This window comes from Hyaena hyaena, unplaced genomic scaffold (genome assembly GCF_003009895.1).
Source record: "Hyaena hyaena isolate Hyena2069 unplaced genomic scaffold, ASM300989v1 scaffold_2133, whole genome shotgun sequence".
Lineage (NCBI taxonomy): Eukaryota > Metazoa > Chordata > Mammalia > Carnivora > Hyaenidae > Hyaena > Hyaena hyaena.
The window spans coordinates 2,190-74,278 of record NW_024082768.1 but is presented as its reverse complement, the minus strand read 5'-3'; the positions used below and the strand labels follow the sequence as shown (position 1 = coordinate 74,278).

At 35.2% G+C, this 72,089-nt stretch overlaps 1 protein-coding gene across 1 annotated transcript; it reads right to left on the bottom strand.

The window, feature by feature from the left end:
• Positions 1-49,315: 49,315 nt before the first annotated feature.
• On the bottom strand, positions 49,316-64,837 carry LOC120227267 (copine-8-like). Its single transcript, XM_039225407.1, has 4 exons — positions 64,739-64,837; positions 63,194-63,251; positions 58,002-58,075; positions 49,316-49,795 (listed from the first exon to the last, which is right to left on the bottom strand). The coding sequence occupies exons 1-4, from the start codon at positions 64,766-64,768 to the stop codon at positions 49,607-49,609; spliced, it is 351 nt and encodes a 116-aa protein (XP_039081338.1). The 5' UTR covers positions 64,769-64,837; the 3' UTR covers positions 49,316-49,606.
• Positions 64,838-72,089: the final 7,252 nt, after the last annotated feature.

Sequence of the window (72,089 nt, the reverse complement as noted above, 5' to 3'; positions counted from 1 at the left end):
TCACAGCTTTGGGGCAATAATGTTTTTTCCTAGTCAGGAATATGGTTATGGAGTCAGATACCTGGGTTAAAGTCCTGGCCCCACCATATGCTTGGACACATCCCTCATCTTCTCGAATGCTCAGTTATTCCATCTGAAAAATGGATAACCCTCCTCTTGAGATAATTGTGTTATTAATTTAAATGGAAAACCCTGGGCACATACCTGACACATAGGAGAATGTAGAAATATTAGGTATTATCTGCACAGCATGAGTTTTGAATGCATAATTGTTGGGAGAGGAAAGTTTCATGAACTTCTGAAGAGTGACTTGACTCCTTGGTAAGCCCCCCAACACAGCTTCTCTTTAACACGGCAAATAATAGAACACAAACAGATTTGGGTTGTGACTTTCATTTTAGAAACAAAATAATTTTCTCTTATGTATTGTTAGAGTCAAGAAAGGGTTTTTTTCGTCACATTTATAAGAACTCAAACTAGGATCTCTTGGTTTCATGTTTCCCCCTCTTCATTCTCACTGTTGAGAGTTGATTTCCTTTATGTACTTGCTTTTGGCTGAACACTGTTTTTCCCTTGCCCTCACCTTGTCTGTGATAAGCACTTCTTCTTACATAAAATGGCTTGCTGTCACACAGGCACACCCATATTAGCAGTCTGAACAGCCTCTGTGAAAGCAGGAATGGAAATTGGAGAGATTTTACAGTCTTTCACATATGTGTTACCAAGGAAACCATCTATGTGCTAGCTTGCAGTCAGGCAGCCTTTTGTTTTGTGTCTTCAATTCATATGAGGAAAATAGAAGCAACTCAAATTTACCAATGATGCCTCATGAACAAGAGTTAAACTCTAATTCTATATATAAATATGAATACCCTGCCAGTACCAGAATGCAAGAAATAGAAGGGAAAATAGACTTTTCAATACCAACCCAGATTCATTGTTAACCTTGATAAAAATACATTTGAGATTTCAAGTACAACAGCCAGATAGTTGACAGAGAACAGGGAGCTTACATTACAGCCTAGAGAAGGTGTGACTGATTTATTTTCATTTCTAAAGTGAATGTTATCATGAAGATACTGTCAAGTGGTATATGAAAAGGCAGAAGACTGGCTCCCTACCCTGAATTCATCCTTTACTCCATCCTGGAGTTTCAATTACCTTGGGTTTAAAATGGGCATGAGGATACCTTCTCTCTTTACCTCAAGGTAGAAAATGAATGTGGAATACATTGTAAACTTCTGAATTGCTATTTAAGGGTGTACATGTATGTGACTTGTATAATTTCTCAATATGTGGGGAAAAAAACAAAGTCATTTTTCTAAAGAAATAAATTGTTTTTTTTTCCCAGCCATAGTTTAAGAACAAGAAAAATGTAAGTAATAAGGATTTCTAAGACCATAGACTTATAACCTTATTTGTAATGACATTGCAGAGTAGTAGAAAGGATTTGAAATTACACAAAAGCATGTGTTCAAATTTTGGTTCTACTGATGAGAAGATATTTATCTTGTACAGGTATATTAACCTAAAACTGGAAGAAGAATACCAAATTGATACAGTGTCAGTGGGGTTTAAAATAATGTAATATATGCCAAACCACAAACACTGACCATCTCTAGTACATAGTCAACAAACAATGTCAAGGTACCTCAAAATCTTGAGTGCCAACTTAAACATTAATCTGTGGATTTTCAAAATACCTGAGAGTCCTCTTCTTTGATTCAATTAAAAATAATTATATAAAATATAAAAAATATATTAAAAGTTACTTAAAATATAATATAGATTTATAATTTTAACTGTTCTTAAAAATCATCAAACCTAACTCAGCACCTCCAGATATCTTAAATAATTTGGAGGCAAAAATTATGCTTAATAAACACATGACTTGATAGAACCTCCCCACTTTCTCAGTTGAGAAGATTTATCTCTTCACAGAAGAATTAAAAAGAAATTATCTTCTATAATGGAATGGAGACTCATAAAAAGACATTACATGTTCATTAACTTGTTTAATTTCTAGGGACACTGTCATGAGTATTGTTATTTTAAATAACCTGGATTATTTTGTAGAGTGATTTCTTTTTAATTGTAGATCTTTTAAGTCATGTGCATGAATAGAATAGTCTCAACATGGGGACTCACTTCATTCTTTTTAGACATTAGCATAAGATAGTCCTTTTCAGTTAAGTTTTGAACGTAGGGGTGGAACATCTGTGGCCAATAGAATTTCATAGGGAGGATTACTCTACCAAATATTCAAGTTAAGAGATAAAGTTGTTCAGACAGAATCCTTTCTGGGTGACTTCTTGCATCATCTCCACTGCATACCCCTGGTCTGGTGTGATTCTGCAAATCTTCCATGGCTTCACAAGTCTCCATACTATTATCTATGTGCTTTCTACAGGATGCCCCTTCCCTTGATCCAGCTGAAGAACTCCTACCAATTCTTCCTGTTTAATTTTCTGTTCTCTCAGAACACTTCATGCAAGTCCCAATTTAGCCGACTTCTAATTTGCAAGCACTGTCATTAGATTCTGAGCTCCTTGATAGAATGTATCATGTCATTCTGTTTATTCTTGTTTCTTCAGCACTTACTATTGTGCTTCACAGATAGAAGTCAATAAATGTTTGTCATATTATTTAACAATTTAAGATGGCTTTACTTTCCATTGTAAGTCATATAATTTTGATACAAAATCCAGGAATTAATGAGATGAAGGGACCTTGTATCTGGTAAAAGCACAGGAAGAAGAGACTTCAAATAAAAAGATACTCAAGGAGGGGTGCCTGAGTGGCTCAGTCGGTTGGGTGTCAACTTCAGTTCAGGTCATGATCTCTCAGTTTGTGGGTTCGAGCCCCACATCAGGCTCTGTGCTGGCAGCTAGGAGCCTGGAGCCTGCTTTGGATTCTGTCTCTCTCTCTCTCTCTCTGCCCCTCCCCAACTTGTGCTCTGTCTCTGTGTCTCAAAAATAAATTAAAATGTTAAAAAAATTTAAAAAAAAAGATACTCAGGAGGTAGAAGCCAGAAGCATGGCTCCAATGGAACTAAGTTGAGAACAGTTCAAGGCCCTGAAATTAAAAGAGAGGCCTTGTAGACACTGAAAATCTTCAAATTATAAATATATTCCCTCAAAATAATGATGATTAGTGTGAAAAAACAGAAAAATAGTTTGTGCAGTCAAAAACTGCAAGAGAGCTGAAGATGGCATAACAAGATAAATTGATCTATTCGGAATGTTGGAAATTCATGTGGTAACAGTACATAGGAATATGTTCTTGTCAAATTGCTGTGATTAGTTTGTCATATTTCTTGTGCCTTGTATTTCCAGTTAAAACCATCCCATCTTGATGCTAATCTTGGCTTTTATGAATTTTAATATTTGAGTGACCTAGGACTCAAAGTTTTCTCCACTAAAGTGAAGATAGCCAGTCAACACACCACATAAATTCCCTAATAACAAAGAATTACTACCTTACTGCTATACTTGATATGTTATGCTCCTATTTATGATCATAACAAATTACCACAAACTTAATGGCTCAAAACAATAAAAACTTTATCATTGTCAATTTTGTCTAACAGAGGCCAAATAAAAGTTTTAACACTAGGTTTAAAATCAAAGTGTTAATAGAGCTTCATTCCTTCTGGAAGCTCTAAAGGCAAATCTATTTCTTTGGTTTTTTTTTTTTCTCCTAGCTTCTAGAGGCCACCCATACTCCTGGGCTTATGGCCCCCTTCCACTCTCTTCAAAACCAGCAACACAGCAACTCTCTAACCCTCTTTTTATTGTCCCATCTCTTTCTCTGACTTTCCCTTCTGCCTCCTTCTTTACTTTTAAGGGCCTTTGTGTTATACCGTGTCCACTCTGAATAATCCAGGATAATCTTCCTATTTTAAGGTCAGATAATAAGAAACCGTAATTTTTTTGCAACCTTAATTCTCTTTTGTCATGTAACCTAATATATTCATAGGTTCTAAGGTTTAGGATGAGGACTTCTTTTGGGGGGGGGGCATTGATAGTGGAGACTATTTTAACCCTGCTTGTAAATGATATATGGCTTAAAGGAGGCCAGGAGATGAGGCATCCAATGAGGTTAAGAAGGTCCCCTTCTAGTCAGGATCTGTAGCTTTGGGTATAACTTAAACAGTTACTGTGTTCTTCTTCTTCATATTTAGCACCTAAAGGAAATATTCATATCAAATCATTTTACCTCACCCTGGATACTCCTTTTTAAAATATACAATCCCAAAGAATATTTTTCAGAATTTACATAGTATATCTTTAAATAAACCCAACAAAATATCATAGAAAGATTTTCATTGTTAACGAATATAGAAATAGAGCTGCAATATGTTTCTGGTGCTAAGTTGAGCATAAACAATTGCAATTATATGTGCCATCTTCTTGGCAGTGAAACGATATAAAGTCATTATCAATATTAAAAATTATTTTGAAACTATTGTTAATTTTTGTTAAAAATCCACTCTATTCAATTGTTCTTGAGAAGAGGAGAGGGGAAAAAGAGAATCCTAGTCTTTGGAAAGAAACCACATATGATTAACAAAGTCTTCAAAATCAAACTGAAATAGAATCTCGCATTTGAAAAAGACCGTTAAAAGCAAGTCATAATGCAGACATAGAGAGAGTTCTTTGGAAAAGTCATGATATAGTTAATGTACAGCGGCTGAAAGCCCAAAACAGCAGGTTGTGTTTGATCTTGATGGGATAAAATTAAAGTAGATAAACATAGAGTGGAAAGTCCCCAAGAAAAACAGAAGATGTTACTGAACAATTAATCTATGTGTTCTGACAAGCGGTCAGAAACTAGAAATATGATTTCACAAGTAAAATCATTTTTAGTTAAAAAAAAGTATTTGCTATCTAACTAAAATACTAGTTACTTTCTGTATCTTTCACTCATGTGCCCCAAGAGGAAAAAAGCCCTGAGTAAATGGAAGCACCATCCATGCAGATGCTCTCTTTCCCTCAGCACAGATGTGAGCCTTTGCAGAGCTCTCCCAGTGATGCTTATTTCAAGAGCTTCTGCTGTCTGCCTTTATGCCCAATCCACTGCCACCAGGAAGTGGATTCATGTGGTACAATGTGAAAGAAGACATGTGTGTTTGGTTTTTTTTTTTCTCTGACAGAGAGCTCTAAACCTGGCAGGAAATCAGAAAGCTTTATCTTGTTCATTATATAATGAATATTCTGTGGAATTTGGGAAATTGTAATAGCCCAGAATTTTAGAATTCCAAAAATGATGACCTTTAAAACTTAATATTCACTTCCTAACCAGATAGAAACATGATATGATTGATGTGTGTGTGTGTGTGTGTGTGTGTGTGTGTGTGTGTGTGTCGGGGGTGAGAGGGTAATGGGCATTATTCATTCACTCATCCATTATCGGGCACTTATTGAATGTTGGCTACTACTCTTTTTACTGAGAACACAGTGATGAATTAGGCACACATTCTCTAAACCAAGAGAAAGTTTGAAATCTAATGGAAAAGATAGTCTTTAACCACAAAATAAAAAAAAAATCAAATAGAGTAAGTGCTATTTAAAAAAAAATTTTTTTTTAAATTTATTTCCGAGAAACAGAGAGACACAGCAGGGAGGGTCAGCGAGAGAAGGAGACACAGAATCTGAAGCAGGCTCCAGGCTCTGAGCTAACTCTCAGCACAGAGCCCGAAGCGGGGCTCAAACCCACTAGCCGGGAGATCATGACCTGAGCTGAAGTCGGATGCTTAACTGACTGAGCCACCCAGGTGCCCCTAGTTATGTGCTATTTTTACATGCTGCTGCGATCACATAGCCAGACCATCTACATCTTTAGCTTTATACCTTTTCTTCGCCCCTGTTACTGTGGATCAGTGACTTATGCTCCTATTGGGACTGTCTTCAAGTTGGGCACTTGATTCCACTCAAGGTTACTGCTAACACAGTCTCCTTTTACTCTCCCAACTCATCACTCTTTCCCTCCTCTCCATCTGGTTATTCCCATTATTATTAAAACATGCTCTCATTCTTTACATCTTAAAAAAGCAAATGTCCCCTTGATCCCACATCCTCCAGCTACAGCCCAATTTCTATGCTCCCATTTATAGCTAAATTCTTTTAAATGGTTGTCTATATTCATTATCTCTCATTTTTTCTCATTCAATCTTGCTGTGCCGTCCAACTATTTACCATTTCACTGAAACTGTGTTTGTGAGGATCCCGGGTGACCTCCAACTTGCCAAATTTATAGGGTTAATTCTAGTTTTTATCTTATTTGCCTTTTCAACAACATTTCCTATTATAGACCAGTTTTCCTCTAAAATATTTTATCTTTGCCTCGGCACACAAACTTCTCTTGGTTCTCCTTACACTGGATTTACCACTCCTCTATTGCCAATGTAGACTTTCCTCCTCTCCCCTACATTAAGTGCATATAACCCCTAGTCCTTGGGCTGCTTCTCTATCAATACTCACTATGTGTGACATGTACAGAGATTAAGCAAAATCTAGTTCCTCTCTTCAAGGACTTCATAGTTGAGTGGCATAGGAAGGAAAAGAAAATGAAGCGTATCTCAGGCATTAGTGACTCAACGAAATCCCTATCTATTGTAGCCTTACATACTGATTCCATATTTTTTTTTTGCTCAGAATTGTGGTTTCAACTCAAAAGAAAAAAAAAAACTATACACATACACACATACAACACACACAACACACAAACCCACACACATGCGCGTGTGTGCATCTTAGTGAGCTATCTAGATTTTGCAAATGATTGTGAAGAAAAATAGGGAAGATTTATAGCACAGCCAAAGCAAACATATTAAAACTCTTTACTATACACGTTTGTGAAATCCCTTTTGTCAGGCCACAATCGTTTTATGCTTTTGTGTTGTTGCCATTTGTTTTTATGTCTTTGAATTTATTTGTGTGTGTTGTCTCTCTTTCTCTCCATCTCTTTACTCTTCTTTCCTTGACTTCATCCAAAACTTAAAATTCTTCTTTTTTCTATTATGCAAATAATTCAAACCCTTTGGCTTCTGACTCAAAACTTGCAGACTCACACACATTACTGAACACTTTTAGAAAAGATATTCCAAGTGTCAGAAATCCACATTCATAGAAGAAAATTTATAGTCATATTTTGCTATATATTTGAATATGTTTTTAGCAACCTACAATGTTAGTCTCAGGCTGGTATGATATGCCATGGCGGTAGTGATCAGAATTCCCAAAGCTTGTTTCTCGCCATTAGCCGTGACTGGCTCCCGTTCTATGTTTCAAGAAGGTTGTCCAAACTCCAGACATCTGTATTCCAATCAGAACAATGGAGAAACCAACAAAAGAAAGAAATGACCTTTCCCACCTTTCTTTAAGACTTTTCCCAAGAAATTGCACATAATACTTTTGCTTAATTCCATTTTCCAGTATTTCTCATTTGCTCACACAATAGCTTCCAGGGAACCTGGAGAATTATTTGGGACAACCATGAGTCCGGTTAAAACCTGAGGGTTCTATTATCAAGAAAGAAATAAAAATGAATATCTGAATAAAATTAACTCACTCTCTGACCATGTCACCATCTACACAAAAGAGTTCATTAATTTTTTTATTAAGAAAAATTTAATGACATCCTCCATTACATTTTGGTGAATGAAAGTTTCTCCAGCAAATCTAATCTGTGTATGTATGTATGTGCCTACCTATCATCCATCTGTTTATTTACCTATCAAATTTATTTATCTAGTTACCTATACATCCACTTAGCTATCAAGTTAGCCAACTATTTTTTTTTAAGCTACATTACTGCTTCCTGCGTTCCTGTGCAGTCCACTTTTAAGATCTGTAGCTTTTATCACCAGCTAGGAAAGTGTCTTAGAATGAAAGTAAGAGCTTTAGAAATGTTGGAACTGTTTTGGGAGTATTGTAGTTGCTTGACACACAAGATTAATCAATAGAACTTTGAAACTGTGCAGAGAAACCCTCTCTGTTGCTGTATAGTGTGCTTGGAACTAGTCAGGTAAATGCTTTTGATAAAGCCAATGCAGTGCACGTAAATCTGATAGGGAAATAAATGAATATCTCATCAGTACCAGAACAGCTCCTTGATGAGATGCATCAATTTACAATATTTCCTACTTTGAGCTGTATAAAGAAATTGATTGACCTCCATTATTATCTGTAAATTTCATATCTCTTTTTATTTGCAACAATATGTGTGTAATTGGAAGAGGAGATCATGGCCTCAAAGTATGATGTTATTTTTCTTGAAATTAGCAAGCAAGAGCTGACAGGCTCTTCCTCCATCAGTTTTCTGCTCAAATCTAGTACATTTAAGATAAATGATAAGCACACTGTTACACTCAAATGTCATAACTCCAGATTATAGAATATCTATCTCAGTGCTAAAGAATGAAGAGACTGATTTTAGTCAGCAGCCAGGGGATTACAGATGTTTTCAACATAGGTGCTAAAAGTACTGAAACTAATTGCAAGAAGTTCCACTGATTCCTTGCATATATGCCAAGGAGGAAGGGGTCAGGGTGTCCCAAGTCATAAGTGAAAAAGTAAAGCATCAAAGAGTATGCCAGCCTATGCTCATGAGAATGGAGTGGAAAAAAGTTTCTTCAGGATAAGAGTTGGTAGAATTCCAACTACTATAATTGTTTAGAAAGTTTTATAATAAACTGAAAACTGAGAGTGACTTTTAGACATTGGTTCAGAGAATCTAAACCCCAAAGAAGTATTAATAGACTTATGCTTACCATTTGATTTTAATAACCAAAGCCTGTTTTACAAATTTACTTATAAAAAAATCTTATAGTAATCTGAACTCTTAAAGTATTCCTTATGTGATACAATTATCAATCTTGCCTTGATAAGTAAACATATAACATTCATCCTGTGGTCTTAACACCAATTGAGTAACTATTTTAATTTTCTTTATTATACAGGAAAGTCACCAATTCATAGTCTTTCATAGTGTTCTCCCTTCACCTTATTATTAATGGTACTGCTGATATTAGCAGATAATTTGTCTTAAAAATTTGCATGTGAAATTTTGCGCTTACAGTTGATGTACAAGAATCATTTTCTCTTCATCTGCACTAATGCCTCATTTGTATTCTGAAGTAGGAAGCTCCACTTTTTGAACTAAATGGAGAATTTCCATCATCCTTTCCAATTTGCTCCTCCCTAAAGGAAGAGAACCTCTGGAATTGGAGAAGAACTGAGCATACAGAATTTTGCCCACCATTCTTTCCTTTTGGACCTGCCAGTATGCATAGAAGATACATTTGACTCAATTCCTGATGCTACAAGGTGAAGACACTGAGATCAGAAGCCAGGCATGTCTTCTAGAAATAGGTCTGGGAGAGTCTATCTTTCTCTCTCTCTCTGCTGTCTGGTAAGACAGCTACTCATGGTGTCTCCGATGCATAGAATTGCCATTGCTAAGAAGCCCGATGTGGCTTCCTATCTACATTACGTTGGGTACTCTGTTCTTCGTAGTTTCATCTCCTTTAGTGCTCAGTTACACTATCAAGGATTCTGTAAGAGCTACTCAATCTATTTCTTGTTTTATGTGCATAATCACAAACAACTCCCTCCCCCATTTCCTTACTAACTTATACAAAAGAAAACCAATAATTCTGAAATTTTTTATTTAATCCTCAGATTATAGAATATCAAGGTGTAATGGAGATAGAGATGGAGTAAATGAACATCAACTTGAAGATACAAACAATGGCAGAAGGACTTTTTGTTTCTTCCTATTGAGAATAGTGTAAGTTTACATGGAAGAGTTGTATTATGTCAGTTAAGAGTACTTATTTAGTTTAATTTTTGTCATTGTTGGCATTGAGGACTTCACTGATAAAAATATAGGTATGAGTGTTAAGCAAACAAAGGAGTTCACTGTATCGTAAAGTAGAAACACATTGATTCACACTTTCTTCTATGTTACCTTCTGTATTAAGGGAGCTGGAAGGTTAAAGGACTTTTCCATTAAGCTAGACTTCTAGATGTGCTTTTGATTTTGTCAGTGAGATTTATTCACAGGGGTTTTGGAAAGTAGGAATGAGATGGAGAACATTTTACAGTGGCTGTGATGGCTAACAAGGATGTCCTAAGAGCACAGGTATGTGACAGGATGTGGTGCAATTCTGATGTCAGCAGTCATGGTAGAAGCACCAATCCCAGCTTTTCCCTCTTTGATCACAGCTACAATGGCATGACCCAGAAACCGACTGTCCCGAGTTAGCCCTTAGATGTATATTTCTCCTACCCTTTCAACAATTTTGTAAGCAATGTTATTCCATGTCTTTCTGATTGGAAGGTTTTCTGTTTCCCGCATGTAACATTGCTTGATTTACTATGACACGAATTATATGACATTGAAGAAATCTCAGTGTCTTCACTGTAAAATGCTGATGGTAACACATTATAAGGCTCTGTGAGGATTAGAGAGAATGTATAGAGAGTGCTGGGCTCCAAGCAGTACTCAAAGAATAATTGCTATTTTCCAACACTCACTAAATGTAATATTTTTTGAAAATAAAGTGCATGACCATTAGGTCTACTACATTGTTAGATCAAGAAGAATGCTACAGATGATGATGCGTTTAGCCCTTCAGTTATTTTCACAAATTATAAACAATTTTGTGATTCCCTGGAATATATTAAGAAGATGTTTGGGGATAGGAAGTTTGGGTAATCATTTTCTATCTTTTCACCTATAATACAATCCTTCCAGCTGTAAATTAGGCTGAAGAGATTATAAAGTATCTTATTTTCACAGGATTTACTGCTCACCTCTCCTTTAATCACAAGAGATTCTTACTGAAAGAAAAGGGAGATGAAAGCCTATTATGCTATTCATAGATTTGGAATTTTTCTCTCTGGTAATTTATGCCACATAGATTTGTCACATTAGAGGAAAATGTCATTGAATTTATGCTTTGATTGTGTGTGTGTGTGTGTGTGTGCGTGTGTGTGTGCTGGATTCCGTAAACAGAAAATTTTTCTAAAAATATTCTTCTGCACTATGATGAGTTGAAAATGATACCCTCTTAATCTTTAAAATAATATCTTCTGAGGAATGTGAAATCCACATTCCTCTGTAATAAAGTAAGAAATAAAGAAATCTCTCTGTATGCTGCTGTGACCTTTGACAAGTGTCATAGCTAACCGGTCTTAGCAGCAGTAGGATTTATTTCTTTCACAGAGGTTTGTGTTCTGCCAGGTGGAAATAATCACTAAAAATAAATGCTTCAGGTTAAAAAAAAAAAGTGTTTGCTTTTTTTGTAGTGCTTACTCTGGCTCTGAGCCAGCGATTTGTTGGGTATCCCAAGTCAGACTAACAGGGCAGTGGAATCTTTGGTGTCAGATGAACTGTGACTTGTTCTAGATTTTGCTTGCCTTATAAATTGATGCCAGCTTTATAAACAAAGCACCGAGGCTTCAAGAATTTACGTGTAAACACGTCTAGAATCTTCGTTTCAGAGTGTTTTGTTCCTCTGCTCTTGTTCTCTCTGAAAACTACTGATTCTTAAGTTTCTGTAAACCTTTAGTTTCACTGACAATCCTGATTCTGTTATGGATCAGTGAAAATCTGGAGCTCAGCTCTTCATTTAGAACACACTACGGATGAGATGTAGCAGGGTTCATTGCCATGATCTGTAGACATAGTTGTGTTTGGACTCACCCCAGCATTTAAAAAGCCTGGCATAGAAAGCCCCTGAAATCCCTATGATTAAAGAACTTGTTTTAGAATCTAACACAATTTCAAACATATAACACGGTGTATCCACAATAACACCATGTTTTTAATGCAGATCTGTAGATTCCATAACATCTCTTTATAAGTATCACAATAGTAAATAGAATCCTATATCTAGTAAAATTGTCCTTCAAAAGTGAGGAAGAAATTAAGGCACTCCCAGATAAACAAAAGATGAGGGAGTTCATTACTGTTGTGCCCGATTCGCGAGTCCCCTGAGACCCCCAAGGAGCTGACACCGATGCAAGTACAAAAGGGTCTTTATTACAAGCTCGAGCAGGGGCTCACCCGCCTACCGGTGTAGTGGCAGAAGGTGAAGCCCCGAACAATAGCGAGCAGGGTTTTTATGGGGTAAGGGACGGGGGTGTTACAGTGCACACATTGTGCGTATAGCATCATCACATAGGCACCAATTACAATTGTACAGCACCCATGGTAACAGCTTTGACCATTCAGTATCTGTGAGGCGTTCATTACTTTTGGTGGGACCCAATCATGACTTTGGAGAATCCTTTGAAAATGAACAATTATAAGGTTAGTTCAAAGGGCCCACGTGGGGTGCAGGCAAGCGGTGAGAAATTGGCTAGTTTGTACAGAATAACTGTCTACAGTTCCCAGCCTTGACTCAGACCACAGGAATGTTTTTTGATTAGCTGATCCGAGGGCGGTCCGAGGATGGCTTTAGCCTTGAGCAATCTGAGGAACTGGGGCTACGTGCAGCCTGAGGTTGCTCTAAATGGAGGCCTTAATTTCAAAATGACATTACTTAGGCTCTTCATTACCACTAGACTTGTCCTGAAAGAAAAGCTAAAGGAAGTCCTAAGGGTTGCAATGAAAAAACACTAGAGATGAACTTGAGGCCATATGAAGAAATTAAGACTCACGAAAGGCAAATAAATGGGTAATTATAAAAGTTAGCATTATTGTAACATTGGTTTATAACTTTACTTTTGGCCTTCTACTTTATTTAAGAGATTAATACATTAAATGTTTTAGTCTAAAAGCTAGTAATATCATAAATTTGGTTTGTAACTTTACTTTTTGCTTTGTACCAAAGATATTTTGTTTTGAGACTGAAGCATAAGAAAACTATAATCTATATTTTGGACACAATATATAAGATGTAATTTCAATAACTGAGAGACGGGGGGGCTAGAGATGTATAGGAACAAGGTTTTTGTATGTTATTAAAGTTAAACTGGCTTAAATTCAAATTAGAATGTTCTACTTTAGAATACTAAATGTAATTTCCATCATAACCACAAAGAAAATAGCAATAAAGTATACGTAAAAGGAAATGAGAAGAGAATGAAAACATTTCACTACAAAAATTCAACCAAACACAAAAGACAGAAATGCAGGAAATGAGGGACAAAAAAACCCTATAAGGCCTATGGAAAACAAATAGCAAAATGACAGAAGCAACTACTTTAGCTATAAATGGATTAAAGTTTCCAAAGGCAGAGCTTGGCCAAATAGACTTAAAAACAACAACATAATCCAACTTTATACTGTCCACATGAGATTTACTATAGATCCGAAGGCACCAATAGATTGAAAGTGAAGGTTTGGAAAAAGATATTCTAAGCAAACAGTAGCCAAAAGAGAGCAGGAATGATTCTAATATCAAACAAATTAGATTTAAAGAAAATAAATTTACAGGAGAACAAGAACATTATATATTAATAAAGGCTCAAAACAGCAAGAAGATATAATAATTATAAACATTTGCACACCTCACAACAGACTGTCAAAATAGAAACAAAAATTGACAGCATTGAAGGGAGAAATAGTTTTGCGTTGACAGTTGGATACTTCAAGACATCATTCTCAGTAATGAATAGAACAAACAGAAAAGTTTGTTCTATAAGTAAAGAAATAGAGGATTCGAAGAACACATAAAACAAGCATATCTAACCCTAGCCAACAATAGAGTACACATTTTTCTCAAGTGCACAATGGGACATTGTCCAGTATAGACTATATGGGCACCAAGAAAGTCTCAATATATTTAAAAAGAAATATCATATACAGTAGTTCTCTGCAGAAAAGGATGAAATTAGAAACCAATAACAAGGAAAATAGGAAAATTCACAAATTTATGGAAAATAAACAATGTACTCTTAAAAAGCAAATGGATCAAATAAGAAATTACAAGGAAAATTGTAAAATGCTTAGAGATAAGTAAAAACAAACACACAACACATCAAAACTTATGTGACACAGTGAGAAAGCAGTGTTAAAGGAAAAAACTAATTACATACTTACACAAAAAAAGAAAGATATCAAAATAACAACTTAAATTTACAATGGAAGAAAATAGAAAGAGAACAAACTAAATCTAAACCTATTAAAGAAGGAAATAATAAAGATATGAAAAGAGTTATAAATATTATAGAGAATAGTAAAAAAAATTAAGAAAATCAACAAAACCAAGAGCTGATCCTCATGATGATTAATAAAATTGACAAACCTTTAACTAAATGGACTTAGAAAAAATAGACAAGACAAATTATCAAAATCAAATGTATGTGGGGACATCACTACTCATTCTACAAAAATAAAGATGATTGTAAGAGTTCTATAAACAATTGTTCATCAACAAATTAGACAACATAAATGAAATGATCAAATTCCTGGAAACACAACACCTACCAAGACTAAATCTGAATAGACTTGTATCTACTAAGGAGATTGAGTGGTGAAAGCATGGATTCTTGCCTTGTGCCTAGTCTTTTATTTATTTATTTATTTATTTTAATGTTCTTTGTTTTTGAGAGAGACAGAGCATGAGTGGGGGAGGGGAAGAGAGAGAGGGAGACAGAATCTGAAGCAGGCTCCAGGCTCCCAGCTGTCAGCACAGAGCCCAAAGAGGGTCTCAAATTCGCCAACTGTGGGATCATGACCTGAGCCAGTGTCATGTGCCCAGGTGCCACATCTTGTGCCTGATCTTGAAAGAAACGCTTTCAGTCTTTTATCATTGAGTTTGATAGTCTCTCTGTGTTTTTCATAAATGGCTTTTACTATTCTGAGGTTAATTCTCTATTCCTAGCGTGTTGAGTGTTTTTATTATGAAAGGAATTTGAATTTTATAAAATGTCTTTTCTGCATCAATTGAGAATATTATGTGAGTTTTATCTTTCAGTAGGAGATGCATAAGAATGGATCTAGGGGTGCCTGGGTGGCTGAGTTTGTTGAGTGTCCGACTTCAGCTCAGGTGACCATCTCACGGTTTGTGGGTTTGAGCCCTGCAACAGGCTCTGTGATGACAGCTAGCTCAGAGCCTGGAGCCTGTTTCAGATTCTGTGTCTCCCTCTTTCTCTGACCCTCCCCCGCTCACGCTGTCTCTCTCTCTCTCTCTGAAATAAATTAAAAAAAAACATTAAAGAAATTTAAAAACTATCGAAAAAAAGAATGGATCTATTTTCACTCACCCCCTTTTCGAATTTCTTCAATCTCAAAACGAATAACACTATTCAATATTAGAAAAGTATCAATCATTTCCTTGTCTTGGAATTTTATATTTCCAACCTTCTCTTTATTACAAATTCCAGAATTCCTATTACTGTATGTTAGATTCTCATTCACTGTTTTTCATGTCTATAAGTATTTTTGTGTCTTTATCTAACCATACTTCATCCTACACAAACTGCTAAGTGAATTTACAAATTTATTATCCCTATTCCATTGAATTTAATGTTCCATATAATATGTCCATTGTTTTCTTAATTTTGATAATTACGTTTGTCATTCTTAGAGATTCGATTTGGCTTTATTGCACACTTAGTGTTTTTTTTTTAATTTCTATACTGTTCTCATTGTGGACTTTATTCCTTTTTGTATCTCTTTAATAACTTTAAACACCAACATTTGATAGTTATATTTATATCGTTTTTATCCCTACTTGTTTAGATGTTAATTTTTACATGTGTTGCATTTGTTTACTCTCTCTGCACTGTAATTGATTTTCATGCATAGTTTGAAAATTTTTTTAACTATAACTCATCTTCAGTAAGGTGGATTTTTTTTGTGGGAGTCTCGTGTATTGTGGGTGTTGCTTTTGCTGAGACCAATGTTAATTTATTAACTTGGCTTCCAACCTTATGAGTAGTAAACATTCAAACCTCACAGCATGTTGATTTGGGATTGAGATTTTCATTTCTCCAAGGTTACTTTTTACATTTATGGATCTCAGTAGTTGGCATGTTTCTTGTTTTTTCTAATCCAATTTTCACAGACACTGAAGCCAATAGAGGCATCCAGTTTTTTGGTGTGTGTGTGTGTGTGTGTGAGTGTGTGTTTTACTTTGCAAGAGGTTTGATTCCAAGTAACCACGTTATGTGAAGCCAAAACCACAGCTTCTATTCCAATGTGAGCAACAATACTCTGATCTATCCGATTTATCCCAGTTCCCATGCTCCTGAGCTACTTCAGTAACACTCTAAAGTTCTGTTGTTATGTTTCTCTTTCATTTAGAGCAATAAGAACAACCTATTTCTTCCTTCTAGTGAGTTTGGACATGAAATTTCCTAATTTATTTTTCTCTTTGAATACAGTACTTTTCCGGTAGAAGTACTATATTTGTAGAAGTTTTCATAACTGTACAGAGCATAACAGCACTAACTAAGTTTACCATATATAACTCCTTTACTCACTTTATAATTAGGATAATTATATGTCATCAGTCTTCTACTGTATCATTTTTACTGGCTTAAGGCCATTTAAGTATTTCTATATGTCCTAATTTATACAACTAAATAAATCCTTATTGTTGGACATTTTGCTCCTTTCCATGTTTTTCTCTCTCATAAATTTTTCTTATAAAATTATTACATTATATAATTTTTATGCATTCAATGGAATCAAAGAATATACATAAAATAATGGCAAAGTTCTAGAAGGTTCTAGATAGTAACTAGCAACAGTCAAGTAAAGAGTTAATAAATGTACTTTTACTATTGGTAGGGCACCAGGGTGGCTCAGTCAATTGTCTAACTCTTGTTTTCTGACGTCATGATCTCACAGTTGGTGGGATTGAGCCCCGCATCAGACTCCATGTTGACAGCATGGAGCATGCTTGGGATTCTCTCTCTCTCTCTCTCTCTCTCTCAAAATAAAGAAATAAATTTTAAAGAATAAAATAAATGTGAGAGTATCAAAATTTTCCTTCTCTGTAGCAATGTTTTAGCTATATCAAAAGGTTTTTTTAATTGTTATTTTTTGTTTTTTTTTTTTAGCTTGGTTTTGATAGCTATGAATGTCCCAGAAAATGAAAAAAAATTGTGATGAGCTAGAAACAAATTTCTTTTCTGGCACTGTATCTTGAACGAGACCTCTATGCTCTCAGAATGTGATGGGAACAGACATCACTTTCTCTATCTTTCTATTTTGCCATCTTCCTATTTTGAGGTGTGTAGTGAATGGTAACATATTGTGCTCTGAAAAACAACACCTTATCAGTCTTCAAAAGGGGTAGCAACTGTGATTTGGCCACCTCAGCTGAAACTACGGTAAACTTATTGGAACTAAACCCCCAAAGTGTCCTTTAATACCATAAAAGCTAGAGTTGCTTAACAACACTAAGGCGGTCCACCATTCTTTAAAGCTTCTAAAGCTGTCTTCCATCTCAGAAATGGTCCATTTCCATTAGACTGAGTAGACCTAAAGATATTATTAAAAAGTTCCAGAAGAAGCAAAATAAAATATTTAAAAAAAATAAAACAACAAAGTAATTGCAAGGAAGAACACAACACATAAAACCTAACAATAATATACAAATTTCAAGACAGAAATTGCTAAAAGAGACAAATGAGGGGGACAATTAGATTTTTAATGCTAGTTTTCCTTGGAAAAAAGTCAGTGATATTCATTAGAAACCATCATCTTTACAATCAAGGTGGTTTTTTTTCTCATAAACTGATAGTAGATCTTAATCACTTTCTTTCTGCTCATTGTGGTCTGTGGAGAGCAGATATTTTAAGTCACAGATAATGTATCTTATTTCTTATTTGAAAATTTTATTTTTATTCTTAAAATAATGGAACGCTAAACTGCCTTCAGCTATCAATTGATTAACTCGTTTGATGGTCTGACAGTTCCACAGAGTATTTTCTCCTACCTCCAAGTTTAATTATGTACCTCAGACCAGAGGTAATGCATGATATATTCAAAGTGCTGGAAGAAAAAAGCCTCCAGCCAAGAATGCACTATCCAGCAAGGATATTATCCAGAACAGAAGGAAAGATCAAGAGTCTCTCTGACAAACAAAAGTTAAAGTTAAAACAATTGATGACCACTAAACCAGCCCTACAAAAGAAAATGTTAAAGTGGAATCTTTGAATACAAAGGAAACAGCATTAACAAGAGTAAGGAAAGTAGGAAGCACAACAGTAGTAAAAATAAATATATCTGTAAAAATCAATCAAAAGACTCACAAAATAAAAGCATATAAAGTACAACGTCTAAAACATGGGGAAGTGAGGGGTAAAGAGTGGGTTCAAAGTTAAGCAACCATAAACTTATTAAAGATTGCTATATACAGAAGAAGTTATATACAAACTAAATGGTAACTGCAAATCAAAAACAAATAGATATACCAAAAATAATAAGGAATCCAAATATATCACTAAAGAAAGGAAACAAATTGTGAGAAGAGAGCTAGGGAAGAAAAAAATGGAGAAAACCTACAAAAACAACCATAAAACAAGTAGCAAAATGGTAATAAATACATACCTATCAATAATTACTTTAGCGGCACTTGGGTGGCTCAGTCGGTTAAGCATCCAACTTCAGCTCAGGTCATGATCTCACAGCTCGTGGGTTTGAGCCCTGCGTCAGGCTCTGGGCTGACAGCTCAAAGCCTGGAGCCTGCATCAGATTCTGTGTCTCCTTTTCTCTCTGCCCCTCCCTGGCTTGCACTCTATCTTTCTCTTCCTCAAAAATAAATAAACATTAAAATATAATAATAATTACTTTGAATGTAAATGGACTAAATGCTCCAATCAAAAAACATAGGGTGATAGAATGAATAAAAACAAACAAGACCCATCTATATTCTGCCTACAAGATACTCATTTCATACCTAAAGACACATGCAGATTGAAAGTGAAAGGATGGAAAAGCATTTCTTATGCAAATGGTATGAAAAGAAAGCTGGGGTGCAATACTTATAATGGACAAAACCGACCTTAAAACAAAGTGTAACAAGAGGAAAGAAGGACAGTATATAATTATTAAGGGTACAATACAACAAGAATATATAACAATTGTAAATACTTATGCACCCAACATGAAAGATCCCAAATACTTACAGCAATTCATAAAAAAAAAAAAAAAATAAAATAAGGGAAGTAATAGATAGCAATACAATAATAGTAGGGAACTTTAACACTGAACTTTTAGCAATGGACGGGTCATTCAAACAGAAATTCAACAAGGGAAACAGAACTGTGAAAGACTTACTGGACCATATAGATTTAACAGATATACTCAGGACATTCTATCCTAAAACAGCAGAATATACATCCTTTTCAAGTGCGCATGAAACAGTCTCCAGAATAGATCACATGTTAGACCACAAAACAAGTCTTAACGAATTCAAAAAGATTGAATTCATACCGTGCATTTTCTGACCACGGCACTATGAAAGTAGAAATCAACCACATAAAAACATCTGGAAAGAACACTAACACATCAAGGTTAGAGAACATGCTACTAAACAATAAGTGGGTCAACCAAGAAATCAAATAACTAAAATTAAAATCAGGAAATTAAAAAATGCACAGGGACAAATGAAAATGAAGCACAATAGTCCAAAACCTTTGAGATGCAGCAAAAGCAGGTATAGGAGAGAAATTTATACCAGTACTGATTTACCTCAAAAGCAAGAAAAATCTCACGAAAACAACAAAATTTAGATTATGAAATAATCAGCCTCCTTGGGTTCCAAATACTCAGCAGCACTCCCTCCTTCTTGCAGAATAGAATAACTTCCTCCTCAAATAAGACACCTCAGTGTCCCATCTTCTTACTGCATCCAGTTTCAAACCCAGGATTTGAGAGTAATGAACATTCTTCTCCATTTAATTCAATAGTTGCTCTTTCTGACCATCTCTCAAGTTAAATTTTGCCTTTTACTTATTATATTAAAGCAGTTAGCACAGAAAATAATAATGAAAATTTACATATGGAAAAGAGGACAATGGGAAAAACATGCAGTCACTGATTCTTAATGGACATTATCAAATTTTATGGGCAGGTATTACAAAGATTTTTCTTCAATGATGAACAAGTACCTTGGATAGCCCATCCGATAGCTTCTGGCTCACACTCTGGGAAGATATTTCTTTCCATTGACCCCCATAGACCTTGGACCTGCTTCTAGAAGTTTCCTTAGATACTTTTTTTGAGACCAGCTTTCAGAACCTACTGGTGTTGTTGGATGCTTGAGAATGGAGGGATTGCTTTAGGAGCTAAGGCTACTCCAGGCCAAAGTTGGATTTCTTTAGCAAAAGAATTCTCTCAAAAATATGTTAAACAACTGATTTCTTTGTTCCATATGTGAGTAACTAACTCTAGCCTCTTATGTAGTGACCACTGGGCTCTGCCCGTTCCCTTCTCTCTCATTTAAATTGAGCCTATTGTGGAGCACCCGGGTGGCTCAATCTGTTAAGCGTCCAGCTTCGGCTCAGGTCATGATCTCGCGGTTTGTGGGTTCAAGCCCCATGTTGGGCTCTGAGCTGTCATCTCAGAGCCCGTAGTCTGCTTCAGATTCTGTGTCTCCCTCTCTCTCTGCCCCTCCCCCTATCATGCTGTGCCTCTCTGTCTTTCAACAATAAATAAATGTTTAAAAAATTTTTTAAAAATAAACAAATTGAGCCTATCATAAGGCCATCTGAAACCATAGAGTTGAGCTGGAAGGCAAAATTATTAATTCGTTTTTTTGCTTCTCCATTTTTGTCAAGGAATTAAAAGAAACTACTTTAAAAAGCCGCTTCAGTCCTCATCACCTATTAAACATTTTCCACCATCACTCATAACTGCTTCAAATTAGAATACAAAGTAGTTGGCATTTATAACCATACAAAGCCCCAAATTACAGACTCTTTCTCAATTTAAATGTAGGTCATAGGTAGAAAACGCCTATTTTAGCAAAGCTATATTTTCTTTCATCCCTACTTTGATGAGATCAGAAGCATCCAATATAGATGACGTAATAAAATTTTCCCATTATATTTCAGTGGCTATGCAGGCTGCTTTTCAAGACACTAATGGCAACAATTTATCTACATTTTTTGGCCATAGCGTAATGAGGGTGACCAGCTTTCCAGGTTGCAATATCTGTACATTTCCTACTTAGTACCTGATGGAACCAATACCAACTATTTTATGTTCTGTTGTGTGCCACACCCCACTTTGAAGCTTGAATTTGTTTTATTTGGAATTAAGGTTATCTATAAGTGACAAAAATCAAAGTAACCTGTAACTAAATATGATTAAATAGTTTATTTCTGTCCCATATAAAACACGTAGAAGGTGACCTAAGGCGAACATGGCTTCTCAAGATGTCACAGACATCTTACCATCAAATTACACTTACATGCATAGCTTCAGTCTCACATATCTGTGTTTCAGGCAGCAAAATATAGGATGATTCCAGAAGAAGAGGCAAAGAAAACATGCTACAGCCTCATAAAGGCATATGTCATGACATTTCTGTCTATGTACCTTTTTCCAGATCTTGGTTACATGATTAAACAAAGAAGAAAAGATGGGAAATATCATCTTTCCCTTATGGGGAGCCATAGTTTCAGCTGGAGATTCTATTATCACAGCAAAAGGAGGAAAACAGATACAAAGATTCAATCTGCTGGATATTCTAAGACCATTAAACTAAGGGTATATGATTTTAGAATGCACTTTCTTTTGAAAAGATTACTGGATCAAGATCATCAAGTACAGGCTAATAGTTGTTCCTTCTTTGGGCCATTCATTCTTTCAGCCAATTAATTAGTATTATTCACACCCAACCTCATGCTATATTATTTTTTAATGTATTTATTTAAATTCAAGTTAGTTAACATACAGTGTAGCATTGGTTTCAGGAGTAGAACCCAGTGATTCATCAATTATATAGAACACTCAGTGCTCATCTCAACAATTGCTTTCCTTAATGCCAATCACCCATTTAGCCCATCCCCCACCACCCTTCCAGTAACCCTCCAATTGTTCTATATTTAAGGGTCTCTTATGGTTTGTCTTCCTCTCTGTATTTGTCTTATTTTTCCTTCCCTTCCCCTATATAGTCGTCTGTTTTATTTCATAAATCCCACATATGAGTGAAATCATGTAATTGTCTTTCTCTGGCTGACATATTTCACTTGCAATAATACACCTTAATTCCATCTACATTGTTGCACATGGCAAGATTTCATTCTTTTTGATCCCTGGGTAACATTCCATTGCATGTATGTACCACATGTTCTTTAGCCATTCATCAGTCAGTGGACATTTGGGCTCTTTCCATGATTTGGCTATTGTTGATAGCACTGCTATAAACATTGGGGTGCATGTGTCCTTTCAAAAGAGCATTTTTGTATATTTTGGATAAATACTTAGTAGTGCAATTGCTGGGTCTCAGGGTAATTCTATTTTTCATTTTTTGAGGATCCTCCATATTGTTTTCCAGAGTGGCTGCACCAGTTTGCATTCCTAACAACAGTGGGAAAGGTTTCCCCTTTCCCTGCATCTTCATCAGCATCCGTTGTTTCTCGAGTTAACTTTAGCCATTGGTACACTGACTCAGAACAAATTAACTTACAAGTTGATTTCTTATACATAGTATAAGAAAGATACATAATTATTAAAGGAAACTTGAACAGAATGTACTTTAAGATCAGATTCCATAGTATATACTCTCAGTTGCAGAAGTTTGAAAAAGATCAGAGAGGTCTAATTTTATGCCTGACTGTATTCGAGAAAATTCTAAAAACGTCCCAATTCTTACATAATCCAGAATCCATCTCCTAGAGCCTGGTATGGTTTGTTTAGGGTCAGGTATGGACACAGAAATTAAAAAAAAAAAACATAGAAAACTCATCATTAATTCTATTGTGCAGCCATTATTGAGAATCACTGACTTTTTTCATTACTGAAGACTTTGTTGAGGATGTATGACTAATCTCAGCCCATGCAAGATGGTAGAGTTTGGGTTGGTAGATAGCAGAATGGCAGAAGAGAAATTAGGTGTTTCATATTAGTCCCAGGAAAGTGTCCATGTCTTTAATGTTTCTTCGTAAAAGTCATGCCAGCTACCCAGGGGTTAAGGAAATTATGCCTATATTATCAACAAAGACTCCATTTTTATCTTTGATCTTGTTTAGATATCTTGCTTTCTTTCATCTGATGGCTTACCTGTGGACTCTCCTTCTTTTTAAGACTTTTTGATGGAGCAGTCATCTAGACTTCTATTTGACTTCTACCTGCATCTGCCTCAATGTCTCATTTTTCACCTGTGTAGAGTTATCCCAACTAAATATTATGAACCTCCATATCCAACTTAAGTTCCCATGAAGCTGCAATCACCATCCACCACCCATCTGCATGCAGGAAAATGGAAAAGGTTTTGATAAAAAGCTTTATCAGAAAGAAAAGTCACAGAACATCAGAAAACATAGAGTTCTAATCATAGATTATGAGTCACCAACTCTTAATCTATTTCAGTTCATATACAGATTTTTAAAAATTCCCTATTGCTTCCAGTTTGTAGTCTCCCTTCCCCTTAGACATTACTTCACTTTTATCTAGACTACCAGTCTCCATACTGCTTCAAGGGTCAGCTCCAAATTTTGTTTCTCAGTTAAGTAGTGTGGTGCATGCAGAGCTGCTTTGGAGAATGCCAAAGTCGGTAGAGTAGCACTGTTAATATACTCTCTAGTTCCCTGGTTGTCACTCAGAAGCATCCTTTTGGGAGATAGTCTCTTATTTAAGCTCAAAATGACTCTATGGCAACATATACTGTTTTCCAGAAGTATCTGGAATTTAGTTAACTACTTGTTTGATGTAACTTGTTCTCAAAATTACCTTTCTTGTAGATTCAGGTCATTTTATGTTTATTCTCTACCAAATATGCTCTACTCTAACTCTGAAATCTTTCCTCCAGACCTTGGCCATATAATTATGTTGATTGCATTCCCACTTCTTTATTTCCAAAGTGTACCAGGTAATTGTAGAAGTGCAGCAGAGTCTATACTAGGCTCAGATTCATTTGCTGTGCTAATAGAAGGTTTAACCCTTTGGTATTGGCAGCTTAGTAGCTCTTTCTGTGTACATGTCTACATTTTGTAGCATAAAGAAAATTCCTGTCACCAGGAGCTATCTTAATAAATAAAATATAATTATCCATGGCGTTTTTAAAAATTAAGTTGTTCGACTTTACTGTTTCTCTCTCATTTGCCACCAGAGATGCAGTTATCAAATCAAACAGAAAATAGATCATTTTAGAGGACCCACGAAACACAAAGAAAATGTCATCTCAAATGCAAAAACGTCTAGAGTCTACTAGAGATAGTAAATATGACATATAATTTAAATACAAAGCCCTTCCAAATTAATCATAGTTAGAAGGGAATACCAGTAATTATTAAGAAACAAAGCTATGAACTATTTGAATTTTTGCACTTGTGTGCCGTGCCTGCGGAAGCAGATTCAGTATACAGATAGCCGTTCACCCTGTATGATCTAAGGTTTGTATTTCATAAAGTTTAGCCAAAGAAGATACAATTCTTTCTGTATGCTACTGGCAGAAATCATTCAACAGACTGGTTGAATTTGGCTTTTTAAAACATTTTTTTTATTTTAAGTTTTCATTTAAAATCCAGTTAGTTAGCATACAGTGTAGTATTAGGTTCAGTTGTACAATATAATAATTCAACACTTCCATACAATACCTAATGCTAATCACAAGAGTACTCTTTAATCCCCCATCACCTATTTCACCCATTCCCCCACCCACCTCCCTTCTGGTAACCATCACTTTGTTCTCTATAGTTAAGAGCCTATTTCTTGGCTTCCCTTCCTGTCTCTATTTCTCTCTTTTTCTCCCTTTGTGCTTTTCTTTCGTTACTTAAATTCCACACATGAGTGAAATCATATGGTATTTTTATTTCTCTGACTGACTTATTTCACTTAGCATAATGCTCTCTAGCTCCATCCATGTCATTGCAAATGGCAAGATTTATTTTTTTTTATGACTGAATAATGTTTCATTGTATATATATATATTCCATATACCACATCTTTATTGGTTCAGCAGTTGATGGACACTTGGGCTGATTCCATAATTTGCTATTGTAGATAATGCTGCTATAAACATCAGGATGCATGTATCTCTTTGAATTAGTATTTTTGTATTCTTCAGAAAATACTTAGTGGTGTAATTGCTGAATGGTAGGGTAGTTCTATTTTTAACTTTTTGAGGAAACTCCATACTTTTTTCCAGAGTGGCTGTGTCATTTTCCATTCCCACCAACAGTGCAAGAGGGTTCTCCTTTCTCCACATTTTTGTCAACACCTGTTGTTTCTTGCATGATTGATTTTAGCCATCCCGACAGTATGAAGTGATATCTTATTCTAGTTTTGATTTGTATTTCTCTGATGATGAGTGATGTTGAGCTTCTTTTCATGTATCTAACAGCCATCTGTATGTATTCATTGGGAAAATGTCTATGTATGTCTTCTGCCCATTTTTAATTGGATTATTCATTTTTTGGGGTATTGAGTTTTATAAGTTCTTTATATATTTTGTATACTAACCTTTTATCAAATATGTTACTTGCAAATATCTTCTCCTGTTCCATGGATTGTCTTTTAGTTCTGTTGACTATTTCCTTTGCTGTGCAGAAGATTTTGTTTTGATGAAGTCCCAATAGTTGATTTTTCCTTTTGTTTACCTTGTCTCCAGATGCATATCCAGAGACAAGTTGCTATGTCAAAGAAACTATGGCCCATGTCAAAGAAATTACAGCCTGTGTTCTCCCCTAGGATTTTTATGGATTCAAGTCTCACATTTAGGTTTTTAATTCATTTTGAATTGATTTTTGTGTATGATGTAAAGATGTCCATTTTCATTTTTTTACACGTAGCTGTCCAGATTACCCAACACCATTTGTTGAAGAGATTGTCTTTTCCATTGGATACTCTTTCCTGTGTTTTCAAAGATTAGTTGACCATATAGTTGTGAGTTCATTTATGTTTTTTTTTTCAGTTCTGTTCTATTGATCTGTGTCTGTTTTTGTATCAGTACCATACTGTTTTGATCACTACAGCTCTGTAATATAACTTGATGTCTGGAATTGTGATGCCTCCAGGTTTGCTTTTCTCTTCCGAGATTGTTGTAGTTCCATACAAATGTTAGGATTGTTTGTTCTAACTTTGTGGAAAGTACTGTTGGTATTTGGATAGGGATTGCATTACATGTATAGATTCCCTTGGATAATGTAGACATGTTAGCAATATTTTTTCTTCCAACCCATAAGAGTGGAATGTTTTTTCCTTTCTTTGTGTCATATTCAATTTATTTCATCAGTGTTTTATAGTTTTTAGAGTACAGATCTTTTACCTCTTTGGTTAAGTTTATTTCTAGGTATCTTGTTGTTTTGGGTGCATTATAAATGGAATTGATCCCTTAATTTCTCTTTCTGCTGCTTCATTATTAGTGTATAGAAAAGCATTATATAATCATAAAAGGGACAAACAAGAAATACAACAATTGAAAATATTTACGTGTCAAAAAAAAGGAAGGAAGAAAATATTCATGTACCCAAATAAGAGCACCCAAATATATACAATAATTAATACCCTACATAAAGAAACTAATTGATAATAACACAATAATAACAGGGGACTTTAACACTCCACTTATATTAATGAACAGAAAATCTAAACAGAAAATCAACAAGGAAACAAAGGTTTTGAATGACACACTGGGCCAGATGGACTTAACAGGTATATTCAGAAAATTCCACCCTAAAACAGGAGAATACACATTCTTTTCAAGTGCACATGGGACATTCTCCAGAAGAGACTACATATTAGATCACAGAACACACCTCAACAAATACTAAAATATTGAAATCATACCATGCATCTTTTCTGACCATGACATTATGAAACTAGAATTTAACATCAAGAAAAAATTTGGAAAGGCCATAAATACATGGAGGCTAAACCACATGCTACTAAACAATAAATGGGTTAACCAGGAAATCAAAGAACAAATAAAAAATACATGGAAACAAATGAAAATGAAAACATCACAGTCCAAAACTTTTGGGATGCAGCAAAGGTGTTCCTGAGAGGGAAGTAAGTTTAGAGTGATACAGGCCTACCTCAAGAAGCAGAAAAAATCTCAAATAAACAACCTAACCTTATAGCTAAAGGAGCTAGAAAAAGAATAATAAATAAAAACCAAAAAGCCAGCAGAAGGAAGGGAATAATAAAGAGTAGAGCAGAAATAAATGATATAGAAACTAAAAGCAAATAGAACAGATTAATGAAACCAGGAGCTGCTTGTTTGAAAAAAATCAATAAAATTGATAAGCCTCTTGCCAGACTTATTAAAAGAAAATATAAAGGATCCAAATAAAATCACATGAGAGAGGAGAAATAACAACCAACACCACATGCAATTATAGAGAATATTATGAAAAACTATATGTCAACAAATTGGACAACCTAAAAGAAATGGATAAATTCCAACAAACATATAAACTACCAAAACTGAAACAGGAAGACATAAAAAAATTTAAAGAGACCCATGACAAGCAAAGAAGTTGAAATCAGTAATTACACACACAAAAAACACCCCACCAAATGTAAAGTCCTAGGCCAGATGACTTCACAGATGAATTCTATCAAACATTTAAAAAAGAGTTAATTCTATTCTTCTAAAACTATTCCAAAAACTAAAGAAGGAAGAAAACTATCCAAATTCATTCTACGCAGCCACAATTACCCTGATATAAAAACCAGATAAAGACTCCAGTAAAAAAGAGAACTACAGGCCAATATCTCTGATGAACATGGGTGCAAAAATTCTCAAGAAAATACTAGCAAATAAAATCCAACAATACAATAAAAAAATCATTTACCATGATCAGGTGGGATTTATTCCTCGGTTGCAAGCATGGTTCAATATTCACAAATCCATCAACATGATACACCACATTAGTAAAAGAAAGGATAAGAGCCATATGTTCCTTTCAAAAGAAGCAGAAAAAACATCTGACAAAGTACAACACCATTCATAAAAACCCTGAACAAAGTAGGTTAGGGAAACATACCTCAACATAATAAAGGCCTTATATGAAAACTCACCACTAATATCATCCTCAATGGGGAAAAACTGAGAGCTTTTCCTCTATGGTCAGGAATGAGATGGAGATGTCCAGTCTCACTATTGTTACTTACCATATAAGTAGAAGTCCTAGCCATAGCAATCAGACAACAAAAAGAAATAAAGGCATCCAAAACAGCAACGAAGAAGTCAGACTTCCACTATGGTCAGACATCATGATACTCAACATAGAAAATCCAAAAGATTCCACCAAATAAACTGCTAGAACTGATACATAAATTCAGTAAAGTGTCAGGATACAAAATCAACTTGCAGAAATCTGTTACATTTCTATATGCCAATAATGGAGTCTCAAACTTTAAAAAAAATAGTCTTTCAACTACTGATTAGATACCAAACTGTACTTTCACCTGGCTTTTCTATATCAATATTATTTTATGTATTTTTCTTTTCTTTTGTTTACTGAAGCATAGTTGACATACAATGTTATATTAGTGTCAAGTGAATAACAGTGATTCAACATTTTTATATATTATGTAATGCTCACCATGGTAAGTGTAGTTATCATCTGCCACCATAAAAAGTTATTACAATGTTATTGACTATTGTCTATGTTGTATTTTTATCCCAAGTTTTTTTTTGTTTTTTTTTTTTTTTGTTTTTTATTTCTAGGAGAGAGAGAGAGAGAGAGAGAGAGAGATAGAGAGAGAGAGACACACACAGCATGAGCAGGGAAGGGTCAGAGAGAGAGGGAGTCACAGACTGAAACAGGCTCCAGGCTCTGAGCTGGCAGTCAGCACAGAGCCCGACGCAGGGCTCGAACCCACGAACCGTGAGATCATGACCTAAGCGAAAGCCAGACGCTCAACCGACTAAGCCACCCAGGCGCCCCTATCCCAAGTTTTTTTTAATTAAAAAAGAAGAAAAGAACATGGAATAAGGGTAGAGTGTAATCATACAAGATATTTGTACATATTAAAATTCCACTTCAATTAAAGAAGATTGGTACTGATGTAAAGAAACACAGAGAGAGTAGATAAACAAAAATAGGACTGAAGATACTCTGTATGAAATTTAGTGTATAAATGTCAGTGGGAAAATCTGAAGCATCCAATAAATGTCACTGGGACAAATAGCTCACCAGTAAATTAACCTGCTTCCCTTTGTGATCTATTATATCAAAATAAATTTTACATGGATCAAATATTTAAATGTTAAAAAATGAAAATACCATGCAAAGGCATAAAATAAACTGAAGCTGTGCAGTAAGGGAACAACAATTTTTACTGCACATATAGTTTCATAGCCAAATAGCCAAATACTATATGTGCACTAAATTTCTATACTACAGAAATATTTTTATAAAGAAAAAATTAATATAGAAAAGTTATTTGCAATATATGTAGACAAAGTACAGCTTTTCTGCATGTTTAAAGAACACTTCAAGTTAATAATAACTCATAACTTCACATCTAGAGATTTGTATTGCATTATGGTAAAGCCAAGAAAATCTGGTACAGGCAAAAAATTATGGTTTGTCAGCTGCCATAAACAAGCAAACAAGCAAGCAAACAGGGCTTATTTCTATGTGTAGATAAGATGTCCAATATATTCATTAATGAAAGCAAGTTTCAGGAAAACGAATGTAAAATAATCAAATGTGTGTATGTAGAAGGAGAGACTATCATAGATGCTTGTAAAAGAATAGATTTTATGAAATGATATGAAGAAACTGCATATAGTGGTTACTCCTGAGGAGTGATAGTAGGCGAATCGGATATAGGAGGGAAAGATGTAGTTTTACTTTAACCTAGCTGGACTATTTGATTTTATTCAAAAAGAAAATACAAAAACTCTGAAGAGCAAATAAACAATTGTTCTGTCATTGTCCAAGGCTTCATGCTCAGATATTTTACTGACATCCTCATCCTTAGGTGACCATTCTCTTTGGCCTTGGAACTGCTTGTTAATTGCATCAATAAAGCATGTTTTTGTAGAAGCTCACCCTGACTTTTCAAATTTCACTTCTGCATTAGTAACTGCAGCCCAAGCAAACTAATCCAATAGCCTGAGATGAAGGTGACCAGAGAGTGAGGCAATTAGTTTTTGGCAAGAACAGCTGAATTTACCCTAAGTGCTCGGCACAAGCTACCATTTGCCAAGCATATTACTACTGCCAAAGCTTCACATGGGCTTCAGATGACAGGCTTATTCAAGGGTTTCTGTCCCCGTAGCCAAAGCAATAGCTGCTTTGTAGCACCCTCTTGGCTGACATTCAGAATTACAAAATGTTAGACCTGGAAGAAACCCTAAAAATAATTTTGTCCAGTCTGTTAATCCGTTCAATTAGGAGTCCAAGACTCAGTGATAGTACGGTCACTCAGCTAGGTGAGAACAGAGATTAAACTAATGTTTCCTAACTCTTAGTCAAATGCTGGTAACAGTGAATGTAATGGTGTTAGAAAACCAGTGGTTTTCAACAATGTAGACATAACTATTTTGCCTCTTCCTTCTCAGGTCTTTTTTGACAATCTAACTAAATTGTTTGGGTGAAATTTTAATTTCACGTGATGACTCATAACTACTGCATAAACCCCATGTGTTCAGAAAGCCCACGGATATCCATTCTTTTTGACAGATTCCTTTGAGGCATAATGGTCAAGAGCAAGGATTCTAGAATCATAATATCTAATGTGAATCTTAGCACCATAACTTAATTCCAGCACTGTATAATCTCGGGTATATTACTTAGTCTCTTGTAGTCTCAGTTTCCTCCCATAAAAAATGGGAAAAAATAATAATCCTTATTTCATAGGTTGGTTATGAGAATTAAGTAAAATAATACATGTAAGGATTTGAAAAGTGCCTAGTACCCGAAAAATACTCAATAACTCTGAGCTCTTTATACACACTAATCCTATTATTACTAGTTCCTGGAATTTTACCTCTTCTTTTATGTCTGACTCAAAATTTATCTGGATTATTGAAATAATGTACCAAATTTCTCTCCTGATCACAAACTTCCCTTGTTCCTTCTCATCATTCTCACTGCTATTAGCATTAACTTTACATAACATTAAGTCTGGTAATGTTATTTCCTCATAAAATCTTTCAGGTCATAATCTTAAATATAAACCTGATCCTTTTACTTTACTGATCAAAATCCTTGGTAGTCCTCCCAAAACTTTAAGATAAAATTCAAATTCCTCAACCTTAAGATGTAAGTTCTTTCATATTTTTTTTCCATTTACTCTTTCAGTTTACTTCTGTTTCCTTAAATATATCCTTTGCTCCATCCATACGTAAGTACTTCCATTTTCCTGGATGATGTGCTGTTTCATGCCTCTGTGCCTTTGTACTCTGCAACTTTTTGACTGAAATGCCTGCATACTTCCCCTGTTCTGCCTTCCTCATCTGCTTAACTCCTTCCTACGCATTTTCAGAAAGTGACATCGTGTGTCCCTAGACTTGACCTACCTAAAAGATGTTCTGTGCTTTATTAATCATCCTGTGAATATCCACTTGTAACATGTATTAGGCTTTTCTAAAAATAGCATCTCTCTTCTTTCTGTCTCCCTCAGGAATACAGGCTCCTTGAGGGAAGGTAGGGGCCATGCATTATTTATATTTGTATCCTCTAATGTGTTCACCATGCCTGACATTTAGTCTGTAAGAAAGGCTAAGTATGGCACTGGCTGCAAGAGTTAGAGAGCAATTCCAAAGGAAAGAGAAACATAGCATTCCTGCACTTTAGGGAGGGTTGGGACTTGATTGTTTTAAGGAAGTTAGGGGGCTTTCTTATATTGACACTTGTTTCCTTACATGGACACTCAAGAAATACATGATGAATGAATGTGTGCACGAATGAATGAATGATAAGAGCTGACCTCTATTGGAAAAGCTTCTTACCTCTTCCAAAAATACCAGCTCTTTCCAGGCTGCATATTTTCACATTCTACAAGGACATCCCAGAAGAAGGATGCAATTCTACATTCATTGTAATACAGACTATTATTGTATCCAGTCAGAGATGTGGATCAGGTGATTCTAATTACCCACATTGGTGCTTCAAACTGCTGAATTTTCAAAAGTTTTCATAGACGATTGTGAGTGAAAGTCACTAGGTCCTACTGCAATGAGGAAGGAAAATAACATTCGTTTAGCAATAAAATACCGTTTTGTTGAGAATCTGCTTGTTCCCTGTAAATGCTTACCCCTCCCACACATAAAAATATCAAAAATCTGGAAGTTTAAAGATTTTTCTCATTCACCTGAGTTAAATGTGTCCCATTTTTATCTACCCAAGAGGCTTAGTAAGATAAGAGTGCTTTTATAGCAATTACCTGAGCCTTGGTTCAGCACAGATAGTGGCCTATGGGAAGGGGAAAAAACTTACAACTGAGTATTCCATCATAGATTTTGTGTGATATTGGTACCTGGTTTTTCAAAAGGACTGTTTCTTTTTATATACGTAAATCTCTTCATACTCGGGAAAATGGATACACTATAAACACCGTTAGGAAATTCATTTAAAGGAAAAATAATCTATGTAGAATTTTTGTTACAGTGCTAACCCATATATAATGTTCTGTAACACTGATAAAAATGTGAAGCCAATTTAATGTTAAAAATCTATAGCTCCCCAATAAAAGATACTAAGGTCATGTCTGAGTAAATTACTTAAAATTTGCTCTCTTCCTCACCCCTCAAATTGTCTAGTTTATTCCTTTTGTTTTGACAATCTAGTTATACTAACAATAATGACTATATGTAACTAATATTTTGGAATGGATCAAGTCAGGGACTAGTTTTAGAAACTTAATTACTGTTTTGTGTCATTCCCAGTAAGAATTAAGTTCCATGAGAGCAGTAGCATGTTAATTTTTTTTTTTTTTTTTTTTTTTACCACTGGATTCCCATTTCCTTGTGCAGCTTCATGCAAATAGTAGGTTCTCATTATATGCTTGTTAAGCAAATGAATGACATCTTTTGGAAGGCAGCTATGCTCACCACTATACCACCAAAGCCGAATGGTATCTTTCGGGATAAAATGTATAGGAGTTAAGAAGGCATGGGACAATATACCCACTAAGGTTAAACAGGTATTATTTCATTATTTAATCCCTCTAATAAAAGCAAATCGATAATAGAACAAAGATAGTATACACAGTGTTATTTATACTAATATCAAGACAGTTGTGGTTTTAGAAATGGATTACACAATCCATATGGGCAAGATTAAGTGAGCAAAATTTAATTCAGATATATTTTTAGGAGTGTTTAGTAGAACAGTCTGGGAGAATACATTTAAAGAAACACCAGGAGCAAGGAATACTTCACAACAATAGTTCGTGAGAAAACATATTCATTTGTGAATGTATGACAGCCTCCAATTCAGTAGTTCTTTGCTGAGTAATTGCCATACTGAAGCAGAGTCCTGTGTGAGAGCAGAGGACATGGAAGACCGTCAGAAATCATCATCTACAAGTCCTTTCAACGGTTTTTGTTGTTGTTGTTGTTGTTGTTGTTCACCTTTGTTGGATCACCTTTCATCCCTTAAATTGAAAATATTTATTTATTTTTTGTTTCTAATTTTGTTATGGAATCTGGTCTGGATCACCAGGTGGAAGAATCAAGCAGTTTTCGGAGATCTTGGAAGGGAGGAGGTTTACTTTACACCGGTGGGCTCAGAGATCATTCTCCAGAGGTCTGAGCCCAGAACATTAGCAGAGGGAACAATTTATAGCCTGTTACTTCCGCATTCCTCATTAATCAGCGACAGGTGTTTCCTATTAACCTGTCAGCCATCTTACAACAGGTTTTCCTTATCAATTTAACTTTGTCTGGCAAGATGAGATGGTACAGGACCTTCTGAAGTCATTCCAGAACTTTATGCATTGTTGGCTTCTGTGATCAGAAAGTTACTTAGATAGATCATCATATTTGGAACCCTTCCAAAGCAGAGACCACACGATATATGTGAAAAGTCTGACAGGAAATTGAAATTTAAGATATCGTATAGATAAGATAGATAAGAGGAGAGAAAGATTTAAAAGTGATTTCTGGATTGAATATGGGTGTCACTACTTACAGAACGAATTAGTAACTATTTCATTGATTTTGACAATGGCAAGAACCAACATTGTTACAACTCCAAAGTCATAGCTAGGTCTTATCCAGAGTGAAGAACACACATGAACAGAGCAGTTTCAAAATATGCCCTTGTCTCTTTTACTAAGTCATCATTCCTGGATAGACAGCAATTCAGAAGACTGTGAGGATATGACAAATAACCTGTATTTTGAACAAATCAACTTGAAGTATGAGATGTACAAAGAAGGGAGGATGACTAAGACAATTAAAAATCAAAGAAGAACAAAGAAAAATTTGGTAAAAATGTTTTTATAAATAGCTTCTGTTTTAGCTATGTATTTCAAACTAAACATGTCTTTGGGGAATCCCTTAAAAGAAATTTATATGAATCAGGTATTGAAGTACAGATAAAACTGACTTGACTCTGTATATTTTGATGCTTCTGCATATGCTGTCAGTTTTAGTGTTTCAGTAGGTAATAAAATGAAGTATTGGCTTGACACATAACTGTTTAACAATTTTTAGTTCACTTGAGGGTTCTATAATTTGCATAGTGGGTTTAAAACTAAGATGAAAGTTGTCTATAGCCTGATAAGAAAGGAGGACAGGTAAGAGGAAGGAGATTTGAGCTATTTTAAGTGGGGACAGGATGGCTAAAACTATAAGACACATGCAAAATGCAGATTTAGCTGATGCCATTAGAATTATTTTCTAAGACATTGGAATGATTATCAAGATTTTCATCCCATAAGATGGCTGATAAACTATATTACTTTGACTCATTGTGGCAAGTACAACAAATACCATTATTCATTCATTCATTCATTCATTCACTTGACAAACATCCATTGAATACTCAATATGAACAGATACCACTAGAATCTGGGATGTAAAGGCAAATAAAACTTGGTATTTTCTCTCAAGAAACAGTTTTCCTACAAGAGAACAGCCATTAGCTCCACAATGACAGCACAATGTCATAAAGATTGTGATAAAAAATATACACAAGAATGGAAGAAAAGAAGGCTGTATTTTGGTAATAATTAGATGAAGGGGGTGGTGAGAAGAAGGAAAATTCTGAAATGAGAAAGTGGTAGGCTCAAGAGCATGATGACTGAGGGAGCTACAGAAAGTTCCACATGATGAAAACAAAGGTTGTATGGGGATAGTAGTGGGAAATGAGCCTGAAGGAGCAGGCAGGAATCAGTCATGTTATTAAGAGTTCTGTATGCCAAGCAAAGGGGTCTGGATTTTGGCCTGAAGGCTATGAGAAATTATTGAAGGATTTTAAGCAGAGAAGTGACACAATCCAATTGGCATTATATTATGAAAGTGGGTGGTCAGACAGAAATTGACAGCAGCCAGTTTTGAGGAGATGGAGAATTTTGCTTGCAAAGATCTACCAATATAATAATATGCAGAGATCACATTTGATGAAAGACAAACCTTAACTGAAGTGAAGAGTATACAAATCACCAGTAGAATCATTCTGACAGTAGAGCAGATTTCTATTCAAAAAAAGAAAGAATGGGAATTCTTAGTAATGGGAAGACAAACATATAAAATATAAATATGGGTAGATGATATAGATGATATAGATAGATTATAGATATAGATTGATATAGATAGAGACATAGGTAGAAATAGATAAAATAGTCTTTGGACTACATCCTAGGGTATAATAAGGAGTTGAAGTGAATGGTTTGAAGCTGATTTGTCCTGAAACTGCTCTTAGACTTTAATCTCCAGCAAATGCCCTGTGGTCTTGTTGTTAATTCCAGACACTGAGAAAAAAATAACTAAAAATGCATTGATGTTTTACTGGGTTATTCCAATTTAGCTGCCAGTTTGGAACACTTCCAGACATGATTATTTTCTACTCTAGCTGTCTTGCAATATGAATACCTCGAGTAGTGAGGCTTTAGCTTCATATACTCTCTGGCTTCGAGATAATGACTCTTTAGGAATCATAGAGGAACTTGTGTACTAAAATGATGCTAATCACCTTCATTATAGGGTATATGCTTATTCAAATAATGCTCTTTAGTAATTGCATGCATTTACTCAAGTAAATGATATAATTTAATATTTTATGGTAATATTCTCAAACAACTATAGCAGGAAAAATTGGCCAAAAGGGAATTAGAACAAATAAGCAAACAGATGAAACATTGTAAATCTTATATCTTCTTATTTTCCCTTTATGATTTTCCTCTATTTCATTGCTTTTTATTTAAAAACAAAGGGATATACCTAAGTTCTTTAAGAAACAAATGAAAAGGAATAAAGAATTACAAAGCACTGAAATTCCCTGGAGCTTATATACAGAAAACATAGCTACCGAAGATGTTCACTGGGGGCCAGGCAACAATCCAACTTAGTTATCTCCATACACTTGCTTTTTACCATACATTTTAACTTAATAAATGTTTGCTAACATTGTTATGAATTTCACCTTGTTCACTGATTCTTTCTTTTCCTGAACATAGGCCAGCATATGGCTCTCTTTACCAGGGTCCTGTCAAAATACCCTGGTCAGTGCTCCTTTTTGCAGACTTGTCATAAATTCATCCCACGATTATCCAATTAGAAGAGTAGTGAGTTACAGAAGGAGTTTAGGTGAGCTGCTATACCTTTCATAAATTTATTACCCCAAAATTTGAAGTGGTCAGGAAGATATGAAGCAAATAAGATGATGGATGACTTATGGAATGACTGATGCTTTATATTATCTAAAATAATTGAGACTGAATGCAAGTAAAAAAAAATAAGGTAATTCTTTTAGAGTAATGTCTCTTAATGTTAGCTCCTGTCATAGTATTTGACTTTAGATTAAAAAAAAAGTTTTGTCAAAGTATGATTTATAGACCATGAGATTAACCCATTGTAAATGTAAAATTAATTTATTCTGGTAAACATACAAAGTTGTGCAGCTATCACTATGATCCAGTTTTAGAACACTGTCATGTGTTCTTACACTGATTATTTGGCAAAATCAGTGTGTTTGAGACCTTAACAATAGAATAAAGTAAAAGCATATCAGATTGAGCCTAGGCCAGGTCTACTCCTGGGTTTAAATAATCTGAGGTTGTCTGGTGAGTGGGTGGATTGAACCAGTAAAGTCTACTTACAGGTCTAAGACAAAATACTGAGAGCAGCTATGATGAAAGAGAGAATCCAGCCAAGACTCTAACACTCTCATGGAGTTAACATAACAAAAGTTAGCATTCAAAGCTGCCATGATGGAAAGAACCTAGTAGATAACCTACAGTCTTATTTGGAAGCTGCAAAGCTGCACACTAGGAGCCAGGGTGAAGCAGAGGTAGAATTAGTCAAACACCTATGCACTCCTGCCTTGAAATAGCTCAGCACCTGATTATATAAAAGTGAGCTACTCAGTATGATTCATCCTATAGGAAAGTAGAGAGAGTAGTCTATGAAGAATGAATGAACATATTTTCTAGAAATTCTAAAAAAAATTGTAGACATGTTTTAGGTATTAAATAAAGATTAACAGGCAAACCAAGAGACAGGACAAGAGACTAAACAAAAAATATAAATAGATCCATCAACATGCCTGATAATGAAATTATCAGATATAAACTTTAAAATAACTATGGTTAATAGGCTGAAAAAGTAGAAGAGATGGTAGCAATTTTCATTAAGGAATTGGAATTTATAAAATTAATCACATGGAGATAGGGAACACAATAATTGAAATTGAGAATTTAATAGATGAGTTTAACAGGAGATTGGACTCAAAAGAAGATTAATGAAATAGAAAATAGATTAATGAAAAATATCCAGCTGACACACATAGAGAAAGATAGATGGGATGTACTTTAGAAGTGTATAATAATTTATAGGGCCTGTAACTGAAAACCCAGAAAGGAGAAAAAGAGAATGATTCAAAAGGAATATTTAAAAGGATAATCATTGATAATTTTTCAAAATTATAAAAAATATTAATTCATAATTTCCAGAAGCTCTAATAAAAATAAAAACAAGGAAAAGTACATTATAGTAAAATTGCTGAATACCAAAAGCCAAAAATACCTTTTTATGGAAAGAGAAGGGCACATTACCTTTAAGGATAAACTATAGGTCCTAGAGAGTTCATTTCTTAACAATAGAAATGAGAAGATACAGGAATTTTAACTTGAAGGTGCATAATGAAAAAGGAAGTGACATCATAAAACTTGTGTACAGAGAAAATATCCTTCAAAAGTGAATGCAAAACGAAGACCCTTCCATAAAAACACAAATAGAGAGAATTTGCCACCAGTAGATTCTTTTTTTTTTTTAATTTTTAAATGTTTTATTTATTTTTGAGAGAGAGATAGAGACAGCGTGAGCAGTGGAGGGTCAGAGAGAGAGGGAGTCACAAAATCCGAATACAGGCTCCAGGCTCTTAGCCAGCAGTCAACACAGAGCCGACACGGGGCTCGAACCCACGAACCTGAGATCATAATTTGAGTCAAAGTTGGATGTTTAACTGACTCAGCCACCCAGGCGCCCCCGTAGATTCTTAATAAAAGAAAAAATACAGTAATTCTTAAGGCAAAAAAAAAAAAAAAAAAAAAAAAAACTCAGATGGAAACATTGAAATACAAGAAGTGGGGAGCCTGGGTGGCTCAGTTGGTTAAGCGTCCACCTTCAGCTCAGCTCATGATCTCACCATTCATGAGTTCAAGCCTCACCGTTCGGGAGTTTGAGCCGCACATCGGGCTCTGTGATGACAGCTCAGAGCCGGGAGCCTGCTTCAGATTCTGTGTGTGTATCTCTCTCTCTTTGCCTCTCCCCTGCTCACACTCTGTGTGTGTGTGTGTGTGTCTCTCTCTCTCAAAAATAAAAACAAAACATTTACAAAAAAGAAATGCAAGAAGTAATGAAAACTGGGAAAGACATGTGGGTAAGTATAAATTAATATTAACTGTACAAACTTAATCATGGTATCTTGTAGAGCCTAACAAATATGTAGAATTAATATACACTTCAACAAAATTACAAAATTTCAGAGTTAAAGAATTTACATTCCTGGCATTCTGGGATACACTATAAATACTAATTTACCTAGATTTATTAAAGTAGGATACATATAATAATCTCTAGTAACACTAAATGAATAACAAAAGGATATATAACTAAGCGGCTAATAGATTGGTAATTGTGTAATGAAATAAAGAATTCTTGGTTAATAAAAAATAAGTCAGGAAGAAAAAATTGACCATGATTGGAATAATTTTTTTTGAAATATTAAGATGCCCATTATTAGCCTAAATGTATCAGTAATTAATTACATCAACTCTTAATCGACAAAATACTCAAATTTGATTATCAGACTGAAATTACCACAGCTTGCCAGATTTAGCAAGTAAAATTATAGGATACCCACTTAAATTTGAATTTCAGATAAACAATGAATAATGCTTTAATATAGGTATGTCCCATGCAATATTTAGAATATATTTATTCTAAACCATTATTCATTGTTTATTTTAAATTGTAATCTAATTAAACATGATGTATTTATCTGGTAACACTAGTTGCAACCTTATCACTAAGAAAGCTATCAGTTCCAAACTGATGAATGTGACTTCTGGAAAAAGGACTCGCTAATATGCCACCTGAGAATTAGACAGATTTACCCATCTACAAGCACTACCCCAAGGAGGCCTACCCACTGAAAATTCAAAGCCTCTTCCTGGAGAAGCAGAAATATAAACTCAGGTAAATGTTGTGATCAAAACAGCAATCTTCAACATAACAAGAAGAAAGAGTGAAGGTAGAAACATAAACCTAAGAAAAAGAAAGATGGAAAGATGGTAAAAACAAAACAGAACAAAAACAACCCACTCACTGTTGAATCTCGAAGGCCCAGTGTTACCTATTCCTCTGGTGACCCAACTCATCCTCTTAGCCTCACTTCTAATTTCAGCCATGGCTGGCTTGATGCAGGCTTCCACTCACCTTATGCACACAATGTCTGACCTCAAACCTGTACTACACGTCTTTACCTTTTCGCCCCAGAAAGGCTCCAGTGACATAGATGTTAAAATACCCAATTCTCAAGCATGTGTGAGCAGCCCCAAAAGTGCAGGCTACTCCAACCAACAGGAGACAGGAGCTTACAGATAAATAGTTCTCCAGGTGATCCTTAGGTGGAAAGTTCTAAGAAGCATTCTACATGATCCTTAGGAGTGTGGAGGCAGGCACGGAGCCTTGTTGCCTCCAGTGACTTTGATAACATATCCATGTAATGGATTTCCCTCTTTCCCTTTCCATTCCTTTCCCAAATCTCTTACTACCACTTTGTAGATTATCCCCCTAATAAACTGCATGCACCCAAGATTTTGTCTGGGAATCTGCCTTAGGAGAAAACGTGAACTAAGAATTGTGGATTCTATCTTGCAAGGCAGGGGGAACCCAAGCCAAGAGTGGCTGTGCAGAGCCATGGAGGACACTGGGTAACAATGCAGGCAGGGAACTCATTGGTCTTTGAGAGACTGGATAACACCTTCTTCTTCTCTGAAGCAAAGAGAAATAGGACAAAGAAGTAAAGCAGATAAAGGGAGATAAAGATTATCCTTATCTGACAAAGATCATATTAGAGAATGTGACTCACCTGTTTAGGCAGATGGACTTCCTGTTACTGAACTTCAGATTTATATTGAGCCCCTATAGTGTTAGGGCAGTGAGACCTCTGCACTGCAAATACAACCTGCCTCTAGAGAGGCAGAATATCTATATAGAGCCTGGAGAAAAAGAGGCATTGATTCCTAGTAATCTAGGGAATGCAGGAAAAAACATTGGTGAAAAGCAGCATTTGAGCTGAGACTCTGTGGGTGAGCAGAGTTTGGACAGATGTAGATGGACATTACATTTGAGATAGTGATATGTAAGTGATTAACCACTAAACCAAATTGTTATGGTTTGGAAATAGTTATAGGAAATAGAGTATCGAAGGGAGGATGCATGTAAGATTTTGAATATTTTTTCATTTCTTCTTAGAAAGTTAAATAGAATTCAATCTTATCAAATAGTGGGTGGAATTCTGAGCTAAGGTGCCAATATGTAATAACTATAGTCCTTCACATTTCTTCCCCACTGCCAAATTCATATTCATTAAGCCCTTTTCCCTTGTTGCTAAGCAGAGGATGCAAGAATACATTACAAATCATAAATATTAGCACAGTAGGATTTGCAAGTCAACCTGTCTTATTATGAATGCAATTGCAAAGTTCTAACCTTCTGTGTTCTTGTCCACATTCCATACAGGCTAGGAATACTTCCCCCAGGATAATCAACACCAGGAAAGGCAATTAATGCTTGTAAAGCACTGTCATTTTTTTCTGTAATAAATGTCTTTGTTTAGTGCCCTCACATTTACTGATGCCTACAGGTACATGCATGAGTGAAGGTATATATTCACCACCATCCCACACACAAACATGGATAATCACTTGGAAATACACAAAGCACAGACAGAAGGCAGAAGTGAGGCTACACTACACTTTTCCACATCTAAAATATAAATTCTAGGGGCATGTGAGTGGCTTAGTGGGTTAAGTGTCCGAATTCAGCTTAGGTCATGATCATGTCACAGTTTGTATTTTCGAGCCCCGCATTGAGCTCTGTGCTGATGGCTCTGAACCTGGAGCCTGCTTCAGATTCTGTGTCTCCCCCTCTCTGCCCCTCACCTGTTCTCTCTCTCTCTCTCTCTCTGAAAAATGAATAAATGTTAAAAAATTTTAAGTATAAATTCTTGCCACTTTCATTTTTAAGGTAAGATCTGGGCTTAACAGTCTTTTGTTTTGCTTTTTCTTATTTAGGATGCTTGGTCAGAGCAAAAATAACATAGGATCCTGGCATTTTACGAATACTTTCGCCACAGACTACCCTGAGTCAGGACCTGGGGCTATCAGATTATGTCAAAGCTTCATTTATCTCTTCCCTCCTGCTGCCTGCCTTTTGACCATTTCCCTTCTAAGTAAGCCTGAGGGAAGGTGGAGGGGAAGAAGCTGTTAATCTCTATTTATTACCTTTCACGGGTTGGGTTTAGAGGAGGGATAAATAAACACGGGGAAAGTAAGATTGGGTGCTGTTTCAAGATTTTTACTGATCTCTCTCCATCTGGATACAGTGTGACTCAGGTTTATCTTAGAATACCAAGTTACTAATGTAACATTCTTAGTGATCAATCATTTGATTCAATTCACTTCAATAATTCAGCTGATGTCCTGCGAAGAGCTACGCCCTATGTTATATATGAGAGAGAGAAGAGTGAACGTGACTTGCCTGCTTTCTGCTATCATGCAGTTCATGGACAAACCTGAAATACACACAACAAACAAGTAATTGAAAATGCGATCAAGGCATCTGGGTGGTTCAGTTACGTGTCTGACTCTTGTTTTTGGCTCAGGTCATGATCTCACGGTTCAAGCCCAGGATCGGGCTCTGCTGTCAGCACAGAGCCTGCTTCAGATCCTCTGTCCATCCTTTCTGTCTCTGCCCCTCCTTTCTCTCTCTCTCTCAAAAATGAATAAACATTTAGAAAAAAATGTGATCAATGACAGGAGAAAAAGGGCAGGAAAATAGGCATAAGGGCATGTGCACATAAACTCAAAGACTTTCACAGAGCAATAGGACTTGGGCTTTTTCTCTCATCTTTCCTAGAAACTCCAGATTCTCAGGTGAAGAGAATGGTGAAAACATGTGACTGACTTAGATTAATGGGTAAGCTAATAACCTTCTGTTTTAAATAAGAAGCTGAGCTTTCTTACTTGCTGGTCACTGTCTCAGAAGTCGCCTTCGTAGCTCATTATGTATCAAGTTTCATTCGATAAAATCATCTTAGCAGGATCTTAAAGGGTCGAGTTTTTGGGTGTGCTCCAATTACAACTTCTGTCATTGAGAGGACCACAGAAGGATAGTGCTTTAAGGACCCTTGGAATGATCACCCCATTATATAAATGATAAAAATTAGGACTATACATTTAAGTGTCAGTTTTGACTCTAATATGCGATGTGGGAATGAGTTATGCTCCTTCTGGTGAAAATTCTAGCGATTTAGTAACAAGCCTATAGAAAATGCCAAGCACGTATGTAATCCATTGGATTTAGATTTCAAATCATTAATTTAAAACTGCGCCCTCAGAAAATAAATGAAAAACTAAAACTACCTATAATTCCTCATCTTCTCAGACGGCCATTTAATGACCCAAGTCAGGATTTGAAAATGGTATCATAGATTTTTCTGTTGTTGGTATTAGGTCCAAATAATGTTTTAGGTACTTGAAAGTTTATTCCTGATGAACCCAAGAGGACTTCTGATCATCGCTACTTGGTTTTCTCAAAGTTCCCGAATTTCCTTTTAAACCTTGAGATACAGAATTAGTGCATGCCAAATTGCCCATCTCTTAATTATAGAATTATTTTGTTATTATAAGAAGTGAAATGGTAAAATAATTTTGTTAATTTTAGGTAGATTCAGATTTAAATACTTTTAAAATGATTTGATAGACGCCTTATTTACTGTTGCTTGTCAGAATTATCTTGTGAAAATTGTAGGAGTTATCAAACCAGTTGTTCACTGTAAAATTACTATACCAGTTTTTTTATAATTTCTATTAGCTTATTTTGTAAGGTGAGGACGATCTCTGAAAGACAAGCTATTTTTAAGTCAGCCCTAAGCATATTCCTTCCTTCATCCTTCCTCCTAATTTGTAAGGTCAGTGATATCCACCTCTTTGACTAATAGGAAATGCTATCTGGATGAAATCAGCTTATCTAAATATATTAAGAATGTCCAGCAGTCCTGTTTCATGGAAATTAAGTGAGTGAATAACTTTGTGATGAGAAAATCGCAAGGTCATGGCCACTGTTGCTTTAAAACTAAATGAGCAAATCTTTAAAACAGTTTGCTTTTGCTCTTTCAATGGGAAGAGCTCAGTGGTCATCTTTCTCTTGGATTTTGACCTTCAGAGTATTTCCAAGGCCCAGGTAGTAAGAGCAATGACAAATGATAGGGTTGAAGGTGATTTGATGAAGTATTAAATAAGAAACAACCCTTGAAGATGGTTCTTCTAAAACTGTTCAGAAGTCTGATAGGAATCAGAACCAGTATGTCATCAAGTAATAATCTTAGTACAATCATTCTGTTTGGGAACATTCATGTATATGTTAGTATATTTTAACTAATGTTAAATATTAAAATTAAATATTAAAATATTAAATATTTAAATAAATATTTCCACACAGTTAAAATAATAGTTGGGGATCACATTAATTTAAAGAAAAATGATTTTGTTACAGGGCATTTACCCTTCTCTCTATTCGGTAAATATTTCTATTTGGTGGCTCCTTATTCTGGTTGTGAAGCATGAAATCTGAGTGGTGAATGTTTCCAGGAGGATCATCGATGAAAAGAGTGATAAACGTAGCTCAGGCTTGTATTTGTGGGTTCCCTTGTTTCCCCTTTCACATCTTCAAGGAAATTGTTTTCAGCATTTGTATGCTGGTGATATACCAAGTCTTCCCTCATCAAAATCAGATCGTAGAATCTGATGAAGAAAAGCCTTTCAGAAAAAAAGAAACTTGGTACAATTATGCCTGTACATTTATAAAATGTGTTTATTCTTAAAAGTTCCATGTATTTCATCTAAGCACTACATTTTGTGGAATGAAAGGCTTTGGAATTGTTCAATGACTTTCAGGGATCATCAGAACAAATGGAAGACTATTTGGAGCGGAGGTGGGGTGAAGAGCATAGCAATGGCTAGGAGGAGGGGAGGTCATCTAGAATTGTATTTATTCTAAGGGAAAAACCAACAACGTTGAATCGCTTTGATTTTATTCTTCGAAGTCTTGTGAGCCACCTAGTGATACAGAGATTAAGGAACCCACTGTTTCTGTGAGTAGTAGGTATGTTTATGGAAATGACCGACAGGGCAAGAAAGTTTTCTCAGAAATTCTGTCAGTCGATGTTAAAAGATGTATGTGATTAATGTAAATTTGAGATGATCATAAAGGCACTTATAACTTATTTAAGAAAAAAAATCTCTATCATGTGGAGCTTTACCATCGTTTTCAGCCAAGATATACATTAAAAAAAAAAAAAAAGAATGTTTGTAAGATATCTTGAGGTTAACCAATAAGGATGCTGGCTCCTGGGAACCCCCAGTTACTGGAGTCCAAGTATACCCCAAGGTGTACACCTGTAGCCCATCAGCAAGGTGTATGCCTTCAGTCAGTCTTCATGGCAAGAGCCTGTATGGGATCTCTGATCTGCTGATGGGAAAGCCCTGCACTGTATTAACCCTTTACAGGTAGATTTCCAACCTTTTAGTCTTTATTAAGTGATACTACCTGCACTCACGGACAATCAGTCTGAGTCTCAGCTCTGTTTCTTTATTAGGAATTGTATGTGATTTGAGCTAATGACAGAAATTAGTCCTTAACTGAGATTTTATTAAGTATTTTGTGGTCATTTTGTGTCAATTACAGATGTGAGTAACACAGAGACATAAACTAGTTGAAATGCACACAAGCTGAAAGCGAAAAGCATGCTTTTCAGTAAAATCTTTGGCAGTTGCTTTTCCTCTAGGAAACAACAATCACATCAACCTCATCCTCATGAGAGAAATCTCTTTATGTCCTAAGCGGATGGTAAGCTACAGTAATAAAAAAAAGGTATATGAGTCCATCTATTTATCTTCGCTAAATCTGAAGAACAAAACAGCCCACCCTCCAACCTTACTCCCACTATGGGCCTCTGCCCCACACATACCACATTCAAAGTTGTATCCACCTCTTCTTTTCTCCCCATGTTACATGCTGGAAAAGAGAATTTTTTAAGTAGTGGTTGAGCCATATTCTTTAATTGCAGCAGTTATACAGCCTAGTTACACATTACAGTATACTGGGAAGCTTTTAGAATTTACCTATAGGGGTGCCTGGGTGGCTCAGTTGGTTAAGCATCCGACTTCGGCCCACGTCATGATCTCGCCGTTCATGAGTCTGAGCCCTGTGTTGGGCTCTGTGATGACAGCTCAGAGCCTGGAGCCTGATTTGGACTCTGTGTCTCCCTCTCTCTCTGCCCCTCCTGAGCTCATGCTCGCATGCTTTCTGTCAAAAATAAATAAAAATTAAAAAAAAGAATTTCCTATATCGTGGAGCCATTAAGTCATATTCTCTGGTGTTGGGGAGGTGTCAAGATACCCCACACAAAGTAAGATAGTTCATAAATAATAGGAGGCAATGGATATGCTAAAATGCAGTGCATGGATGAGTTCACAGAAGGTGCTAATTATTGTTACCTAAAGGCTTTTTTTTCTTTTCTTTTATTATACTTTATTGTCAAGTTGGTTTCCATATAACACCCAGTGCTCATCCCAACAAGTGCCCTCCTCCATGTCCATCACCCATTTTCCCCTCTTCCCCAACCTCATCCACCCTCAGTTTGTTCTCAGTATTTAAGAGCCTCTTATGGTTTGCCTCCTTCTCTCTCCTTAGCTTTTTATTCCCCTTCCCCTCCCCTATGGTCCTCTGTTAAGTTTCCCCTATTCCACATATGAGTGAAAACATATTGTTACCTGAAGTTTTAAAGACTATGGTAAACAAGAGTTGAGACTTGGGCTAGAAGATAAAAAGTGTATTCTAGGCCTAAGGAGAGATGGGAGGAAACAGTATGAACTATATCTGAGACTCTAGATAAACTCAGATCGGTTGAGGAAACAAGCCTGGATGATTTTAATATTCATTTGGGAAGCAATGGGAATTCATATTATATAACTGAGTGAGACCAGTGATGGAGATGTCTGAATAGAAACCCAAGGGCTCACCCTAGAATTAAAATGGTTTTCATCAGAGAAGGAATGAGATTAGGGAGGATAGCATCCAGAGCCTTTGGTCATAGTCTGCTTTTGGCAGCAAGGTGGATGACTCTTCTCTCAATACTTACCTTTCTTGTCTCTCATTATCTAATGTTTGCATATCTTTTATACCTTGTTGGTGTGTGCAAATATTGATATGTGTTTGCATTTATGAATTGTTTCTGGGATTTTTCATTGCAAAGCTCCTAATGGCAGTCCACAAAATGTAAGTGGTTACTTTTGCTCTGTCCTCGTTACATAGTCTTAGATAAATCACTCAGTCCCTTCTGACTTAGTTTCTTCATTTATGCAATGATGAGATACGACTGGGTATTTTCTAACCTAATATATAGAACTAACATCACATGCATTTCCAGTGACTATTCTCAACCTTACAAAAGGCGGGGTTTTCAACTGAAGATTGTTTCTTAGCCATGTGCCTCCACTAGGTTTGGGCACACTATTACTTAGGTAAGAAGTAGACGTCTCTCTGGGCACCTGAATGGCTCAGTCAGTTAAGCATTTGACTTTGGCTCAGGTCATGATCTGGTGATTCATGGGTTTGAGCCCTGCGTTGGGCTCTGTGCTGACAGCTCAGACCTTGGAGTCTGCTTCAGATTCTGTGTTTCCCTCTCTCTGCCCCTTCCCCACTCATGCTCTCTCTCTCTCTCTCTCGCTCTCTCTCTCAAAAATAAACATTAAAAAAATTAAAAAGAAAAAGAAAGACATCTTTCATTTTCTCTAATGAGTTCAAAGAAAAATAACCGATGTTTCACAAGAAAGAATACTGACAGTATTCATTTTTGTTTCTTTGGACTGATGAGTGAAGGTAAATTTAAAAAAATCAGTAGGTTAACAAGCTATACTGACTGGCAAAATTATTTAAGATCAGTAAGGGAAATCATCACACTCCATGTCACTCACACATAAAATTTACAGAGCAAATAGTTATCCTTTTAAAGATTTTAATACATACTTAAAAATGGACAATTTATTATTACATAATTATATAACATTGATACTGTGAGATATGTGGGTGTATATATTTTTCTTTTCAGTAAAATAGTTTCATGCTTATAAAAGTCACCCTAAGTCAACTTGGGACAAAGAGAACAACATACAGTAGAAATAAACCAAGTAGTAAATAGGGTATAAGGAAAAATATTATAAAGCAGTGACACTGTTGACACAAAAGAAAAAAAAAATACACCTTTCTATTATTTGAAGGCAATTCACAATCATTTCCAGGAATTCTGTGAGAATTTAAGGCCATTTGTTCTAAAGAAATGCTTTAATTCAGACACGACGTCACAAAACTGTAATTCTTGTAAAAACTGTACATGCAAAAACTCTTTACAATTAATTGTGGACAGGCAGTTCCATATGTAGGAGTAGGTTATTTCACAAATGTGTTGTGCACTAAGTCACAGGTTGTGTATGTTTTACTGGGAATGTCACGAAAAACTTCCAGCCTGTGCACCCTGCATGGCCACATGGAAGGGTGAGAACAAGGAGTCCAAATTGACAGAGCCAGTATCCCTTTGAATAAAAATATCTAGACAAGGTAGAATGGAATAAAAAGTTTAAAACTTCTGCTACATGGTTCACAGTTAAATATTCTGGGTTTTAGTCTTTTAAATAGCATTATAATATAAAGACGCTACTTTTTACACAAAGGATATTCTGTGCATTTTACGGTTCACGATGTTTGACTTTTTCTGATTTCTACGGAGAATTACAAAACATAAACTGACGGCAGTCTAAATTTAGAACCCAAACCCCATGAAAAATGCATATTCTTACTGGATACACACCCGCTAAGCTTAAACTCCCATACCCATACGTGGCAAACGATGCAGAGGAACTCATTACTAAGCAGATGCAGCTTTGTAAGACAATTCACCTACTGAGAAATATGAAAGTATCTTTCCCTCCCCTTGTTTGCAATTGCATTTGTCCAGACAGTCATTCAAAGAGATATTGCTCTTGTGATTATAGCTATTGCAATTTAGAAGACAAAGGATTCAATATTCAAAACTCTTATTCTTAAGAACAGTTATAAAAGTATTGAAATTTAAAAAGTAGTAACATGTAAACATTGATACAGAGAGAGACTGCTTTCCTAGACACACAGCAGTCGAGGACAGTATTTGAGTTAAAAACATAGTTTGTGCTTTTTCCCAACAATACATTGGAAATTAGCTGTTTCCTGTCCAAAAGAAAAAAAAAAAAGAAGATTCAGAAAAGACATCCATATTTTGCTTCAAGCATTTAAACGATTTTTTTTTTTTTGGTTGCTCATGCAACAACCATATTTACAGTTTTGGTTTAGGAAGAGAATTAATTTTGGATCCAAGAAAGCATATTAATTAACCAGTACTGCTGAAAACAAACTGAAAAAAGGATCTCATTCCCTGGTTCATTACAGAGCACCAGGAGCAAAGCATTGACTCAGCAGTTCTAACTGATGTGTAACTAACATTAGCAGTTCAGAGCACAGTCATATCTGAGTCTGTAACACATGTGTGGGCGGGGTGTATGGGGGCGGTGCAGGCGATGGCTTGATTCCTCGCGCCCTCATGTAGGACAGGAACTGCTCGGGGATCTCAGCTAGGACATCTTTAGCCAATCTAGCCATGCTCAGAATGTGGTTTCCGCTTCTGTCAATATAATCCCTGAATGGTACGAACTGCAACAGAGGTGAAAGAAAGAAAGCATACTATTTAATAGACACAAAAATCAACACATTAAACATTTCATTGAGAATTGAAGAAGCCTGGAGTGGTTGTTGATGGATAATAATTAGTACGAATTTTAAAGAGATTTGATTCATTACCAATAGCTACTACAGTGACCAAACCTTTCTAATGTATATACTTTATCTAAAAAGGGATGGAATTGTTTTCTACGTTTCTTCTTCCCAGTAATTCAAGATTCCTGTTCCTGACAGGTCCATCATGTTGCTACATGTGCTCTGCAGTTTTGAGTTCTATACCTAGCCAGACTCCCAATAGCATGGAGCATTTACCTCTTCGGGGCTCGGTTTTCTGTCAAATGGAGTTAATACATGCTTAGTTCAGCTTTCAATCAGAAATAGTATCCAATGGAGGGTAAAAAAAGAAGTGTGTATCCTAAACACATGTAAAGTATTTTTAATTATTACTAACACATCAAACCACATGTTCCAGATATATATTTTTTAATCTGGTATTTGAAATGGAAAAGGAAAAGAATTCAACATGAGATTTGGGATACTTCTTATTGAAATATCAGCATTCTTATTTCTACAATATATAAAAATAATTGCTCTATCTTTACATTACCAATTATGTGAGAGCCATTATCAGCTCAACATTAAATATTCTGACAATAAATTGCCTGATTCTCTCTTCATTTGTATTGGTTACTTAAGTTAATAAAAATGTGCTGTTTGAGGGCATTAGTTCAATTTTCCCCCAGAGACATGATGATTCTTGAAGCCACTTGGAAATGTTTAGAACTGTTAATGTTGTGATAGTTTGGGAACACAGTAATTTTAGGTCTTGGGGAAAAGGCACAGCGAAGACATTTGAGAATGTTCAGCACTTTCTGATTATAATATTTAACAGCCTGAATTATATTATTTTTTCTCCTCTAGAGAGAGAACATACCCCCATCTCTATAACTATACCATAACTATTTTAAACTTAGTTTGAAAAAGTTACTTTTGACTTACATAGTTACTCAAGATGTGCTTTCAGAAAGCAACTATTATGAAGAAGCAGGTTTTAAAATGGTCAGGTGCTTACAAATTAAAATTTTAAGAAATCAAATAGCAGTTATAATACCTTATATGCAGTGAAAACAGTCTCTTTAAGCAAGAGCACAAAACTACTTTTTTCTTTTTAAAATAAGACATGCTGTAGTCAGAAGCGACCTATATGACTATAATTTTACCCGGTCTTGCTAACCAGGATGAAAACTCAGTCCAGCTTTTAGAAACCTGTAGTAGAAAGGTGATGAAACTTGCTCTTACCCCTGAAGATGGCTAATAAGGGTAAGAGAAATCTAACAGAGCAATGTAATCTTCAACTGAGAAGAGTAAGAACTAAGGGGATGTGAACTTTCATGAGGTTAAATTATTTAGCTTTGGATAAGACTTGACATCTTTAACAACAATAACAACAACAAGTGCAAAAAAAAAAATCAGGGTTTATTTTTTTCCCTGAAACGATAACTAGAAAAGTGAGAAAAGAGGAATCCACAAGACATGATTAATGAGAAAAAGATATCTAATTGCTATAGCTTAGTTCATTCTTCTTTTAAAAGACATCATTTTAAAAATAAATTACTAACAAGATATCAATATGCTTAGTATACAATGATTATCCTTTAAATTTTTTTAAGAGTTCAGTTTTTCAGAAATCTGTGGCTAATATCTACATTTCAGGGAAAGGATGGTACCTCCGGCAAACAGTTGACCTCACCCATTTGTGTGTTTACCTCAACTTTGCTCTTTTATTTGCATTGGATTCTTCATTTTTCTTCCATGCCATGGACATTAATCTCTTTTCTCTTTTTACCCCCTATTTTCCCAAACTCTGGAATTAGACCTCCCAGTTCAGAGCCCAGTTCTTCTACTTAATAGCTACATGATCTTGGACAGATAATTTTCCACTCTTTGCCTCAGTTTCCTCTTCTAAAAATGAGGATAATAATAATAATACCTATTCAATTAGGTTGCTATATTAAATGAGTTAACATGTAAACTGCTTAAAACCGTGTTCAACTCGTAATATGAATGACACAGGATAGTCGATGTAATCATCATTAGTATTATTATTCATCATCCTATACATGTATATATTCAATATAAATATGAAATTATATTCTTATTAGTGTTCTGTTTACATTCATATCAAACATTAAATAGAAGGAATATCCTTATCAATTTTATCTCTGTCAAATTGAAGTACAATATCAATATTGGCATCTAAGAGAGTAATTCCTGGCCTTTTTGTTATTTTAAAACACTCATTGCTTCATCTTTCTAGCATCTGCTGTAAGATTTGCTAGTTTTTGTTATTGGAGGACATTACAATTAATTTTTAAGAATGTTGTGATGCTCTGGGATGTCAAAACTCAGATTCACAATTGCCATTCTCATAATACATGTAGTTCTACTCCTATTTAAAACATATTTATAAATCATGGGTAAGAAAGAAATATAGTTTTCAGCTGAAGGGGAAGTTTTACATCACATTGAACTTAGGTTTATTCAGTAGGGGCACAGATTCTGCCTGGCCCCTGAATACTGAGGGACCTTGCCCCCAGGCTGAGAATCACTGCCATAGGGAGTTCCTGTTATCAAGGGAAGTACGCCTCATCCCACATGTGTGCTGGGAGTAGAAAAAAAAAAATGTTGAGAACTTTCTACTCACTAACCTAAATTATCTAAACCTTTTTCCAAAGGAACATTCAGCTCTTCAATCATGTCATGAGGTACTCTCCTAAGTGAGGGATGAAAATGACAAGTAACTCTTCATTTCCTTGACCTCTTATTAATGTCAGATCTTACAGATTTCAGGACAATATATGCCCTCTATAACACTATTGCTCTACAATCCGTTTTCCACTTAACTTCTCAGACTGCTCTGATTATTGTCTCTTTTCATCATTCACTTCTGATTACTATACCTGGGGACCTGTTCAAAATAATGCTCACACATTTGTGGATGAGCATTGATCATTGACTATCACCACATATTAACTTGCACACTTAAAATGTTCAGTCTAGAGGAATAAATCAATTTTCACTTTGCACTAATTTATCACATTCATCTGAAGAATACCAACAAATGCATTCTGTTCTGTAGAAATATACTATATCCTTGATACTCTAATTTTTTTTAGCATCCATGCAGTACAAGGAAAATGTTCCACATGGCTGCTCTAACGGCTGGCTTTGCCTATTTGTGAAAACAAGTTTGAATCAGTTTGCGCAAATGGACTTTTAGTTGTTGTTCTGCTCAATTTTACTTGATTGTTCCTACTGTGCAGAGCTCCATTAGTGATTTTCAAGTCTAAGGCTTCAAGGTTATTATTCTCCTTTTAATGGAAAATATAATTTAAATATAATTTCGAAGGAAATGATAGGCTGGTCACAGCTGCATGCAGTAAGGAGAAATGACATTGCATTATACACAATGGCCAATCCATAGCACAAACAAACAAATATTGGAAGCTTTTACATATATTGATTTAAGAATATAACTCATTTATAGGATCACATCTTGCTTACTGTTTATACTACAGTCAGATGAGATTCAATCTTGAGGCAATGAATATAATCACACACAAGGCTGACTATACTGTTCCATGTCAAGGTGTAGCTACTATGAAATACTGACATGAAAAATGCCTTTGCACTGGACTATGCCCACATACTCACTAATTATATTTATACCAACGAAAATTGGTATTAATGCACTTATTGAACAACCGTTAGGTAACAAGCTTTCTGGGAAAATTTAGTACAATATCTCATTTAATTTTTATTAGCATGTTACCCATATTTTGAATTTATAGAAGAGGAAACAAACTTAGAGAGTTTAGTTAATGTACCCAAGGTCAGATAGTTATCAGTATCAGTCATTATTTGAACCTAAATTGATCTAACCCTGATATATAAACCATTACAGTAGTATGAAAAGGGAAACAGAGCCTAATAATCTTCATTAGAATTTTGCCTTTTAGGAGAGTAGGTGTGTTGTAACAGAAAGAACTCAGAGTTTAGAATCAGACTCAACTGGAAATTTGGATCTACCATTTATGACTTAAATAATTTTGCACAAGTTGTTTAACATCTCACCCTCTCCCTCTGCTTCCTCATTTATAAACTACTATAAAGTAAAATGTGACCGTATTTTAGGAAGATATAAAGTGATAATGTGAATAAATTGACAAAGAGGGGAAATTAGCTGGAGTGTACACAGAGAGGGCATTGTGCAAGGCTGTATACTGGGAACTTTCAAAATGTAGGTTTTTAACCAGCACAGATAAAGAAGAAGAGAATTCCAGGTGAAACAATAAGAGGAAATAAAACCAAGAACAATGGAAATGTGTGACTCAAAGACAGCTAGTAGTCCTATTTGTCTAGACAAAGTGTGTGTGTGTGCATGTGTGTGTGTGTATAGCTAAAGAGGAAGATTGGGGTCAGATTATGGAGGCTCTTAAATGCTATGTTTAGGTTTTAGAATCAAAGTTATACTAATTTGTGTTAAGAATTTTAGAATCAGACATTTTAAGGATAAATCCTGTCTCTACTTCTAACTAGCTACATGACTATGGACAAAAAGAATTGAAACTCATTTCTTTTTTTTCTTCTTTTTTTTCTTTTCGTTCGTTCTTTCTTTCTTTTCTTTTTTTTTTTTTTATAAAATGAAATCAAAGTACCTGCATAAGGTCAATTAAGGATTAAGTGAAAGTACCTGCCTAGCATACAATGGAGTTAACGAATGACTCAATATTATTATTATATGAAGTTGGAAGCCACTTAAGTTTTCACATAATAATGAGAACTCCATCCACTACCCTCAACTTTCTGCTAAAACTCAGCTACCTCTGGCTTTTGTTATTATTTGCAACCATAGGGTTTTGTTTGCCCACTTAAAAAAAATCGGGTTCCATTTGCAGTGCATTAACTTGATTAGCTTCAACATATAAGAAATTGGAAGTAGTCAAAAGGTAAGAGAGCCTAAACAGACCCTATTTTCTGATAATATTTTAGCCAGTAGTATTTGAGGTGATGGCTTAGATATTGACTGTGATGGCTTAAATATTTTCTGATGATGGAAAGATGGACAACATTATCCTTGATGTGCCCTGGCAACTCCACTATTCTAAATATTCACAAATATTTTTATTATTTTTTAGAAAACTTTAATGTATTTTTATTTATTTTTGAGAGAGAGAGAGAAAGAGAGAGAGAGAGACAGAGCATGGATGGGGGAGCAATAGAGAAGCAGACACAGATTCTGAAGCAGTCTCGAGGTTCTGAGCTGTGAGCACAGAGCCCAATGTGGGGCTCGAACTCACAAACTATGAGATCATGACCTGAACCGAAGTCGGATGTTTCACTGACTGCACCACCCAGGCACCCGGAAAGTACTTCTATTCTTGAAAATAACTAATTTAAATCATGTTTTAGTGGATGGTAGAACCTGGAAAACTGTGATGCTGTTAAAGTTTTTAGAGCCTTATTCGAGGTGAGAGAGAATGCTAATTCTTCTTCAACACAATGTAATATGTAAATGGTTACCTTGCTAACTATATTGAAAAGACCAATCACCACTTAGGAACTTCTATTCCTAATTATGAAATTAGAAAGGGTCTACTAAATAGCCTTAACTAAATGTAGGCATGTAAGTCAAGAAGTCACAGTCATTGAAGAAGCTACTAATTCTCTGTCGACATTTTAATTTCCTATTTAGTATCTGCAATATCCAATGACTCTTTTACTTTAGTTCAACTTTATGTAGTAGAATTCCTTGAATATTTAGTTATATCCCCAGGTATCTTCAGGATCTTTGGGGATCTCCAAGTCACTTTAAGGTGGCAGGCTGGTCTGTCTCATGGACTCTGACTTTCAAGAAGAAAAAACATGATTATATGTCTCATATTGGTTAGTAATTAATTTTCATGTGTTACTTCCTCTCAGATTCACAACATGAAAAGAGCAGAGACAAAGAAATTGAAGTCTAGAGGTAATGAAATGAAGGCTCAGAGAGATTTATTGATTTGTTCAAGATTAGAGTGACAATATTATACTTTCATAGATCTGAGTATCTCAATCTCAATATTCTCCCCAGTGTAGTATTTCCATTAAGAGACTAAATACTTTCATAATCAGGGGCATTTTTATTTTATAAACGCTAACAGGCATGACTATTGTTTTTCACTAACAAAACTGATTAGCCTCTTAAAGGTAACCTTAACGATGTGTGCAAGCTTAACTACCTCTAAAGGAAGAAAATAGTAACAAGTTTCCCGTAAGCATCATGATGATGCTATGAGATATGAGGTTGCTTCTACTGATTTTGAAAAATGCATTACAATAGCAACGTAACACATTCCAAAGAACTTCAAATTCATACTTCCCTTCAGTAATTTGATTTTTTGGAAACTGTGAGTCAGACATTATGAAGAGCTTTTAGATAAAGTGTAATTACTTAGACCTATAATTATGCTAATAAGGTTAAGGTGAATAATCATGTGTCTAATTATGAAAACAAAACACCATGGGATACTTAAATAAATGACCACATCATCATGTTCCGTTTCTCAGGTGCTTTTAACCTAATCATTCTTGTGTGTGTGTGCTTTTTACTCTACCAAGAACATTAGGTTAAAAAGTTTAAATCATATTTAATTATCTTTAAAAAAACCTGCTATACAGATTCTATTTTAATTTAATCTTGCTGCCTGATAAAGAACAATGCTTTTTTAATCTTCATGAACATTAATCTCTATATTAACATATTTACAGATTATTTTATATTTCTCCTAAATTATTTTAATCATTTTTATTGTCCTTTACTGAGTTCTATTTCAGAAATGTATTTTACATACATGGTATTACTTAATCTTTACAACATTGCCAATGAATTTTAGAAAGCTCATTCAAGTGATCACAGTGGACTAATTGAGATTTGAACCAAATTCTTTTTTTTTTTTTTTTTTTAAATTTTTTTTAACGTTTTTTTTTNACAGCGTGAGCAGGGAAGGGTCAGAGAGAGAGGGAGTCACAGACTGAAACAGGCTCCAGGCTCTGAGCTGGCAGTCAGCACAGAGCCCGACGCGGGGCTCGAACCCACGAACCGCAGGATCATGACCTAAGCGAAAGTCGGACGCTTAACCGACTAAGCCACCCAGGCGCCCCTTAGATTTGAACCAAATTCTGCAGGATTTTAAATTCTGTGGGATTCTTTTAATGACTGCTTTATGGATGGGTGAAAATATGGGTTGTTATTTAGGAGATAACACTGAAGTCCATTCATTGTTTGTCCCTTCAAAAACTTTCATAGCATGTGCTTAAACGGTGCTGAGATTTTTGCTTTCACATTTAAAAAAGTGTACTTCACAGCTTTTTTTTCCTTATAAAATCCTAAAAGATATGGAAACCCTAAAGTATGTAGCCATTTAGTTGATTTAAGTTCTTGCTTTCCATGAAAACTTTGAACCATATTGATTGGTTGCCAATTTTTCCCTTCACTCCCAGAATAGTAGGCATTAGTTACATATTGTTCTTGATTTTAACAAGTGTAAGTGATATTAAGGTTGTTATGTTATGTTATTATATATCATACATTATTATGTATCTGTATATAATTACATTTAAATTATATGCTATTTATATTTTTATATATAATTTCTATATTACCTAATTTTAAAATCTATTTCTCCACTTTTCTAACCACAGTCTAGGGAGAAATATGTAAATATCTATAGTTTTATTTTCCTTCACTAAATTTATTCACACTGAAATTTAATCAGCTGTCTTAAAATATCCTTAGTGTTTACTGAGGAGTACATAATGGATAAGCATCATTGAAAAGTCTGTTATGTTTCTAGCTTCTAATTTTACCAAAGATCTCTGTGGTATTTTCTGATAATATTAGAGTAGGAAAAGACACATATTAATATTTCTATCTTATGTATGGTGAATATGAAATAGAAGAGAAAATCATCAGGTACTTATTCTAGGTCCTACTTACCACGCATCTCATGGAGAATCAATCAACTAACTTAAACAGAACCTGAGATTTCTGCTTTCACTGTAAGTTGTTTATTTACAAATCAGAGAGGGCAGGGTCCTCACAATGAACAAAATAAATAATTTCCATTAAATTTCTTACCTGTACAATATCCCTCTCGGCATATTTTCCCCTGGAGGAAACTCTTACATCATCTCCATCCAATTCAACCATGGCTTTAAAATAAAATAAGACCATTTATCCAGTGCATTTCAGTCATGTACTAAAACAATACAGGCGGTAGGACATCAAGATGTATGAAGCAGCAACGTGTCCTATGTCAGGGCAGAAGGCTTGTTGATCCCATCTCCTCAGTCGTGTCTGCCACAGAATTTGACTGAGCGCAAAGGTTACAAATGAAGAAAGCTAGCCAAGGGGCGCCCGGGTGGCTTAGTCGGTTAAGCGTCCGACTTTCGCTTAGGTCATGATCTAGCGGTTCGTGGGTTCGAGCCCCGTGTCGGGCTCTGTGCTGACTGCCAGCTCAGAGCCTGGAGCCTGTTTCGGTCTGTGACTCCCTCTCTCTCTGACCCTCCCCTGCTCACGCTGTCTCTCTCTCTCCTAGAAATAAATAATAAATAAAAATATTAAAAAAAAAAAAAAAGAAAGAAAGAAAGCTAGCCAAGACCTCATCGTGACCCTTTGCAAACTGTAAGAGCTACTGTAATACACGTATATCTCCCCACCCTAGACGTTCTCAGTTCTGGGTTATATGCCGACCTCACTGATGGGGCAAGTGGTGCTAATCACTTTTGTTTTGTTAACTTTTGTTTTCTTTCTAATAAGAAACTTGATAGTAATCACAGAATTTCCAGTAACAATTTGAACTCTACTCTCATTGAAACAACAACAAATACACTGTATGTTATCTAACTTGGATTTAAGGAAATAAAAAAGAAAGAAACTACAAAAATGTATGTCCATATAGCCCAATTTTTACCTTATTAATGGATTTTGAATCCATTAATTTAAAGAGGTATTTGCTCTATCATGTTGATTGAATAAAGTGTGATTATTCTGAAGGATGATTTTTTTGTTAGTTAAGAAATAATTTTAACATTACATAGGTCAGCCTAGCTGGTATTTGTGAACGCTGCGATATATTAGGACAGCTGGTAATAAAGTAAAGCAATGCTGCAATTAAGAACATTTTCTAGAGTTTATTAAGTTTTCAGTGAGAATTCTCTAAATAATTAATTACATGAGGAATGGTAATTTGTGTTTAAAAGTATAATTCTATTACGGATAATTCATTTTGTATACACATGACATTCACCAGACTCCAGTGACCACTTGCAATGATAATGTTTGCTTATTCACCCTCCAAACACTACTGCTCAGCCAGAAAACAATCTTTACCTTTTCATTATTTTCTTCAGTGCTTGAATAACGCGTCTGGGTTACAAACATTGTTTTAAATTTTACCTTTATACACGTGTTCATGAGTCAATGTCTGGGCTGGAACATTGCTAGTGCTCATAATTGATAGAGAGCTACCATTCTATAATTTGCTTAGATATACAATACATGTCATAATTTAAGAAAATGTGTATGCTATAATTAACTTATAAAATACAAAGATCTACAGAACAAATGAGCAAAGGGAAAAAATGAGAAAGACAAAGCAAGAAGCACATTCTTAATTATAGAGAACAATCTAATGGTTACTGAGGGGAGGTGGGTGGAGAGATAGGTGAAACAGGTGACAGGAATTAAGGACGGCACCTGTCCTAAGGAGCACTGAGTGCTGTACACAAGCGTTAAATCACTATATTGTAGATCAGAAACTAATATTACAGTGTATGTTAACTATAATGGGATTAAAATAATAAAAATAATAATAACAATAATAGTAATGAAAAGTGTCATACATAAGATCTATTTTTCTTTTATACTTATTAGTGATGTAAATAAGAGTGTCACGATGCTCAAATAGCTTTCAATAGCTAATTACCTTTCTGGGTTAGTTTTTTGTTCAAAAATTTCATGTGACTTTGAGACATAAATGTTCAGTGATGGTGACAAGCCAGCAATTACAGGAAGTTCTTCTTTACTCTCAAAATGGAAAACAAAATTCGGTGATAATCTGGATCTCATAGTCCACAGTCCCCTACAATCTCCATCGGTCGTTGTGTTTAATTCCAATTAAGGAAAATGACAGTTATCCAGGTAATTACATATTAGAATGTGATCCTATAAAATATGTCCCATTTTTCAGCACGTCCTTTGGGTTAAAAAGCTGCAGGTTGCAAGAATTGGAGACTATTTTTGAAAGCAAGGAGAAAAGACAGGGTGCAAAAGTGGTGAAAGGTACCGTTCACCCTCTAGGTTTGCATCTGGTCCACAAGGAGCCTGAGATGGTAAGCCCCAGGTCCCCACAAGTACTTCTTAGAAAAAAAGGTCTATAAGAGACAGAGATGCATTTCTTTCTAGCTGTGGGAGACACAATGAAATTAGAACCCATTTTACTTCTTCCTTTCTACTAACTCAGATCAAAGCAGGTAGTCCAATGCTGCTTTAATTTGACTTTTTACCTTTTAAGGATAAAGAAATCCTGCCTTGGGAAATCTTTCTTCTCAATGAAGATGCTTTATGGCAGAGTGAAAACTCATTGGTTAAATGAGTATTTTTAATGAGTATTAAAACAGAAAGTTTTAAATTGTTCATATTAAAACTACAGAAATGAGAAATCTGAATACTCATTAATCTAATAGGTTAATCTTAATTCATCTAATTTCAGAGAACGTATGGCAAGATACTACCTTTCTTGCCCATGCAAATAATGTCTTTCTTGTTAAAAGTGTTTGGATGTTGGATTTAGGTGGTTAACTGATAAAATGTACAAGATTTAGATTCAGATTGTGCATGTTTTATCTCAGCCTTTCCTTATGCCAGTTTCTATGTGTTATGTATAAACCTACTCTACAGCAGATTTGGAAGTGCTGACTGAAAGACTCTTGACGGGTCAGCACAATCTGAATGGAAGTCAAAGATTTTTTATGCGAAACATGAGTATTCTGTCCTTTTCCTGTTAGCCATGGAGAGAAGAGAGGTATTTTGAGAGGAGAGAAAGAAAAATACTTTAGAGAAGCATTTGTGTCTCCTAGAGGAATAGTCTACTTTTCTAGTTCTGGCCTGAAAGTTTTTCCATCGTATTAAAGCTTTTGTCATGTTGAAAGCACAAGTCAGTTGTCACAGGACCCTAATGCCCTGTCCCCACATTTGCCAGAGGAAAGTATCACTTTAATTCCCAGGAAGGAATTCTATTGGGAAGGCAACTTCCCTCCTTGCCTATAATCTTCACTCTTTTTTCCACATGGAAAAATACACCTAAATGATTTCTGGGATTACTAAAATGAGAAGGGACTGACTATGAAATCTCTCTGGTTAGGAGTGCCCTATCCTTAGTTTGGATGTAATTTCTCCCTGTGGTGTGCTTAATAGACCAGGCTCTACCTTTGCACAGAGAAGGCTTGGAGAGAAGGCAAAGGTCATTTAATCTTGGGAGGAGAATAGAGACAAGTCTGATTTTGTGCAGGGCTTAACCCAAATTCTTCAGTTCTGCATTATTAGTAACGCTTATATTATGGTCTTCGTCTGAGGGATTCCCACATATTTTTATTCAGTTTGGGAAGTCAGAGAGGGAAATGATGAATTATCATGCCTCAAACCCTAATAAATAATTCATTGGGAACAAAAGAAATGAAGAAAATAAATAGCTGTGGCAGTTGGATGAGGGAGTACCCAAATAACTATGCCTGCTGCTCTGAATAGAAATATATGACCAGAAATACATGCAAGGAAGGATCAGTGGCTCTGTATTCACACATGATGTGTGCAGGCTCTTGAGGAACAAGTGAATGAGGTTAAGTCATACACCTAATCTCAGACTTCCACAGGAGTTGGGGAGACCTGGAATGTACCCAGTGAGAGACCTGGGATGTACTCATCCTTGAAGCAGAAGCCAATTAGTAACCGAAGAAGGCATGAGTTATTTTACCCTAGCAATTGGTGAAGTTTGTGAATCACAGTCAATCACTGATTAATGCAGATGATCAAGTACACAAAGCATTAACAGGAAAGATGTCCCTTAGCTTTCCTGACTCCAGAGAGGTTATCTCAAATTCATACTTGACGTACAATGCAATCGGATGTAAGTATTCAAAGACAGAAAATAATAGCAGAAGCAGCAGCAGTCAGAGCTAAATGACTTTTGCTTTAGACACTGGAGGATTATAATGAAGCAAAGCATGACCAACCAACCATGGAATCGAAAGAAAGGATTTCTAAGGTCAGCAATATAACTGCTTTGCCTGTGGTGCTTTTCCTGAGATGGACAGATCTATACTCACTCTCCTTATGGAGGAGGCTCTGGTGGCTAAATGAGAGTCATCCCAGCGATGACCATAGTATTATTAGCAACCTATGTGCTTAAATTAACCTGTAATGTATCAAAGCTTGTTCTAAATACCCTAAAATTATTCTCATGTCCAAGGCGCCAAGCTAAATTGGGTCATTGTTAATGTAAAAACACCTGAAGCAGGCAAATGCCATGTGGTCATGCAGTTGCCATCTAGCACAGAGTTGTCTCTGAAAGGAATTCACCACATGACTGCGAACAAATTATCCTTAAAGAAGTTTACCCAGATCACTAGTTATACAAACACCAGTCACTTAATTGGCATTTGAGCAAGGACTGAGCCCAGAGAACTACCCAGTAACTCAATTTAGCATAATTTTATAAAGCGTCATTAAATCTCAGATGGTCAGTTCCATTTTCATTTTACTTTGCTCTTTCATATGACAGAACTTATATATTTATAGAGCTAATGTCTATCCAGTGTCTGAAAATCCATTAAAGTAGCATATTATGCTTGTGTTAACATCGCTCTTCACAATCCAATGGTTTATTAATTTAGAGCTCATCCATAAAGGTTTTTAGTGAACCCAGAGTATGTTTTGCCTTGGGAATAACAACTCCATTTATCACTCTGTCACTCATACAAAATATTATCTTGGGGTACAAACCATCGCTAATGGAATAGAAAGTTATATGTTGAATTAATTGATACTAGAGAGAAAAAGGCTATAGTCAGAAGACAATCTCTTCATTTGCTCTACTGAATGGACTTCCTCATGAGATATTTACATTATATCTATGTGAACATGGATATTATATAGAGATCCATATTCATATTCAGGTTCTTATAGACAAAAATGAGTGAAAGAAATCTTACAGCATGATGGATCAGAGGAAATAAACTCCCAAGAAATACTATTGAAATATTATTACTTACCATCAAATTCTGCTGGTCCAACACCTACTATAATTATTGACATTGGAAGTTTTGAAGCCTTCAAAGAGAATATAGAAGAAGTTCACAATTAAGAAGTTGACTTCTTAAGAAAAGAACTACAATTTAAGAAGAAAATAATATCCTGTTTTGATATTTTTTCACAGATGTTCACTAAAATAGGTTTGAACATATCACAAAAATATGCTTGATTCTACTCATTCTTTTTGAACTAACTTTGTACATACACTTATTCAGTGGAACATTCTCTGGGAATGACTAGCCTTGGACAGTATGAAAAATAAAATGTATTGCACATCTGCTTTCACTTGCTGTTCTCAGCCAACATCTTCCTAAGTTGACTGTGTGTATCTCTAGACATTTTATTCATGTTCTCTCTCTTACCAAAAATCTTTGAGTTGATATAAGGGAAAAAAATGGCACTATATTTGTGAAAGAGTAGCACCTTACTCTATACCACTTATACCCAAGATTAGGGAAAGAATTTTCATCATAAATGAGTGAATACAAATTATAATTACAGAAAGTTATTATTAGAATGATTAATTTATGTATTAGATATCCATGAGATTGTGAGCGATATTAAAGATTTGATGTAACAGCATATTTTCCCATCATTCGTATCACTTAAACAATGTAATCATTTTAAATAACTTAATGGTCAGAATGTGAGATCCAGTAACAGAGACATGGCACATAGCAACCACATCTAAAGCTACGAAGGTCATCAAATTATGAAAATTGTTCCTCAATACGCGACATCTTATTAGTTTAAGCCCAAATTATTAACTTCCTATTTTCAAGTGAACACTAACGCCACTAACAACTGAGGCCTGGGGGGCTCAGTTGGTTGAGTGTCCAGCTTCAGCTTAGGTCATGACCTCATGGTTCATGGGTTCAACCCCACATTGGACTTCGCTCTGACAGTGTGGAGCTTGCTTTGGATTTTCTCTCTCTCTGTCTCTCTGTCTCTCTCTCTCTCTGCCCCTCCCCAATTCATGCCGTCTCTCAAAAAAAAAAAAATACAGATTTTATATATTATAATCTAATAAAGAAGACAAATAATCATAAAAATAAGTAATTAGGAATTGTACAAGAATGGTTTTTGAATCAAATCCAGTCCCTTTCAGTTGTATAGAAATAAGAATTTTAATACAGTTCTCCTATAATTGAAATGTAAATAATAAGAAATACTCTGTACAAATTGTAAGATTGTGTACAACTACATTCAGCTGGTAGAGGTAAACACACTCATGCACATGAAGGTGATGCTACAATCTTATTTGTTTTTATTTTGGGAGGAAAATAATTTTGTTATGACACAATTACCCATACTGCTTAGGTTAGTCTTTATGAATTAATGGTACATATGCATTTGAGTTCTCTGGATAAGCTTAAGAATGCAATCAGTTGCAAAAGCATGACCATTTTGTTTCTATTAAGTCAACTAATGTTAACTCTTTCAGCTTAGGTTGAAAGCACCATGCTGTCACTTAGCCAGCTCAAGACTGAATGATCCCTACTCACATTGACTATGGACTCCTTGGTTTGAGCCATATCGGAGATAACACCATCTGTCACAATCAGGAGCACAAAATACTGGGAACCATCTTTTACTGAAGAAGCATACCTGAAGCAATGAAAAGATAAAGAAAATCAAACAGCTCCTTTGTATGGCATGGTTGCTAAATATAATTGCATAGTCAACAAACCTTTAATCTCAAGAAAATATTTAAGCTTATATTAGGAGTTTATATTATGCAAGCTCTCAAATAATACATTTTTTTTCTGAAATAGCACACTAGAACAGCAGCAACATTACTGCCAGCACACAGAAAAGCCTGCCTGCCTTAGAAATTCATTCACTAATAAAAGGTGAGCTGGATGAGGGTATGTTTAGCACAAAGGAATGGAATAGCTTTCAGAAACAGATACCCAAGCAACAAATTATGTGTATGATCTTTAGTAAATTACTTTAGATATCTAAATTTTATTTCTTTACCTTTAAAATCAAAATTGTATGCCTTCGTTTTATTAATTAAGAAATTGCATGGATGCTACCTAATATATAATACAGTTTTATAAATGGTAGCAATAATCATAAATGCTTTTTGTTTTGAACTAGACACAGGTGATTATTTTACAACATTGTGAACTGCTGAACATCATCTAACTGTAAACTTAAAAATGGTTACTTTTATGTTATGTGAATTTCACCTGAAAAAAATGCAACAGAAGAAATGTTTTTTTACACATCCATAGTTCAAGTTCTTTTTTTTTTTTTATTCAATTTTTTTAATGTCTGTTTTTGAGAGAGAGAGTGAGTGACAGAGCATGAACAGGGAAAGGGAGAGAGAAAGACACACACACACAGAATCTGGAGACAGGCTCCAAGCTCTGAGCTGTCTGCCCAGAGCCCAACGTGGGGCTCGAACTCCTGAACTATGAGATCATGACCTGAGCCAAAGTCAGACGCTTGACTGACTGAGCCACCAGGCCTCCCCAATGGTTCAATTAATATGTGTTAAATATGTGTTAAATTGATGAAAGATTGGGAAAAGAATACCAAACAAAGACAAATTTTAGGTATTAATATATTCTAAGGGTGCCTGAGTGGCTCAGTCTGTTAAATGTCTGACTTCTGCTTTGGTCATGATCTCACAGTTTGTGGGTTTGAGCCCCGTGTCAGGCTCTGTGCTGGCAGCTCGGAGCCTGAAGCCTGCTTTGGATTCTTTGTCTTTCTTTCTTCATCTGTCCTCTGCTCACGCTCTCGGTTTCTCTCTCCAAATAAATAAAAAACATTAAAATTTTTTTAAAAAAAATTTAAGAGTATATTCTAGTACTTGAAGTTTATCAGGGTTCTCACCAAGTAAGACTCAGTAGTTCAGAAGTAAATGTTATGGATGTTACATTTTATTAGATCTCCTTTTATCATTGTGTTCTACATTCTGAGTATCTAGATTATATTCTCAATAAGAATACTTTTTTTTTAAGACGCTTTTATTTTTTAAGTTTGTTTGTTTTGAGAGAGAGAGAGAGAGAGAGAGAGAATCCCAAGCAGGCTCCGTACTGCTAGAGCAGAGCCTGACACAGGGCTCGAACTCACCCACTGGGAGATCATGACCTGAGTGGAAATCAAGAGTCGGATGCTCAACTGATTGAACCACCAAGGCGCCCCTCAACAAGAATAACTTTTATGACTTTTAGAATATAATTGGTATGCAGGTCATATCTAGTAACAAGCAAACATTATGGTACTCTTAGGAGATAAATAGTAAACAAGAAGACTTTTGTCTACTTCTGTAAAATTCATTGAATATTTATGTATCATAGAATCATAGAAAAATAGTATTACAGAGAAACTGGGTTCAAGAAAGTATCCATTGATTACCAATAAAATTCCTTCATAATCTGAAGTACCTAAAGGAATCAAATTTGAACAGGTCAGGGACAGACCAATCATATATGTAAAGGCAAAACTTATTTCTTGGAGAGCAGAATTAACAGCCATATGGGCAAGAAAAATATTTACAACTCTTCCATAGACTAGAGAAACTCGTAATTGCTCATGCATCTAACAAAATGGTAATTTCATAGACTGATCAAGAGAATACAGTAAGTGGCATGTTCACCCCCTATAAAAATAGTGTTGAACTCGTTCCACAATGTATAGTCAAAACTACTTCCACAATATTCAACAACTGATCATCTACATTAAGGAATTTATAAGTTTGGTGGTTACACAATCAATGAAAAATAGTCCAAACCGGATCTGAGACTATTCTCCTATTTCATGCTTAGCTTTTTTTCTGAATAAAAGAAGCCAGATAATCTCCCTTAGGTATTCATTTTTAATTTTTAAATATCCATTATTTAAAAAAATTTCTAATGTTTATTTTTGAGAGAGAGAGAGAGTATGAGCAGAGAAAGGGCAGTTATAGAGGGAAACACAGAATCTAAAGCATCTGAGCTGTCAGCACAGAGCCCCACCAGGGGCTCAAACCCATGAACATGACATCATGACCTGAGCCAAAATCAGATGCTTAACTGACTGAGCCAGCCAGGTGCCCCAATACCCATTATTTTTAAAAAAGCATTTCTTACTGACTATGTTTCAGAAACATAGAGTTTTATATTTCATGTGGAAGACTCTATAATGGAAGACTATAAATAGTAGTGAGGAAAGCTTCTATGAGTACAAGAATGTAGGTTTTCTGCTAATCTTACCAAATGATGCTCTTAAAATGGCAAATTTTTACCAGATTCAGAAACAGTAAGAAAGTAAAATATGCTTTTCTATAAATATCACTTCAAGGGTGATTTGGGGGGGTATTCACCCATAAAGAAAGTCTCAGTTGTTAGTATAGTTTCCCTGCAGTTAATTAAGATATATAATTTGATGAGTTTGGACAGAAGCAAAAATTCATGCTACCATCAAAACAATCATGGTAATAAATATACCACTTCTTAAATTTTCCTGTGTCCCCTTTGTGTGTGTGCACATGGCACACACACACACACACACACATTTAATATGAAAGCTACCCTCTTAACAAAATTTTAAGCGCACAATATCACATTATTGCCCATGGGCATATCTTGGAGGCTGTGAATAATGCTGCAGACACCTCTTTGAGGTCCTGATTTCAGGTTTTTTAGATGTATACTCAGAAGTGGGATTTCTGGTAGTTATATATTTTTTGAGAAATCTCTATGTTGTTTCTTCATAGTGCCTGCACCAATTTAAAATTCCCACCAACAGTGCACAAGGGTTCCAATTTCTTCGCATCCTTACCAACACTTACTATCTTTTTGACTTTTGGATAATAGCCATGCTAATGAGTGTAAAGTAATAAAGATAGTTCATTGTGGTTTTGATTTGCATTTCTCTGATGATTAGCAATGTTGAGCATTTTGTATATACTTACTTGGCCATTTGTATGCCTACTTTGAAGAAATGTGCCAGTTCTTTGCCCATTTCCAAAATCAGATTAGTTGTATTTTTGCTATTGAGTTGTATGAGTCCCCTATATATTTTGGAAATTACCCTGTTATCAAATATATAAGTTGCAAATATTTTCTCACACTCCGTAGGTTGCCTTTTCATTTTGTTGATGGTATCTTTTGCTGTGTAGAAGCTTTTTAGTTTGATGTATCCACTTGTGTATTTTTGCTTTTGCATTTTTGGTGTCATTCCCAAGAAATCATTGCCAAGACTGAAGTCAAGGTGTTCTCTTTTATTCTAAGAGTTTTATAGTTTCATGTCTTATGTTTAATCAATTTTCAGTTAATTTGTGTGAGTGGTAATATCAGGATCCAACTTCATTCTTTTTCATGTGTATATCCAGTTTTTCCAACACCAATTATTGAAGAGATCAGTTTTTACTCATTTTGTATTCTTGGCACTTTTGTCAAAAACCTGCAGATTTTTGTCTGGGTCTCTCTATTCTATTCAATTGGCATATGTACTTATTTTTTAGATCAGTACCTTGCTGTTTTAATTATTGCACCTTTCAAGTATGTTTTAAAACCAGACAATATGATGCTTGCCTCCAGCTTTGTTCTTTCTCAAGATTGCATCAGTTATTCAAGGTTCTTTGTGGTTTCACATATATTTTAGGATTGTTTTTCATATTTGTGCAAGATATACCATGAAGATTTTGGTAGGGATTGCACTGAGTCTGTAGAACACTTTAGACATTTAAACAATATTAAAATTTCTAATCCATAAACATGGTATGTCTTTCCATCTATCTGTGTCTGCTTTAATTTCTTTCATTGATGTTTCATAGTTTTCACTATAAAAGCCTTTCAGTTCCTTGCTAAAGTTTATTCCTAAGTATTTTATTTTACTCTTTTGGTACTATTGTAAATGGGATTTTTTCTTAATTTCCTTTTCAGATAGTTTGTTATTAGTTTATAGAAATGCAACATTTTTACAGGTTGATTATGTATCCTGCAACTTTACTGAGTTCATCAGTAAATAGGTTTCCTTTTTGTTTTGTTTTGTTTTGTTTTTCTTTGCTTTGTTTCCTTCAGTCTTTAGGGTTTTCTACATGTAAGATCAGGTCATCTGCAAACAGAGATAATTTTACTTCTTCTTTTACAGTTTGGATGCCTTTTATTTATTTTACTTGTCTAATTGCTCTGCTAGGACTTACAGAGATATGTTGAATAGACATAGGAGAGTGGGCATCCTTGCTTTGTTCTATATTTTAGAGGAAAGCTTTTAGTTCTTTTTTTTTTTATCATTAAGTACGATGTTAGCTGTGGCCTTTATTGTGTTGAGGTAAATTCATTCTGTACCTATTTGTTGATAGTTTTTGTCATGAAAGAGTGTTGAATTCTGTCAATGCCTTTTCTCTATCTCTGAGATGATCATGTGATTTTTTGTCCCTCATTCTGTTAATGTGTTGTATCACTTGCTGATTTGCATATGTCGAACCATCTTTGCTTGCCAGAAATATATCCTACTTGGTCATTGTGTATAATTTGTTTAATGTGCTGCTGTATTCAGTTTGCCAATAATCTGTTGAAGATTTTGACATCCATTTTTATCAAAGATGTTGGTCTGTAGTTTTCATGCGGTGCTTTTGTCTGACTTTAGTATCAGCATAATGCTGGCTTCATAAAATGAACTTAGAAGTATTTCCTCCTCTATTTTATTGTAACAGTTTAAGAAAAATTAGTATTAATTCTTTTTCTTTAAATCATTGGTAAGATTCACCTTGTAGCCATCTGGCCCTGAGCTTTTCGATAACTGATTCATTCTCCTTATTTGTTATTGGTATGTGTATCCTTTCTATTTCTCTTGATTTATTCTCGGTACATCATATGTTTCTAGGGACTTACCCAGTTCTGCTAGGTTGCCCAATAATCCCTTATAATATTTTTTATTCCTATGATGTCATTTGTAATGTCTTCTCTTTCATTTTTTATTTATTTGAGTCTTTTTTTTTTCTCAGTCTAAGGATTGGTCAGTTTTACCTTTTCAAAAAACCAATACTTAGTTTTGTCAATTTTTCCATTGTTTTTCTATTCTCTATTTCATTTATTTCGACTCTAATTATTATTACTTCTTTCCTTCTGCCAACTTGTACTTCTCATGCTACTTTTAGTTCCTTGAGGTGTAAAGTTAGGTCATTTAAGATTTTTTTCTTTATTAACAAGTGACATTTATGGCTATAAACTCTCTTAATACTGCCTTTGCAATATTTCATAAGTTTTGGTATATTGCGTTTTCATTTCTCTCAAGATTATTTCCTAATTCCTTGACTCAGTGGACATTCAAGAGTATGTTGATTTCTATTCATTAATGAGTCTCTCATTTCTTTTTTTTCTACTGTGTTTGGAAAGGAGATGGAATTATTTCAATCTTCTTAAATTTATTAAGAGTTGTCTTGAGGCGCCTGGGTGGCTTAGTCGGTTAAGCGACCGACTTTCGCTTAGGTCATGATCTAGCGGTTTGTGGGTTCGAGCCCCGCATCGGGCTCTGTGCTGACTGCCAGCTCAGAGCCTGGAGCCTGTTTCAGAGTCTGTGACTTCCTCTCTCTCTGACCCTCCCCTGCTCACGCTGTCTCTCTCTGTCTCCTAGAAATAAATAAAACATAAAAAAAATTAAAAAAAAAAAGTTGCCTTGTGTCCTATAGTGTAATCTATCTTAGAGAATGTTTCACATGTTCTTGAAAAGAATGTATATCCCGGTGCTATTGAGTGGAATATTCTATATATACCTGTTAGGTCCATTTGGTTTAGAGAGGTGCTAAAGTCTGTGGTTTCCTTATTGATCCTTTATCCAGATGATCTATCCATTATTAAAAGTGGGGTACTGAAGACTTCTAATATTATTGTATTAGAGTCTATTTGTCCCTTCATATATGCAAACTTTTTGCTTAGGTGCTTTGATATTGGGTGCATACATATTTATAATGATTATATCTTCCTGTTGATACTTTTTAAGAAAAATTTCATTTTTGATAAAATTCTATTTAAGATATACAACATGATGATCTGATAGATACCTAGAGTGAAAAGATTATTACAATCAAGCTAATTAACATATCATCTCCTCACATAGTTCCCATATTTACTATTTTAGCAAATTTGCAATATTCAATACAGTATTTCACTGTAGTCATCATGCAACATACTAGTTCTCTAGACTTATCCATCCTACATAATGCAACTTTGTATCCTTTGACCAATATCTCCCTATTTTCCCTACCTCCCTTCCCCTGGTAACCACCATTCTACTTTCTGCTTCTATGTATTCATTTTTTTTAAATTCCACATATAAATGAGATCACACAGTGATTTTCACTGGTCATGCATTTTTCTTTCTATGTCTTGCTTATTTCACCTAGCATTACATTATCCAGGTTCATTCATGTTTTTGCCAATGGTAAGCTCTCCTTTTTTAAGGCTGAATAATACTTCATGAATATGAACATTTCTCCCACTATCAGAAAGTAGAGCATTCCTATGAAACCTTCTGTAAGAAGAAATGGTATAAAGGAAAATAAAGCAATTACCATTAGTTTATATGGAACTTTTTGAGTGTTCATTCCCAGGCCTAAACAACAGCCTGTCTTAGCTTTTCTGATACCTTAGGGCACATCTTGCTAACAGATGCACAGAATAAGTGGAGATAAAGCACAGATGCTCACAGACATGGTTCAAAGCTAAGGCACCTTGATGCTGAGTGTAGTTCCCAGGGAAGGAGCCTGGTGGTATCGCTCTCACTGCTTGTGATGCATGCTGCCTCTATGACCACTTGCTGAAAAACAAACACTGAAATCTATTTCACAAAAGCAAAAATCTCTGGATTTCTTTTGGTTAGGGAAAACAGATCCTAACATATGTCTTATGTAAAAGTGAA

What these genes read in the sequence shown, in the direction of transcription:
- LOC120227267 (XM_039225407.1), bottom strand. Translation starts at nt 64,768, where the DNA reads ATGGCTCAAACCAAGGAGTCCATAGTCAAT. An exon ending in TGGACCAGCAGAATTTGATG is followed by an intron (nt 58,076 to 63,193) that starts GTAAGTAATAAT and finishes TTTATTTTAAAG; the next exon opens with CCATGGTTGAATTGGATGGA. An exon ending in CCGAGAGGGATATTGTACAG is followed by an intron (nt 49,796 to 58,001) that starts GTAAGAAATTTA and finishes CCTCTGTTGCAG; the next exon opens with TTCGTACCATTCAGGGATTA.